The 72,089-nt window shown below is 36.5% G+C and overlaps 1 pseudogene; it reads left to right on the plus strand.

The window, feature by feature from the left end:
* The first annotated feature begins 8,817 nt into the window (after nucleotides 1–8,817).
* LOC125091448 (dnaJ homolog subfamily B member 6-like) lies at nucleotides 8,818–48,335 on the plus strand (annotated as a pseudogene).
* Nucleotides 48,336–72,089: the final 23,754 nt, after the last annotated feature.

The following is a 72,089-nucleotide window of genomic DNA, read 5'->3' on the forward strand; positions in this document are numbered from 1 at the left end:
AAACTGAACATCAAACAGGACTTCTAGAGAGCACTAATGTGTTTCTAGCCCTCACTTCTTTGGGGAAAGGGGAGGCGAGGGCAAGGTCTCAGCTATCAGCATAGAAGGCTTGTTTATGCTTTGTTGAGGGAGACAATCTTAGCTTCTACTTTGCTTGGTCATTCAAATTTTAGATCAGTGCTGCTTCATTGCTGCTGGATATTTTAAGTAACTGGAGTATTTGGATTCTCTATTTTCTTGTGGCCAAGTCTTTTCTGTCATTTCTAAGGTTAGATATTTCCTTTAATGAAAGCCTTTAGAAGGGTTTGAAAATCCAATATGCATTCTCTTCTATCTGTAATAAAAGATCTTATTCATTGTTTTCTTGAGGAAAATAAGACACAGTTTGCCAGAGCTGATCAGGGTACTTCATTCTTCGATTACTTTAGCAATAATTAGCCATCCCAATTCTCATATTTTATCATCCTGCAGTAGGAGGCATGCTTCCTAATTACCACATGGCATTTATGCTTGATTACTGAGCAGTTGTATAACTAAAGAGATATGCACATGCTGAAGATACAAATAATTTATTAAAATGACTATAAAGGACAACAATAAATTTCTGAATTCTTATGGTGTCCGACTTCTTCAGCCATGGGGTTCCATATTCGGTGTTCCTTAGCTCCGACTGTAAATGCCATTGGAAATATATATAGTAACTAGCTTCTTTCCAGGGCTCATTTTATAGTCATAGATTCAGGGAATATCATCACTGGAATTCATATTGGAACTCGTCCCTCAGTTTACAGAAAGAAAATAGCCAAAGAGGGAAGAACTAGCTATTGACAGAGTCAGAAATGGAATTCATATCTCCTGATAAGAGTTAATCCAGAGTTTGTTTTCAAAAAGGTTAAATTGGGGTAGGTCCAAAGCCAAGTTGTATAGTAGGATCCAGAGGAAATACTACATATTCACCAGCAGCTATAGGTTATTCTAAAATATGCTGTAATTCTTTCTCATTGTAACCCCCAATTCAGGCCTGTATTCACACCCACTTACACTCCACAACTCTTTTCCTAACCCACATGATCACTGATTAATTTGGGGTATATACCATATAAATATTAAGGAAGAAATCCCAGCAAGGAACTTTTCGTAACTGAAAGAAAATTAGCATAGGTGATAGGCCCAGAAAAGCATCAAAGTATTAATCAAAAAGTCATACTGAAAAAAAAACAGTAATGGAAGACCAAAACATGCTTTTTATCAAAATCCAGTATCTAGCAGTGTTCTGTAACAAGTGCTCAATAAATATTTTACTCTAATCAGCAATGTATAAAGGGATGTTGTATTGAAATATGTACTAAACTTCAGAATTATAATGACTCTAGTGGGAAAGGATTTGTAGGGAGTGGGGGATGAAGGTAAAGTAAGAAAGGCACAGAGATAAACAGACCAGTTATCAGATGAAATAAAGAGAATTGAGGACTTCTCTGGGGTGGCATTTAGAATCAACTAATAAACTAGATTTAGAATGCTAGAAAGGCATAACGATTACTAGTAATTGATTGAGATAGGCCATGGTACACAATCATAAGATATAGTAATCTGAACCTCAAAGTAGAACATGATCCCTAAGGATTATATTTAAAAATAATCACAACTGTAAATGTATGATGTATTAGCTCATGCTATGATTTTAGCATGTACAAGATGTCAACTTCGTTTGCCCCTCACATTCAACCACGATGTGTGAGGTTTAATAAGTGGCTCAATTAGAGCAATAAAACCTCGATTATCTACCCCCTCTCCTCCTAAGGGATCCTTCTGGAGTGAAAAGAGATTCATGGGAAGTGTAAGAAATTTCTCGTCATTCACTCATATGGAGGACTAACTACCCTGACTTCTGGATACAACTTTCCTAAAGGTCAAAAGTAATAGTGGCATCAGGATACATGGGATCTATGACTTCTTAATATAATATCTCAATATCACAGAGGAAAAAATTAGGTCAAAGATATATGAAAACTTCACAAATTATAAATTAAGGGACAAGGTACTATTTGTTCTGTGACTGCTGTAAAATTTTATATTAAGATAGAAAATACAAATCAGAAGAGAACTATCTCATTGGAAGACCTACCCTTATTATATCTAAATTATCTGTTTTCTTCCAAACATTTTCTAACAGGGACAGAAATTGCCTTAGAAATTGCCTCCAGACAAGGTTTCAGGAAAGTCTGTAGGGGGCAAATAAAGTTCATAATGCATATTATGATAAGCCATGAAATCTGACCGCTTTGGTTGATAAGTTTTTTTTTTTATCCTGCCTCCCAAAACAGGATTCTGTACCACAACTAGAGGCCCTAAGAGGTTGCCAAAGGATCCTAAATCAAGCGCTTTCCAAATCTTCATGGCCTGATTCTCATTTATTTACTCAATAAAATGTTATTGAACACCTATTATTTGCTAGTCACTATGACAGATTTTGACAATTGCAATAAATATCTGTATAGTACTTTAGAGCTATTAGTAACAAGATCAATAAAGAAGGGGCAGCAGCTATCCTGAGAAAGTTCTTTCCATGGCTCTATCAAAAAGGGCAAGAGTGCCTAATTGCAAAACATTTCAAGTCTGCTTGCTTATATCTATTCATATCCAATTGTCCAAATTGGTTCTAACAATTTACCTGACCAAGCACAACAACACTGGAGAAAAGAAATGTACTCCTCTAGTAGAAGAGGAGTAGGTAGTAAGTATTTCCTGAACGGTCATCTGATCTTCCACATAGGACACTGTAGTAGAATGTGAATATGCAGGCTTCTCTAGCTAGGATTGTTGAGGACAAGCTCTCCTAGGAAGCAATATTAGAGTTCAATCCCCAGTGTTGAGAAGAGTAGCAGCCATGGACTTTTTGGAGGAAGGGCACTTCAAACAGAAAAAAAAAAGCCAACAAATTCAAGTATTCTGAAACAGAAAAGAGCTGTATGCATGTGTTCAGAAACAAAAAGGTTAGGGGCGCATGGGTGGCACAGTCAGTTAAGGGTCCCACTTGGTTTTGGCTCAGGTCATGATCTCAGGGTCATAAGACAGGGCCCACACAGGGTTCTGAACTCAGCAGGAAGTCTACTTGAGATTCTCTCTCTTCCTCTCCTTCTGTCCCTCCCCCTGCTCATGCAGAACATCTCTCTCTCTCTAAAATAAATCTCGAAAAAATTAAAAAAAAAAAAAACAACAAGATTAGCAGAATGGGGGGGAATAGAGAGAGATGAGTCAAAGAAGTAAACAAATTATGTAAATCTTCTAAGATTTCTATAAGGGGTTTGGCTTTTATTATAAGTGGTTTGAGTAGCCATCAGAGATTTGTTTGCTTTTTATTTAAAAAAAAAACCCTAAAAATATATTGAAGAGAATGGTGTAATAAACCCCATACAGCTATCACCCAAATTCATTAATTATCAATATTTTATATTTGCTTCATCTGTGCTTTTTTCTTTGCTTATGTATTTTAAGCAAATCTCCCAGACTTCATGTCACTTCACCTCTATATACATTATTCAGTATGCATCTCTGAAAAGTACGGATATTTTCTTACATAGCTACAATGCCATTCTCACACCTAATGTGGGTAACAATTAAGTCTTTGGTGTCATGTACTAACTAGTCTGTAATAAAATTTATCCAGTTATGTCACAAATATCTTTCACCATTGGTTTATTCAAAGCAGGATCTGCACAAGTTCTACACAGTATGCTTGTTGTTATTCTTTTATCACACTAAAGTAAAACCCTCCTTTTTTTTCATGTCATTGAGTTGTAAAAGAATATAAGTCTATTTTACTGGAGGATATCCCAATATAGTGGATTCACTTCCTTGTGATGCTGTTTAACTTGTTTATCTAGTTCCCATATTTCTTTAAATGGAAGCTAGTCCTTAATTAGATTCAAGTTCAACTTTTAAATATATATATATATATTTATATCTATAACTTTTAAATATATATCTATATATTTAAATATATATATACATATATATGTATGTGTGTATATATATATATATATATATATATGAAGGCTCTGCTGTGTTTTTCATCTTGAGAAGACAATTTCTGGTTATAATTTTTGGTGCTTTATCAGATCCATGTGATGGTAGCCTGATCCCTTCATTGTAAAGTCCCCCATAAATCCTTCACTCACTGATTTCATCCTTTAAAGATCATTGCCTAAATCAATTTTCTTATTAAGTGCTACACAGTATTGATTTTCTAATCCTTCATTGTTTCCCCATTTATCAGGTAGGATTTCTAACTAGAAAAGGAAAAATCTCACTCATGTACAGCTATTTCAATATCCTAAAATACAGTCAGCAGAAGGTTTTCAGTCATATGATATGATTTATTCTTTAGAAAGATGCATGGGCGCCTGGGTGGCTCAGTGGTTTAAGCCGCTGCCTTCGGCTCAGGTCATGATCTCAGGGTCCTGGGATCGAGTCCCACATCGGGCTCTCTGCTCAGCAGAGAGCCTGCTTCCCTCCGTCTCTCTGCCTGCCTCTCTGTCTACTTGTGATCTCTCTCTGTCAAATAAATAAATAAAATCTTTAAAAAAAAAAAAGAAAGATGCAGTGTGGGCTGGAGAAGGGTAAGTATAAAGGAGGAAAACTAGCTAGAGAGCTGGAGAAAGGTTCAAGAGATAGTGGTGTCCTGAAGTAATATTTTAACATTGGAAATGATGAGAAGTAGTCATAAATAAGATAAGTTTTGGATGTAAATCCAAGAGGACTTACTGAAGGACTGGATGTGCACTATGAAGGAAATTTAAAAAATCAAGACTATCTCCTAGGCTTTTAGCTTAAGAAACAGGGTGTCATTTACTAAAATGGGAAATGTTTGAGGAGAATGGATTTGAAAGAGTGTAAGGTGGAGAAAATTAAACTGTTCTGTTTGATCATATCCAGTCTGTTATATTCATTAGATACCTAGATCATGAGTAAGCAATGATATCCAAAGTTTAGGTCAGGGGTGCCTGGATAGCTCAGTCAGTTAGTGCCCTGACTCTAGATTTTGTCTCAGGTCATGATCTCATGGGTGGTGAGAAACAGCATGGGACACTTGGGTGGCTTCGTCAGTTAAGCCTCTGCCTTCAGCTTAGGTCATGATCTCAGGGTCCTGGAATGGAGCCCTGCTTGGGACTCCCTGATGAAAGGGGAGAGTCTGCTTCTCCCTCTCTCTCTGCCCCTCTTCCAGCTTGTGCATGTTCTCTCTCTCTCTCCCCCCCTCTCTCTCTCAAACAAATAAAATCTTTAAAAACAAGAAACAGCATAACTAACATCCAGAAGTATCCCGTGTGACCCCACACCCTGTCTTCTCATTCTCAAGGGATAATCAGTATCTTGATATCTAAACAGCATATATTGGCTCATATATCTGTTTTTGTACTTTATATTAATAAAATCATAGAGAATATATCTTGTGTCTTTTCTTTTACTCAATGTGTTTGTGAGATCCATAAATATTGTCAATCCTTTTTTTATTGCTGTATAGTATCACCTTGGTGAATTTTGCTACCTTGGTTTGCTATGAGTATTTTATTACATGTTTCCTTTTTAACTTATATATGACTTTCTTTTGGATATTTACCTAGGAGTGGAATTGCTGAGTGATAGGGCATCAGTTTATGGTTTTATTAGATACTATCAGTTTTCAAGGTTTTTCAACCAATTAACACTCATGCTAGCACAGTTTGGAAATAGCAGTGGTCTATATCCTAACCATTCTCTTTTTTGTTTACTTTTTTGTTTGTTTTAGACATTCTGATAGGTATGTGGTATTTTATTGTGGTTTCAATTTGCATTCCTCAATGCCTAATGAAGTTGAGCAACTCTTCTTCCTTTTTTGGCATTGGATAGTCTCGTTTGTGAAGTGTCTGTTTAAATCATTTGTCCATTTTTCCTTCTTCTTCTTTTTTTAAAGATTTTATTTATTTGAGAGAGACAGCACCTGAGAGAGAGGAGGGAGAGAGGAAGAGGGAGAAGCAGACACCCTGCTAAGCAGGGTGCCCAATGCTGGACTCGATCCCAGGACCCCAGCTGAAGGCAGATGCTCAACCAAATGAGCCATCCAGGCACCCCTTTCTTTTTTGTTACCAATCAATTTATTGATCTGTAAGAGTTCCTTATTCTCAATGCTAGTCATTTGGTAGTTTTATGTGTGTCACAAATATCATGTCCCATTTTATAAGTTACCTCTTAATTCTCTTAATGGAATCTTTGATAAAAATAAATTTTAAATCACAATATAGTATAAACTGTCATTTTTTTTCTTTTATGATTAGCTCTTTTAAGAACTCTTTGCCTTCTCCAAGATAATAAATATATTTTCCATGTTTTCCTCTAAAAGCTTTTATCAATTTACCTTTCATATACAATACATCTAAAATTGTATATGATGTGAAGTAAGGGTCAAGATACAATTTTCCCCACTTGGATACCTGATTGAGCCAGTACTATTTAAAAAAGTATCCATTCCCTAATATACTATGGTGTCATTTTGTCATGAAACAGGGGACTGTGTATATGTAGGTATATGGGTTTTTTCTTTTTACTACATTTTGTTCCATTAAAAAGTTTGTTTATTTTTATACCTGTTTTAATCACTACAGTTTTATGGTAGATCTCAATACCCAGTAGTGTAATTCTCCAGCTTTATTCTTTTTAAATTATGATTGTCATGGCTATTCCTTTGAGAGGTAAATTTGAGTTACTGGCTTTTAAGTGGTATTTTAAGTTCTGTGATTACTTGCAATGCCTAAGGAGAGAGTATAGATAGAGAAGAGAAAGTGGCCCAGGATATAACTTAACCATTTTAACAGTTACAAGTCATGTAAGAGAGGGGCACCTGGGCAGCTTAGCTGGTTAAGCATGCAACTCTTGATTTTAACTCAGGTCATGATTTCAGGGTTATGAGATTGAGCCCTGCATCGGGCTGGCACTGGTGTCGAGCCTCCTTAAGATTCTCTCTCTCCCTCTCATTCTGTCCCTCCCCACCCTCTCTTAAAAAAAAAAAAAAGAACTCATATAAGAGTAATCAAGTTTAGAATATGTAGTTAATGAAATAGGAAGAAACCATGTAAGTGTAGTGTTATGGAAGCCAAGAAAAGAAAATGTTTCAAAAAGGAGGAAATGACCAATCATGGCAAATACATTTGAAAAATGAAAATAAAGACAGAGAACTGGCTGTTGGCTTTGGCAATATGTAGGTCTTTGGTGTCTTTAATAAAAGCTGTTTCAGTAGAGTTCTGGAGATAAAAATCCTATTAAAATGAGGTGAAATGAGAATGGGAAGTAGAATTTATATAGCTGACATTAAAATAATAAAATATAAACCTAAATAATTAGAAGAGTGGTGCTAGTGCCAAAACATAACAAGAAGGAGTACAGAATAGCTTAGGAACAAACCCAGGTGTGTGTGTGTGTGTGTGTGTGTGTGTGTGTGTGTGTGTGTGTGTTTTACAGTTAGCAAATACTGATGGCATTTCAAATCTCATGTGGGGAAAAAAAAGAATATTAGTATGTGGATTTGGTTATTTAGAAAAAAAAAAATCTTACATTATCTACCACTTAAATTAAAGCAGCAGTTCTCAATGTGTGTGTGACCTGAAGACCACTGGAGGTTATTGAGAACCTGGCAGAGAGTCCACAAGATTAAAAACAATTTTCATAAAAATACCAAGAGATAATTTGTCATTTTTACTCTTATTCTCTTATGTGTGGTATCGAGTGTTTCAGAGGTTACCTAATGTGTCTTTTATGAAGCCAGATATTGTAAAGATTTGCAAAGGTATAAAATAACAATAGTCTTCCCACTAAATTTATTTTTGCTTTAAAAAATACAGTTACTTTCATTTAAAGAGGTGTATATTAATATGTAGTAGATTTCATATTCTTTTTAAATAGATAAATATATTTTAAATTTTTTAGCTTTAATCTCTAGTGTGGCCAACATTGATATATATAACCTATATGAACAAAAGCTTTTGGAATTCCTCAATAATTTTTTTAACACTTAGTATTATTTATTTGACAATGTTTCCATGTAAATTACATATCAAATGTCCAATTTGTTTGACAAATCTTTTGGAATATTCCAGGTAAAACAAGCATTTTTTTCTTCAAAGTAAAAACACTGAGAACTTTTATTACAATAGAAGCACAATAATTTTTAAGAGGGTAAAAAAATCCTGAGATAAAAAAGATTTGAGAATCAGTGAATTAAAAATAAAAATTTACAAAAAATTAAAATACAAATGTACTAGAAGAATACATATAATGATATGATATGAAAGAACTTTTAAAAAGACAGCAATATAAAACAATAAACTTGAATCATTTACAACATGCTAAGTATTTTACATACTTTCTCATCAAATCTAACAACCTCATGACACATGATCATAATTTCCATTATTTCTGCCAACTGGCCTGGCACTCTGGCACTCAGCTACCACAAAGGGTTAATTCAGCCTGTCTCTTTACCCCAGCTCAATTTCTAACTAATGTAATTATTGTTTAGTAATGTAAAGTTTTAATATTATATATAGACCAAGTATATTAAATTCTTATGGGTGAGATACTTTCCAAAAAGACTAATCAGAACACTGGCTTGTTTATGCTTTTTAGGGAAAGTGCTGTATTTTGCACCATCGCTGGGTAGTGGACCCCTCATGGAGGAGCACAGCTCTGCTCACAAATAACTGTCATTAAAATGGCCACTAAATGCCGAGTAAGGGCAGTGGCTGGGAGCAGGGGTCTGGAACTGGAAGGTACCCTCTCTGATGGCTAATGGAGATTTTCTTACAGAGGGTCTTCCCTACCAAGGTTCCGCCAAAGACCAGCAAAGGCATTCAGAGAGGCGGGGTTGCGGGAGGGAATCTGTGGTCTGGGCATGCGCAGTGGGAGAAAAAGGCATCCGCCCCGGGAAGGGGACAGACAGACATACCTCCTTACAAAGTAAACCAGCTCCTTGAACACTCTAGTCACCACGGTGACCCGAAAGGGGTTGCTGGAATGGAAACCAGACTTCTGTCAGCCTCCGCAAGGCCAGAAACAACACGGTCACAGGTCGAAGCAGCTGGAAACATCCGCGGCATTGCTGCGGCACTTACACACCTGGTATTCGTCTCCATCAGGAGGGCTGCCCAAGATACACACCAAAAGGTGAGGCAGAATGCCCACTGCAGCAGAGGATGCTCGTCTGGCTGACTCTGTGAGCCAAGGGCGGGAGAGTGACGTGGGCCGGGAGTCCGTGCTCCACCCCCCTATACACCCCCCACACCCAGTGGGCAGCGAGGATGAGGCCTGGGACTGTAGGCAGAGGGCCCCATAGACCATTAAATGTCTATCTGTTGTCTGATAATTTGAGTAAAAAGTAAGAATCAGGCTAACTATTCCTCAACCTCCAATTTTATTTATTTTTAAAGTTATTTTTATTATGGTGACCATGCTGGTTTGAAGCAGACTGCTAAATAGAACCAACTTGTCTTTAAGACCTTTCCATCTGCCTTCATTTGCCCCTCTCTTGTTTTTTGATAACCATTTTGAGTCACTACACAGGGACTGCCTGCCCTCATTACGTTCTAAGTACGATAATAAACCCCTCATTACTACCAGTGCAGAATTTCACTTAAATACGAATTCAGATATTCCTACTACTTTCTTTGATTTAATGAATAGTACAGGCTATATGTAGAGAACTTATACAGGTATTCATATAAAGGAACATCTGCTCTATTTTATGCCTAAAGTAGGTAGTCATGACAACAAGAACATGGAATCAGTATAAAAGCCAAAAAGATGCACTCCAAACATACATTTATTCTTTGCTCACATCTACATATACTAACCATCAACTGAAAAATAAAAATTCAGTCAAGCCAGTTATTTCTCATCATATATACTATAAGACACATTCTGAAATAAGCCATTTCATTTTTTCTCAATTCACAGCTTTCATTTACAACTAAATGCTCTACTTTTATACATTATTAGGGTACTAAATAGATTTTAAATAAATAAGAGAAGATTTCATTGGGCCTCTAGTGAAAGAAAAATAATCTCATTTAATATTTACAGACTATGGGCCATATTCATCTGTCATCTAATTATTGGATCCACTTACCATTACAGTTTGCTCTAAAAAGATGAAAAATAAAAAATGCTTCTCACCTTCTCATCTCTATATCTTTGCTCATGTGTCATCTCCATGAAATTCCCCCTCTCATTTTGGCAGATTGAATCCCACTCTTCCTTCAAGTTCCTGTAATTTCAAATTCCTATAATTTCATACTCCTGCATTTTATTTATCCTTCTTCTTCTGTCTGAAATATATTTACTTCCAAACCATGTCCAAATGTTTACCCACCATGTAGCTGTCAAAGGCTCTCTTGAGCCTATGTTCACCCTGATTGCATAAGCCAAAAATAGGTTTTTTCCCTCTTTTAACTTTCATAGAAATTCATTTGTGCCCTTTCTTCCTGAATGTTTTATTTTTACCTTGTATTAAAGTTATTTATATGCATACATTATCTTCCCCACTAAAAGGCTCCTTGAGAGCAGATATGGCTCTATAGGATTTATTTTGTATGCCTTAGGTACCTAATACAATTTCTTACTCTTAGAAACAGCTTATTATTTGTTCATTAAAAGAAAAAATCTGCTTTTAAATAACTAATTTGAGGCTTAAAAACACAATGTATTCTTCATTTCATTCATTCATTCATTCATTCAACTAACATTAAGTACCTATTATGTTCTGGACAATGTTTTAAGAAGGCTGAATGTGGCAGTAAGCACAACAAAGTCCTTACTGTCACAGTTGTTATATTTTAGTGAATAGATACATAAAATAAACAGGTAAATATAAAATATGCCAGGTTATAATAATAATGTGAAAAAAAATAAACCATGGTAAAGGAAGAAAGAGAAGATTAGTAAGGTACCATTAAAAATAAGTTGATTAAGTAATGAATAGTAATGAACAGCATGGTGATGATAGTAAGCAATCCTGTATTATATATTTGAACGTTACTAATAAGAGAGTAGATCTTAAAAGTTCTTATCACAAGAAAAAAAATCACAACTGTGTGTAGTGATGCATGTTAACCAAACTTATTGTGGTGATCATTTCACAATTATACCAATATCAAAACACTATGTTGTACACTTGAAACTAACATATTGTTATATGTCAATTATGTCTCAATAAAAAATATAACAAAATAATATATATTTCTTAATAACATTCCTTAAAGATCTGATGATCTGATGATCTGATGATCAAGGGGCACCTGGGTGGTTCAGTTGGTTAAGCATCCAATTCTTGATTTTAGCTCAGGTCATGATCTCACAGTGGTGGGATCGAGCTCCATGTGGGGCTCTGTGCTCAGGGAAGTCTGCTTGAGATTCTCTCTCACTTTCCCTCTGCCCCTTCCCCCACTTACATGCATGTACGCGCTCTCTCTCTCTCTTTAATAAAATCTTTTAGATATCATATCAAAAGTAAAGGTTTGATTTAGAAATAAATAAGAAGATTTAGATTCATCAATTCCAATAAAGTGAAACTTAGACTGAAAAAGATTAAGGAACTTCAACAGCATTCAGAAAAATTTAGGAAATATATTCCTGGAATAAGCCAATCCAAAATCCAATTATTAGATTTGAAATATTCTCCTGGAGCTAACCATCTCTTTAAAAGAAAAAATATTTTTTAATAATATGCATATTAATAACTCAATATGATGGTCTATAGACTAATTTCACATTATTTTAATGAGTTAGAGCTGAAGAAAGATGAACACCAATTTAAGTTTTGCTTCTCTGTTAAGGAATACCTTTCCTTGAATGAATTCAAAGGACTACTTGTACATTTCAAAACGTAAGAATTCTAGAATTTAGATTCATGCCCAGGAGCACAGTTCACCTCTAGTGTTCAATTTTTGGGGACCATGTTTACAGTTTTCTTTTATAAAGAAACATTTTATCAGAAAAAAATATTGGGGGAAGGGAGGAAAAGTCTGCTTTCATGATAACACGTCATCTGTAAATGATTAAGTTTATGTTAGGAATTATAAAGCCAATGCAATTAAAACATGAGCCTTAATATTTGGTATACATGAATGGCACAGGCCACTTAACGAACATGACAGAATTGGTGACTCTAATAACAGGGACCTTAGTTTAAATCAATACATGTTTTGGGTGTTTTTGTCTAATCTCTGCTAAATCCTGCTTTCATCTGGATTTAATGCTTTAACCAACAGCTTTTAAACTATTATACCTGGTATTCAAAGCTTTTTATCATCTGTGCCATTTTCACTCCCCAACTTTAATTTTTTCTACCCCTCAGTGTCCATTGTTTTCCCTGACTATTCCACTAACATGCTAGACAATGCTTGGCTCTGTTTTTGTTTAAAGTGTTTACTTCACACAAATTCTACTCATCTTTCAAACTCTAGTTCGAGACCTACCTCCCCTACGAAACTCCTTAATTATACCAGTCTTCACTGATTCTATTTTTTGAATTCTTATAGCATTTCATGTGCAGTATATAATTCAGTCTTTAGTTATATGTCAGCTTGTATTGGAATAATGTCTTCATGTGTGTTCACACAATGAACATTAACTGAAATGTGCCTCTCAAATGCCTGGCACTGTGCTAGGCACTCAAGATAGGAAAATGCATAAGATGCGGTCCCTTCCCTTAGCTCACAGCTTACCAGGGAAGGAAGCAGATACACAAAATGTGAGACATAATATTATAATGAGACAGTTATAAGAAAAGTTTGGTGATAACATAGACAATAAAATTTGCTTTAGGAAAAAGTGTATGGTGTGACAAAAAGGTTTTATAGGAGATTAAACATGAACCAGGCTTTGAAGGATAAGGAAGTTTTCTGGGTTAGCAAGGGAGAAAAGGACATTGTACGGCCTCTACTTCCAGTAATGAGCTACCAGATGTATCCTCCTCACTCCGTGAAAAAAATAAAATAAAATAAAATATGGTTATTTAGAAAACTATAAATAGTCCTGTGACAGAGCAGCATTTTCCAAAACATGTTCTGTGAGAGAGCTCTTTGCAGGGTGTTAAGAGGCGGTCTTCAAAAATTGGTTCCACTGTCAAATAAACTGGAAAATAACTGATTATTGTTAAATCTCTTCATTACAGTATTTTTTCAGAGTTTTTAATATACGATATTGCATGCATTCTAAGTAGGGAATGTAGTATGCAGCATTGCCCAAACTTATATGACCACAAAACCTTTTTTCCCAGTGCTAATAGAGTTGAGGTTCTATAGAAAATTCTCTGGAAAAAAAATTAGACTATGACATAATTGGCATTATGAAAGAAGTATAGGTGGTGAATGATGTAGCTAGACACAGAGGTGGAGTCAAATTTTGAAGTACCTTAAATAATTCTCTAAGTATATTAGATTTGTTTTTCTATAGGTAATAGGAAACATTAAATAGTTTATAAAAGGGAATTACATAATCAGACCTACAAAAAGATACACCAGGCAGTAAAAATAAACGTTGGATTCAAGGGTCTAGAACCAAGGATATCAATTGAGATGTCATTGCCATGGGAAATAAGATGAGGGCCTGCACTAGATGAACACAAATGACAGACATGGCGGTATTGTCTCAAGTGAATGGTGACTTATTTGAAAGTTAACACTATGTTAAATCTTACAGTTCTTACACTCTTCTCCTCTAACCATAAGATCTATGCTGAGAGTGTCAGAAGTGTCTATTGTTTTAAAGGCAGTTCATTCGATATCTTCTGAGAGGTAACTGAATGTGCCAGCTCTGAGCTCCTGAGGAACACAGAAAAGAAATTATTCTAGAATTCAAGACATCTAAGTAGAAACTTCATTTTTTCAGATGGCTCTTCTAAAACTACTGTAGGATCCAGTCTCCAAGCCAGCCCCAATGACACACACCTCCTAGTATTTTATACTCTTATATAGTCTCAAATTATACCAAGTTCATCTCAATGACCAACATAATATACTAGAAGCAGACTTAAATATAGGGAACAAACTGCTGCTTGACAGAGGGGAGATGGGTGAGGGGATGGACTAAATAGATGAAGATTAAAAGGTATAGACTTCCAGTTATAAGATAAATAAATCATGGTGATGAAAAGAACAGCATAGGGAATATACTCAATAGTATTATCATGTTATATGACGACAGATGGTGACTACACTTATCATGCTGAGCACTGAGTACAATGTATAAATTTTCAAATTTCTATGGTATACACCTGAAACAAGTATGACATTGTATGTCAACTATACTTTGACAATAAAATAAAATTTAAAAAAACAACATAGCAGAAATGAAGCTTATGTCACTTCTGAGTTGAGGTTTTAAAATCTATCTTGGTCATTCATACATCACTGGATCACTCACTGTTGGGGAAGCCAGCTGGCATGTCATGAAAGGCCTTATAGAGAGGCCCATGTGTTGAGGAACCAAAGCCTCAGCCAACAGCCCTGTGATTAAAACTTAGAAGTAACATCCATGCAAACAGTGAACATGAGATGCCTAGAGTACCTATAATAATTTCCAATCAAGTACTTTTTTTTAAAAGATTTTATTTATTTATTTGAGAGAGAGACAGTGAGAGAGAGCATGAGGGAGGAGAAGGTCAGAGAGAGAAGCGGACTCCCCGCGGAGCCGGGAGCCCGATGCGGGACTCGATCCCGGGACTCCAGGATCATGACCTGAGCCGAAGGCAGTCGTCCAACCAACTGAACCACCCAGGCGTCCCCCAATCAAGTCCATTTTTAACCAAAATATATAACCAGAGATTATCATATTATTACCATTACAATAAAAAAGTCAATTCAATAGGACAGAATGATCATAAGTGCATTTACCCAATGAAAAGCTTCAAAATACATGAAGCAAAAATCACAAAATTAAAGGGAAAAACAGATAATTCCTCAATAATGCTGGGTATATTAACAGCCCTCTCTTAGAAATTGATAGAACAACCGGACAAAAAAAAAATCGGCAAAATCTTAGATCTGAACAAAACTATCAGTCACTTCAATTCACTTCATATTTATAGAACACAAACAAAAATGGAAGTATACACATTTTTTTCCAAGTACATTATTATAGAAAAAAAATGAACCTTGACTTTTATTGCACACCAAACACAAAGATAACTCAAAAGGGGTCATATATCTAAATGTAAGAGTTAAATTGTTAAACTTCTAGAAGAAAACACAAAAGAAAATTTTTGTGACATTAGGTTAAGTAAAATTTCTTAAACGGGACAGTAAAAACACAAAATTGAAAAAAAACTGATGAAATGGACTTCACTAATATTAAGAAAGTTTTCTGTTTGAAAAACTAATTAAGAAAAAAACATAATTAAGAATAGAACAGAAAATTACCTACAGCCTGGGAGTATTTACAAAACATCCACCTGACAAAGGGCTTTTGCATCAATAATATATAAAGATCTCTTACAACTCAACCACAAAAACACAACCCACTTTAAACATAAGCAAAGGATTTCAATAAACATTTCTCCAAAGATACACATATGGCCCATAAGTACATGAAAAATGCTTAGCATTAGTAGTCATTAGGGAAATACAAATTGTAACTGCAATGAGATAACCACTATTCACCCATAAGTATGGCTATACTCAGAGTATTGAATGAGAACAAGGGTTGTTGAAGATTTGGAACAAGGTGGGAATATAAAATGGTTCATCCACTTTAGAAAACAGTCTGGTGGGTGCCTGTGCTCAGTGGGTTAAGACTCTGCCTTCGGCTCAGGTCATGATCTCAGGGTCCTGGGATCGAGCCCCACATCGGGCTTTCTGCTCAGCAGGGAGCCTGCTTCCCCCTTTCTCTCTGCCTACTTGTGATATCTCTCTCTCTCTCTCTCTCTCTCTGTCAATTAAATAAATAAAATCTTAAAAAAAAAGAAAAGAAAACAGTCTGGCATTTCCTCAAAAGGCTAAGCACAGAGTTATTATATAGCCTAGCAATTCCTCTCATCAATATTTAACCAAGAGAAAGGGAAACCTCTATCCACACAAAAATAGCTATGTGGAAGTTCATAGTAGCTTTATTTGTAATATTCCCAAACTGGAAATAACCCAATGCCCAGTCACATACAACTAAAAAAAAAAACTGTGTTATATTCATAAATCAGAATACTATTCCTCAATAAAAGAGTGAACTTTTCAAACATATGGCATGGATATGTCTCAAAAACATTATGGTCAATCTATAGTTCTTGACCAGGAATGATTTCGCCCCCCTGCCAGGAATAACTGGCAATATCTGGAGGCATTTTTGATTATCACAACTGGGGAGTGCGACTGGCATCTCATAGGTAGAGGTCAGCAATGCTGCTCAACATCCTAAAAAGTACAGGCCAGGTCCCCACAACAAAGAACAATACAGCCCAAATGTCTATTAGTGTCAAGCTGAGAAACCATGCACTAAGCAAAAAACATCAAATACAAAATATTATGTTGTGTATGATTCCATTTATATGAAATTCAAGAAAAGACAGAACTATAGTGACACAAAGCAGATAAATGATTGCCTGGGGTCAGGGATAAGAAGGAATGAAGTTAATGGGACATGAAGAAACTTTTTAGGGTGATGGAACATTCTATATATTGATTGTGGTGGTGTTTACACAATTGCATGCAATTACCAAAATTCATTAAAATGTGTGCTTAAAATTGATTGTAAAAATATTGCATAGATATTAGTCACACTTTAAACAGAAAGGTATCACAATAGGGACAAAAGCACTGAAAGCGAATGTAATGGAACTCCAAAGATAAGCTTTGTAAGCCTCATCTGTGTGAGTGAAGAGAACTGACTTTAAATTCTATGGACACCTCCAGGTCTCTGAGCTGTTATTCAGGAGAACATCATACCAGCATACCCTGGTATCTTGAAAAGAAGGAGTTAAATCAGTTTCCTACTCGATTCTAGGACGGACAGTGAATTACAAAGAGGTTTTATACTCTTTTAGATTTTTTAATTCTTCAAAGAATATTCTCATTAATAGCAAATCTGGTTCAAGATTATTCCACCAAGTGAGCATTTTTAAGAGATTATTCACTATGGTAGGTAATGTGTTACACATACTACTTTTATACATTTTGATAACCTTTATTATAAAGTTTCCTTGGTAAATGAATGAAACCTTTCCTGGAGCTGCTGAGATGAACTTATTTCTTTGAAATTCTGGGAACACTGGAGCTCTCTTTATAACAGAGTACATTTGCTCAAAGGCCATGAAAGAAACACCTATTACACTTCCTTAACAAATGCTTCTTTGACTGTGAAAAGTAAAGAAGGTAAAATTACAGTTAATGAAATCTAATCAACAAGAGGTGAGAATTATTTCTCCTACTGAGGTTAAATCAGAACTTTTCTTTCGAGTCTTGTTGAGACAGTTATATAGGAATACCCCCTTACCTCAGCTACTCTGAAAAAAAGTTATTTCTCCCATATGTGTCATTAAACCCTTGGAAAAAAATCATCTTGGAAGTAATAGAAATCATTCCATTCAACTCTGTGTAGATTTTTTATGAAAGCAGAGAAGTACACAGCCAGGTTGCCTCCAGAGTTCCTGCAGGCTCCAGAGTTCTGTGTGAATCCTGGCAATCCTACTATAATTATTTTTTTAAAGATTTATTTATTTATTTGAAAGAGATCAAGTGAGCACAGTGGGGGAGGGGTAGAGGGGAAGGGAGAGACAAACTCAAGCAGACTCCACGCTGACTGTGGAACATGAAGTGAGGCTCAATCTTAAGACCCTGAGATCACCACCTGAGCTGAAACCAAGAGTCGGGCACTTAACCAGCCATGCCATCCAGGTGCCCCAGTCCTACTACAATTAAGGAAAAAAAACCCAAGAAGATGCAGAAAGCTCTTGTTCAGCATTTAAACTGAGAAACAAACATTTTTAATGCTGACTTAGAAATTACCTGGATTTTCCACATTCTTCCAGGTTAGAGCCTTTAACATTTATTTATTTTGAGAGAGAGAGAGAATACATTGTAAGGGACAGAGGGAAAGGGAAAAAGAGAGAAGAAGATTCCCCACTAAGCATGGAGCCGAGTGAGGGGTTTGGTCTTACAACCCTGAAGACAAGACCTGAGCCGAAATCAAGAATTGGACCCTTATCCACCTGAGCCACCCAGACACCCCTAAGTGAAAGTCTTTCAATGTTAATAGCCAACTTTTGCATATTTTTCAAATGCCTTGCATGATCTTTTAGGCCTCATTTCTGTTGATGTGAGTCTAAGGGTTTTTAATTTGGGAACTTCAAATAACCACTCTGGGATTATGGCCACAGCCAGAAATGCTATCAGTTGGGCCAAGATGGTCAGTCTAATGATATGGAGGTAGCTTTTCGAAGTTGACTCATAACCATATCTTAGCACTAGTTTGGAGCAATGTGACTGTAACATAATTAGTTGTTTATACCAAATAAGAAAATATTATTATATCTTGGCTCTTATGTTGAGTTTCTAGAAATCTATACACATTAAGCCGATCTTTCCAGTAAGACCCTCACTAGGAGCCAAGGCTGCAAAATATCATAGTGGGGTTTGTTGCCCCATCTTCCCCACTCCTTCCACCTCCATCTCTGTGTCTGCTTGGTATACAAAGCTTGGTTGGAGAAGTAGAAAAAGAGCTTTTTAGGGGCCTCACTTTAAAATAGCAGAAAATTAGAGTTTCGAGGAAGAGGATTCATGATTATTTAAAAATAGAATACTCTCAAAGTATTATTACTCAGTAGCTAGGTTCTGTATAAATGTGTATTTGTACACATTATGCATAATTGCCTAATTACCTTTAAATTATCTTGCTATAGAGAAAGTATAGGGATTGCCTACATCATATACAAAAAGTTACTGAGCAATAAATTTTCAAAAATACTCAATTGTTTTGAAGTACATTGTTTTGATACCTTAAGTAACTCCAAATACCTCAAACTTGCAATACCACAAGTAAAACTAGCCCTGGAACATTCTCCCTTCATGTGATTTCAATGTGCTATATATGCTAGACATAGAAAAGTAAAGGTCTTTGGAGAATCAAGCAATATTTTAGGTGTCCAAATAAGCCATTTTTTGGTCATCCATGTCTTCTTCTTATACTCTCTATGTTCTGAACAATCATTCTCCTGAAACACGAGGATTATATTGCTCTATTGCCTTGTCAATGGTCCAAACCCAAGTATGTGCAATTCCCTCTCCCATTCTGTTTCTCATTTATTAATATTGTCCCTCTCTCCTCTTCTCTTGCCTTCTGCATCCCTCCTGCCTTCTTTCCCTCTCTTGGTCCCTCCCTCCCTCTCCTTTATCTCTCTCTCTCCCCCCCTCCCTCCTACTCTCTCTTTTTCTCTTCTTTGCTTACCCTTCACAAATCCCATCATCCCCTAGATCATCTTCTTTCAGGCCCTTGCTCTCAATCAGGCAGCATACACAGAATACACACAGCTGATCTTAAGGAGTACTTATGGATTGATAGGCCAAGCAACCCAATGAATTTTAGTGCTATTCAAGAACCAGCTCCTCTTGCAATTGCAGCACATCCCTTCCTTGTTAGAATGATTCCAAAGTACAATTTTCCTTTAGAGAGTTACTCTAATTAATCCCACCCCTTCTAAAACCTGCCAACAAAAACTCAGCATCCTCAAAATATTTCTACGAGCAGAGGCACATATTTATTGGCACAAAAAGCAAGCTTCATTTCCAAATATGAGTGCAGCACCACTGAGAGATTCCAATTCTGCCTCATCAATCTACAGATGAACATAGTAACTTCCTACATAACCCTACAGTCTACTCTTCAAAGTAAGATCTTTGCATAGACATACTCAGATAATATTTCTCAGTGAGAAACTAATCCCCTTAATTGTAAGAGAGAAAACGGTACTCAATGATAGGATAACTCAACTAGTTGGAAAAAATGTTGAAAAGGCAAAACTCAAAAACAAGAAGAAAAAGCTTATTTGAAAATGATGTTTTGATACAGAGTCAATTAACTGTCATTTCTCATTTCTGCCCATACCGGGTTGGACAAACTCAGAGATGAGATACATAAAATTGATTTAATGTCCATAACATGCATACTACTGCAGGGCTTAGAGTTTTCTTTTTAATGTCAAGTAATTATTGTGGTCAGTTCATACAGTTGTCTGTGCACTAATCATAAGCATTGCATGTTGCTATTTATTTATTTATTTATTTTATTTATTTATTTGACAGAGAGAGATCACAAGTAGACGGAGAGGCAGGCAGAGAGAGAGAGAGAGGAAAGCAGGCTCCCTGCTGAGCAGAGAGCCCGATGCGGGACTCGATCCCAGGACCCTGAGATCATGACCTGAGCCAAAGGCAGCGGCTTAACCCACTGAGCCACCCAGGCGCCCCGCATGTTGCTATTTAACTGTTCAATGTGGTTTTTCATGTTTTTGTGCTTATATGTCTATGTTATATGGATAAGGCTTTTTTCCTATGTAGTCCATAAATCCCTGATGGGTATGTTCAATAAATAATCCTTGGGCTGACCTGAATTGAATGGGGGGGGCAATAACATCGATAATCTCCAGCTCATCCCTATCTGGCATTTTGATGGGTGTTTGTATTTCCATTTCAATAGGGATCTGTCTGTGTTATTAGGACTTTGCATAATTTCAAATAATGAAGTCACACTGGGAAGAGGTGATTTTGAAGAAAATGGAAAGTAATCCAGTTTATAGTCATGCTGAGGACTAAAGCAAGGCACCAAGCCCAGCCTTGGGGGCTTTAGACAATTACAGGCTGAATGACTCACATCTTCCCCAGGGAATGGAAGAATTAATCACAAGGCCACTGAGCATAGATCAGGGTGGGGCGGTCGGGGAGGTGGGCAAGAAGATAGGGGGAGAGGTTCACACACCCTGAACATTGCCTCCTTTCTAACTCCTCCGAGCAGCATGCTAAATTAGAAAAAGAGAAAGCTAAAATAAATATAATAATGTCAACAAATGAACTGGAAGGGGAAAAAACCCAGCATGGCTTTGTTCCCTATTCTAATCACTTAGAGAAGAATTTAAAGATTCTTCTGATAAGCCTTAATGCAATAACTGAGAGCTAACTCTATCACTGGTCCCACACCTATCAATCATTTACCACACACAGACAAGCAAATCCTTCTGAAAACCACTGCTAGATTAATCTTAAGGCACTGCTTTCAGCATGCTGTTTCTCTACAAGGCCATCCATTTTGACCATAGGATAAAGCCAAAACTAATCAACCTGGCATTCCAAGTCTTCCATCAACTGACTCCACCCTATCTATTCATCCTAACCCCACACTAATCCCCAACATGATCCCTGGCCTCAGTTCTGTCAAACTGGCCCCCTTAAAATCACATACCAGATTCTTGCCTCTATACCTTCACTTGTTCTACTTACTTATATCTGAAATGCTTTCTTTCCTTTCTCCTCACCATTCAAAACCCCAAATTTCCTTCTTTCAAAGTGCTAAGTTGAAGATTCATCTTTTCCACAGGAGCTGCCCTATTTAACCCCATCCTTCAGTGACCATTTCCTTACTTGAAAATGCCCACCCCATGAATATGTATGTCGGTACCAAATACTTCCATGGACTTTATTGTCCTCAATATATGACTAGCTTCCACAATTAGATTCTAGGCAAATGACAAAGGATCTTTTTGTCATCATCGACATCACTTAACACAGTACCCAAGATACATATGTATCTTCATATTAATAATCAATAATAGAAGCCTGTTTTTAAGTCAATTTAGGGTTCACTTGGCATGAAACGGTATATTTGTTAGAACTTTCTTTTCTCTACATGGTTATATGGCATTTTGAAATGTCCAGATCCCTTTACTTGCTTCATTTTTCTAAACTGAACTCATTTTCATTTTACCTTCTTTTTTAAAAGAACATGTTCTTTATGTTCTTTATGCTCTATTTTTAGAGCTCTGGTTTTTAGTGCACCACTGAGGGTATGAACAACCATCAGGACTTAAATGTTCCAACTGAGGTACTATAATTTAACCTTTACATATATCTGCAGTTCTGTAACCTAGACTGATGAAAGAGGAAGAGCTATCCCACCAGGAGGCCTCAAGGAAAAGATGCTGTTCTTTAGAATTGAGTTTCACAGAGAGAATCACTTTCTTTCCCACTTGGATATAAGCTCTCCTTGGAGCCTGGAGGATGATTTCATGACTCAAAACAGATGGATTTTTTCCCTTTATGTATTATTCTTTACTTAGGTAAAACACAGCTGCTTCCATTCCTTTTTTTTAACCAAGTATTTTCTAAGTCACACTATTTCTTTTAATCTCTTCTGGGTATTTGGAATTTCAATCAGAGGGAATAATTTGTTGACATTCTTATAACTAAATTCATTCATTTTCTTGTCCCTTATAGACAAAGTATTGAAGGAAAATTTAAAATCTGCTACTGCAGTGAGTTGACATGGCAGATAGAGATCATGATGGTATGATTTTTAAGGGCAGGAATCCTTACTGGAAATTTCTCAGTTTGAATCTGATCTACTTGCCCATGTCAAAATTCTGCTAGAAAATACAGTGTCTTCTCTGGGCATCCTCCTATAAAATTTAAGTGTCCCTGAAAGCATTAACAAATGTGTCATTATACTATAGTTTAGACTAGTTTATCAAATTTCCCTCTTAACTGATAACTGTGTGCATTGAGGGAATGGAATTTGCAATAGTGTGTTCTGCTAATTAGCCATTCTGGAAATCTCAGAATAAGTCTGGATTGACTATATTAGTCTTATATTCAATATCTCCCAATACACTCATTATTTGCAATCATTCAAATCATGAATTGTTTTTAATTCATGTGACTCTGTGGTTTTGTCCATGCTGTTTATTTACTCCTCCGTAGATTCCCTTTTATACAATTGTAACTTTTTGCCATGGCCCAGATCATGCACCACATCCTTCAAGAAACACTCCCTGCATATGTCACCTGATAACATGCCTCATTCATCTTTTATCTATCAGTTAAAATGTTACCTCCTCTATGAAGCATTCTCTGACTTTTCCAGGCATCTTTTGGTATTCTTTTCCCCTAGGTTCCCAAACTATAGCTTGAACCCTACCCTAGTATGTAATTATTGAAATTATTTTATTGTATGCCTCTCCCTCCCATAAGACTGAGTTTTTCAATGTCATGGACTAGACTTCATCCATCTTTATTTTCTAGCCTATTTTCCCCCAGATATTCAATATTTGATGAATTAATAAATCACAGGATTTGACTAAATAGAAAATTTAACAGGATCTGAATTCACTTCTACAGGTATCAGATGGTTCCTTCATCCTCAACCATGAAGACTACCCAACCACAAACATTTATTCTATAAGCGTAAAAGAACAGAACATTTAGCTGTGTGTGGAAATATCAAAATAAAAATTTGGTATTCTGTTATACTGAAAAGAGTTCCTAAATAGATTTTTCATGTTTGGTCATTAAAGTCCCTCCAGGTTGTCCTTTTCTTACCTTAACTTTCAGAGTTAAACAAAAGAGTCAGATGGAGAGCAGTGATTATGAGAATGAACTCAAACATTTTTGTCATTAAATATTTATCAAATATATACCATGCACAAATATACAACAGTGATTAAAACAGACATAACCCCTCCCTGCCCTCATGAAACTTACCATATAGTGGGAGAAAAGAAAGTAGAGATAGACAGATAATGATACGTTTATACAGAAAAATTCATCAGGATGAAAGGATAAAAAGTAATGGATAAAGACATGGCTATTTTAAATAGGCATTTTTGAGATGATATTTGAAAAAAATCTCAAGGTAGAGAGTGAATAATGCCACCATCAGGAGAAAGAGGGGCTGGGTCAACAAATGCAAAATCCTAGGACAGAGGAGAACCTTGCAATATCCTAGCAACAGGAAAGAAGCCAGAGCAGCAGAAATACTATGAGCCAGGAGTATCCTGTTTAAGAGATGAGTTTAGAGAAGTAGCAGGAATCTAGATCAATATAGAATCTTATAGGTGATAGCAAGGTCTTTGGACTTTGTTCTAGGATTGATAGAAAGTCATTTGAAAGTTTTGAGTAGGAAAATTACATGATATAATTTATATATATTTTAGAAGGATCTTAGCTCAGGCTGCCATAAAAATCACCAAAGATTAGGTGGCTTAAAAAATACAAATTTATTTCTCACAGTTCTGTAGACTAAAAATCCAAGATCAAGGTGCCCACAGAATAGATGTCTACTAAAAACTCTATCCTTAGATTTCAGACAGCTAACTTATTGGTATGTCTTCACATGGTCTTTCCTCCATACATACAGAAACAGTGGGAGGGAGCAAGTTCTCTTGTGTCTCTTCCTATAAGGGCACTAACCCCATCATAGCGGCCCCTTCCTCATGACTTCTTCTAAGCCTAATCACCTCCCAAATTTCTTATCTCCAAATATCATCACATTGGGGGTTAGGACTTCAACATGAATTTTAGGGGGACACAATTCAGTTAATAGCTGAAAGCTTAGTCTGAACGTTATATGGAAAACACACTATCAGGGGACAAGAGTAGAAACAAGAGAACTGGTCAGAAATCTGTTTCAACAATGTAAGTGAGAGAGGATAGTGGCTTTGACATAGGTAGAAGTGTTGTTGTGAAAAGTGTTGACATTTTAGACACATCTGAAGATAGAGCCTATAGGACTTGATAATAAACTGTACATGAGTTATGAAGACAAAATAATCAAGGATTACTCCAAGGATTCTGGCCTGGACAACAGGCGAAGGTGGTTTCATTTACTATAATGGGAAATACTGGGAAAAGATTTTGGGTGGAAGAAGGTAGAATGAGGACCTCAATTTTGAGCATGTTAAGTTTAAGCTGCCAAATAATCCATGGGATATATCATTCTCAAGCTCGTGGAATGGGTCTATGATGAAGATATAAATTTGGGAGCCTTTAGTGTGTAGATGGTATTTAAGGTCAAGTAATGACATCACAGATGAAACAAATGTAGATAGAGAAGAAAAGAGAACTAAGGATTGAGTCCTGGGACACTCCAACATTTTAAAAGGTGGGAGTAGAGAAGAATCCAGAAAATAAGACAAATAGAACAGCTAGTGAGGCAACAGAAAAATTTAAAAAGCAGACTAAAGTAGTTTACTGGAAGCCAAGTGAATAAGCAATATCAACTTTGAAGGAGTGATCACCTGTGCCAGTGCTGCTGCGAGGTCAGGTAAATGACAGCTGAAAATTGACATTGGAGTTTAAAACATAAGCCTCATGCCGTTTATTAATAACAGTTGTCAGAATGTAAATGAACTTGATGAATAGTAGCCACCTTCAGAGAGAATTTAAATGGAAATAAGATAAAACCACAGGTTAAAAAAGAGGATTTTTATCCTGACAATAGTTTATGGAACATTAAACATTAATACTGCAAGGTTGTCTCAAAAGCCGTCTCTAGAAATCTATAAAACATGATAGATAATGATTTAGGGCTGCTGGTGGGAGAATTATTCAAAGGTAATCCTGCAGGGAGGTGTAGGCTAGGTTGTCTACAGATCATTTTCAGCTTTCAGGAACTTTTACTATCTTTTATGCAAACCAATGGCTTTTTTTTTTTTTACAGGGATGCTAATTAAGACTGTAGTTCACTTTTATAGAGCTCTTTGTGCATGGAAATGTTCATGAGGCTTACCTCACATTTAACAAAAAAAAGGGGAGGTTCAGTGTTAGAAGCAAATGAAAGATTGGAGAGTGGTGTGCAGAGAAAGAAGAGAGTTAATGTAAACACTGAGGAGTATATTCCTGGTAATTGCTCATAATGAGAAGATGTCATGTGTGGAGTGACTATTCTGATTCCTACCCATAGTAAATGCATTGCAAATTTTTTGGTCCAGGGATGATAACAAAGTTATTAAAATTTTGTGATGAAAGCCAAAAATCTCTGTTACACATGGCTAAATGTTAGTCAAATCTATTGTTTGGAGACAATATAACACAGTTAGGGTTAGACATAGACTACATTCCTGTATTCATACATAAAGGATGAAAGAAACTTGAGGTCTTAAAGTCATAGAATGTGTTTATAGTTGTACGCCTTCTTGCTGAAAGACAAAAATACCAGAGGAATTACTCAAATAAAACTTGTTTAAATAAACGCCCATCATTTTCTGAAAATTTGACTGGTACTTTTGCTGGTAAAATGAGTTTCCCTTAATAGCAAATATTCTGTGCAGATCATGTTTTTCACCCAAGCATGAATTCTGTCCAGAAAAAAAAAAAAGACCTGTCATATTTATCTGTTTTTGTAAAAAAAAAAAAAAAAAAGAAAGAAAAAAGAAAAGAAAAGAAAAAGAAACCTTAAGGAGTTTTACTTAATAATGTAGAGCATCTAGATTTTATATGTGTCTCTTGTGAAATCTTAGGTTCTGTCCAGATGATTTGTCTAACAACAAATGTAAATGAATAGGGGCGCCTGGGTGGCTTAGTGGGTTAAAGCCTCTCCCTTCAGCTCAGGTCATGGTCCCAGTCCTGGGATCCAGCCCCACATTGGGCTCTCCGCTCAGCAGGGAGCCTGCTTCCCCCAACTCTCTCTCTGCCTGCCTCTCTCCCTGTTTGTGATCTCTGTCCATCAAATAAATAAATAAAATCTTTTTTAAAAAAGTAAATGAATAACAAAGACATGCAAAAAAAATTTTTTTTAAGCTAAGCATTACTACACACCTATTAGAATGGCTAAGATCCAGGGGCACCTGGGTGGCTCAGTGGTTAAGCCTCTGCCTTCGGCTCAGGTCATGATCTCAGGGTCCTGGGATCGAGTCCCATATCGCGCTTTCCCCTCTGCAGGGAGCCTGCTTCCTCCTCTCTCTTTCTGCTTGCCTCTCTGCCCGCTTGTGATCTCTCTCTGTCGAATAAATAAAATCTTTAAAAAAAAAAAAATAGAATGGCTAAGATCCAAAAAAATGACACCACCAAATGCTGGTGAGTATGTGGAGCAACAGGGACTCTCATTCATTATTGCTGGAAATGCAAAAATGTTATAGCCACTTTGGAAGACAGGTGGTAGTTTCTTACAAATCTAAACATAGTCTTATATGATCCAGCAACTCTGTTCCTTGATATTTATTCAAATGACTTGAAAACATGTCCATATAAAATTTGCACATGAATGTTGATAGCAGTTTTATTCATAATTGCCAAAACCTGGAGACAACCAAGATGTCTTTCATATAGGTGAATAGATTTAAAAAAAAAAACCTCTTATACATCCATTCAAAGGGATAATATTCAATGATACAAAGAAATTAGCTATCAATCCACAAAAAAGACATGGAGGAATTTTAAATATATATTCCTCAGTTAAAGAATCCAATCGGGGCGCCTGGGTGGCTCAGTGGGTTAAGCCACTGCCTTCGGCTCAGGTCATGATCTCAGGGTCCTGGGATCGAGTCCCACATCGGGCTCTCTGCTCAGCAGGAAGCCTGCTTCCCTCTCTCTCTCTCTCTGCCTGCCTCTCCGTCTACTTGTGATCTCTCTCTGTCAAATAAATAAATAAAATCTTAAAAAAAAAAAAAAGAAAGAATCCAATCGGGCATTCTGAAAAAGGCAAATCTATGGAGATAATTAAAAGATCAGTGGTATTCCCAGGGATAGGAGGGTGGGAGAGATGAATATGTGGAGTCAAAAGGTTTTTTAGGGCTGTAAAAATATTCTGAATGATACTATAGTCATAGATACATGTCACTATACATCTGTCAAAACTCAGAATGCACAACACCAACAGTGAACCTTAATGTAAACTGTGGTCTTTAGTTAATAATAATTTATCACAATTGGCTCATCATTGTAACAAATATACCACATTAATGCAAGATGTTGATAATAAGAGAAACTGTGAAGGAGGATCTTTATGAAAACTGTACTATGCAATTTTTCTGTAAACCTAAAACTTTTCTAAAACATAAATGATATTAATATTTTAAAAATCCCACAAACTTCTAAAACTGACTCAGTAAGACATAGACAATCTAAATAGACCTATAATAAAGGCATGAAATTATTAAACAAAAAACCTTCAAAGTCCATATTCAATGACTGCTCTGAAATCTACCAAATATCTTAAAAATTAATACCAATCCTCAAGATTTTCCAAAACTAGAACACTTCCCACATCATTCTATAAGACTCTGATACCAAAACTAGACAAAATAATGCCAAGAAAATTAACTGACCAATATCTCTTATAAATATAGACACAAAAGTCTCAACAAAATATGAACAAAGTAAATTAGGCAATACATAAATTGTATTTTTTTAATTCCAAATTCTAATTTTCATTGCTGCAATATAGGAAAACAATTATTTATTGTGTAATAATCTTTTATACTACAATCTTGCTATAACTGTTTATTAGTTCCAGTTTTGTTAACTCTTTGGGATATTCTACATATACAATCATTTCATCTGCAAACAAAAACAGTCTTATTTCTTCCTTCTCCTCTATAAACCTTCTATTTCCTTTTCTTGCCTTATTGCATTAGTGAGGATTTCCAGGACAATGTTGGCAAAGAGTGATGAGAACTGACAACATTGTCTTGCTCGTAATATTAGCAGGAAGGTACCTAGTTTCTCATCATTAAATAGGATATTAGCTGAAAGCTTTTTGTAAATATTCTTTATTAAGTTAAGGAAGAGCTCCTCTATTGCTAGCTGAGTTTTTATCATGAATAGTTGTTTATTTTGTCAGTGCTTTTTCTATATCTATTGATATCATATGATTTTTCTTCTTTAGTCTGCTGATGTGATGGAATGCATTAGTTGGTTTTCAAATGCTGAACCAGACTGAGTATTTGGAATAAATTCCACATATTCATGGTGTAAATTTTTAACATGTTGTTGGATTTCATCTCCTAATATTTTTGCATCTATGTCCATAAATGACATTGGTGTCCAGTTTTCCTTTCTTGTAATGATTTTATCTGATTTTGGAATTACTGGTCTCATAGAATGAATTAGAGAGTATTCCCTCTGTTACCTTCTAGTAGATATTTCTTCTCTGATATTTGTTATTCTTCTGCTTGGATTTAATTTGCTCTTTTTTATAGTTTGCTACGGTAGAAGCTTATTAATTTTAGATATTTCCTCTTTTCTAAAATATGCATTCAATGCTACAAATTTTCCTCTAAGCTTTGCTTGTACTGCATCCCACAAATTTGATAAATTGGATTATCATTTAGCTCAAACTATTTTTAAATTTCTTTTGAGACTTCCTTGACCCACATGTTATTTAGAAGTGTTTTGTTTAATCACCAGAGTTGATGTTTTCCAACTATCTTTCTGTTATTGATTTTTTTGTTTAATTTCTTTGTAGTCAGATAACATATTTTTTGTGATTAGTAATCTTTTAAATTTGTTGTGTTTTATGGCCCAGACCATGCTTTATCTTGGTGAATGCTCTGTGAGCTTGAAAAGGACATTTTTTCTCCTGCAGTTGGATAAAGTATTCCATAAAAGTCAATTATATCCAGGTGACTGATGGCATTGTTCAATTTAACTATGTCCTTAACTGATTTTCTGCTGGCTGAATCTGTCAATTACTGGTAGACAGGTATTGATGAATCCACTATTGGAGTTGGAGTCATTTGTCCTTGCTGTTCTATTGGATTTTGTTTCCACAAACTAGAACATAGTTTGGCCAAGTTCTTTGTCACTTTATAACATGGATTGTGTTTCTTCCAGTTTCCAATAACATGTGCCTCATTTCCATTTGAGATTTCATCAGAATCGCCATTAATATTCTACCAATATTCACCATATCTCTACCAATAGTCTCTTTGAGGCAACCTAGTTTCTTCCTAACATGCACTTCAAAATGCTTCTGGCCGCCACCCATTAACCACTTCCAAAGCAATGTCCACATTTTTAGGTACTTGTTACAGCAGCATCCCACTTCATAGTACTAAAACTTGTTTTAGTCAGCTAGAGCTACCACAAAATAATGCCACAGACTAGGTGACTGAAACCACAGTTTCACAGTTCTAGAGCCTGCAAGTTCAAGATTAGGGTACTAGCAGGGTTGATTTCTCTGGAGGCCTCTCTCCTTGGCTTGTAAATGGCCACCGTCTTCCTTTGTCTTCATGTGGCCTTTTCTCTGTTCTTGAACATCCCTGGTATCTGTTTCCCACTTTTAGTTACATTGGATTAGGACCTTATCCTTATAACTCAGTGAAATTAATTATTTCTTTAAAGGCCAGATCTCCAAATCCAGTCATAATGGGGGTTAAGGCTTTAACATATGCATCTGGAGTGGAGGACATAATTCAGTACATAACAATATATTTAAAATTATTATTCATTCCTAATGTATTGTCTTTTGTCATTATAAAATGTCTCTATTTCTAGTAACATATTTTGCTTTAAACTTTATTAGTATAGCCACTCTAACTGCTTATGGTCACATGATATCTTTTTCATTGTTTTGCTATTCACATGTTTGTATCTTTAAATAATGCCTGCTGTGAACTGCATATGTTTGGATTTTTTTTTTTAATTTGGGCTAGTAATCCTTACTTTTTTTTTTACTTTTAATAGACCTTTATTAGGAATTGATAGATCAAGTAGATAAAAAAAGTAATAATTTTGAACAAAACTGATAGCTTGATCTGTACCCCAAAGTAGAAAATATACATTCTTTTTAAGGATAAATGAAATAATAATAAACATGGGCCAAGTATTAGTTCTCAAAAGAAGTTCCAGTGAAGGCTGGAGCGGGTCATCTGAACACAGTACATTAAATTAGAAGCCAAGAATAAAGAATTATTTAGAAAAACTCCATAGACTTATAAACTAAAAAAGTAATACTGCATAAGAAATAAAGGGGAAATCAGAATGAAAAATATAATCTATTTAGAATTGAATGGCAATGAAAGTTCCACTCATCAGAGTTGCTAAGAAAAGTACATAGAAGTTCATTTATAGCTCATTTTGAAAATAACTCAATTTAAACAAGGGCTCAGAAAGCTAAAGAAAATCGATGAAAGGAAAGAAGAAAAATAAGAGAAATGAAACAGAAACAGAGGATCTAGAAAAACAAAAGCTGTTTTTTTATTAAGATTTAGGCTGTATTTTGGTATATGTGAAATATCCTCTCATAATTACTCTTATAGAGATGAAGAAGGAAGAGATGTGCATTCAAAGAGGAGAATTTTAGAATTTTTCAATGAAGCTTTGGTGTCTGTTGTCATGTTATTTAATTACACAGATGTCTTCCTTTCCTTACTTTCTATTGTTAGTTTATGTTCTGAGAAATAAGAAAATATTTTTCCCCTTTGGAGTTCACATGGTTTAGGAAGTAAATACATTTTCTGATACATTTTCTCAAGTATGTTTGTCCTACTATAAATTCAAAGCAAAATATTTAAGACAAAATTAAATATAAATGTAAATATACATATTTAAGACAAAGATAGTTACATGTTCCTCACAAAGGGGAATAGAAAGTATAGTGGCAAAACCCAAATTCCTACCTAGTTTGAGTTAAATTAGAACGTTTCAGACATACATATAAGAATGTAATCCCTACCTTTAGATGGCATATTTTTCTAATTCCAGTGTAGTTAACAGTGTTATATTAATTTTAGGTGTACAATATAGTGATTCAACAATTCCATATATTACTCAGTGCTCATCAAGATAAGTGTACTCTTAATCTCCTTCATCTGTTTCACCCATTCCCCCCCAACTACTTCCTCTCTGGTAACCATCTATAGTAAAGATACTATTTTTCAGTCTTTTTTTTTCCTTTGTCCGTTTCTTCTGTTTCTAAGCTTCCACATAATGACTGAAATCATATGGTATTTGTTCTGACTGGCTAATTTTGTTTAGTATTATATTCTCTAGTTCCACCCGTGTTGTTGCAAATGGCAAGATTTCACTCTTTTTTATGGCTGAGTAATATTCGTGTGTGTGTGTGTGTACCATATCTTCTTTATCCATTCATCTGTCGATGGATTGTCTAATCTAATCACATTTAAAGGTATTATTGATATGTTCAATTTACATCTGCCATTTTGCTTGTTTTCTATAGGTCTCATGGCTTTTTGTTCCTGTCCTCCTTTACTGCTTTTTCTGTTTTTCATTGAATATTTCCTACTATATATTAATTCCCTCAAATATTTTGTAAACATCCTTTATTTTCTTTTAGTGGTTGTTCTGTTGCTTAAAATATACATTATACCTTATCAGAATCTATTTCATATTTATAGTATCCTATTTTCTGTGGGCTATAAAAACATTACACCTATTCCCTCTTATTTCCTTTTCTGTGCTATTGTCGTACATATTTCATCTACGTATATAACAAGTTTAAAAGTGCATTTTTATAAGATAGGTCATTTAAAAACCTGAAAGGAGAAAGGAAACAAAGTATATATTTATAAAATTTGTCATATTAATCTTATTGTCCATTTCTGTTTCTCTTAGTTTCTTAATATGAATTCAAGGTACCATTTGATATAATTTAAAGTCCTAATACATTTGAATACATTTTTACATATTTTTTCTATAAAGTTTAAATGATTTTGTTAAAATAGTTCTTTGGCACTATATTTTTAAATAGCATCAAAAGCTGTATTTCCTTTTCATTTCATTTTCTGTGTTTTCAGTGGAGCATAGAAAAGTAATTTCATACCTTACTTTGAATTCAGAAACACTGCACTCTTTATAACCTAATAATATAACAATCTAAATTATGTGAATTTTCTATGGAGACAATCACGTTTATAAAAGATAACCATTCTCTGTAATTGTAAGAATGGTTGTCTTATTCCCAATCTTAAAATCAAATAAAGTATACCATAAGTTTCAATTTTGGTATCCATTAGTAGAGGAATACCCTTCTACTCTTAGTTTACTAAAAATGTCTATCATAAATGGATAAAGAATTTTATCATTTTTTCTATTTATATTAATTTGCCTTGAAATTAATGCTGTGAATTATATTAATTCCTTTTCTGCTATTAATCTGCCCTGGAATTTTTGGAATAAATTCAGTGTGATACAGATTCTATTTTACCCTTTATAGCCATTGTGGGATCCTGCTGATTAATATTTTGTTTGGGAATTTCATCTATATTCAGAGTAATATTGTTCTATAATTTTCCTCTCAGATATTTTTGTCAGGACTTGGTATCAAAGTTATGACAGCCTCATAAAATGAAATAAGACGTATCCCTTCTTTTTATATACTTTGGAATAGTATGTAGAAGATGAAAATAATTTATTCCTTAGCTATTTGGTAGAATTCACTATTAAAAATTGTATGGGCATAGAATTTTATTTGTAGACAGATTTAAATCAATTACCATACCTAGTGATTATAGTATTATTCAGATTTTATATTTCTTCTTGAAATACCTTATATCATTTTCTATGTAAGGTATCCAATGTACTGCCATAAAATTTTTCATTATATCTTATCTTTTTAATAGCAGCAGCATTTTTTATTATATGTGTTTTTGCATCCCTAATATTGTGCATCTGTGCCATATATTTTACTTTATTGTTTTCTCACATTTACCAGTGATTTGTCAACTTTATTTTTCTTCGTAAATAACTAACTCTTGGCTGTGTTGGTCCTTTCTATTATATATAGGTCTTTTTTTATTTCACTAATTTCTACTTTTTGTTCTTTTACTTATTTCTTTGTATTTCTTTTTCTATTTTTTCTAAACTCCTGAAATGTATGATTGTCATTAACTTCCAGCCTTTCTTTCCTTTAAAATAAGCATTTAGGATTATTTTAACTTCTAATTATTACCTTAACTAGATCTAAGCTTTGTTATATTGGAATTTTTAATTTCCAAGTATTTCAGAATTTCAATTTGTTTACTTCTCCTTTGCTCTTACCACACACACAAAAAAAAAACCACAAACAAAATAAAAAAGAAAAGAAAAGTATATCTTTGGGGTGCCTGGCTGGCTCAGTCAGTAGAACATGCAACTCTTCATCTCCTGGTCATTAGTTCAAGCCCCATGTTGGGCATAGCGATTACTGAAAAGAAAAAAAAAAAGTGTATCTTCTTTTCCAAGCATATGGGGGTTTTATGGTTACATATTCATTTTTTTAAAAGTTTATTTATTTGAGAAAGAGAGAGAGAGAGTTTGGAAAGAGGGGCAGAGGAAGAGAGAATCTTCAGCAGAATTTGCACAGAGTGGGGAGCCCGGCATAGGGCTCAGTCTCAGGACTCTGAGATCGTGACCTGAGCCGAAACCAAGAGTCAGTTCCTTAACTGACTGAACCACCAAGGCACCCTGGTTACCGATTGACTTTTAACATAATCCCACTGTGATCAGACTGTTGTCTGTACAATAACAATCACTTGAAATCCTAAAATTAATGAGTATAGTTACCCTCCCACTGAATAATATAAGAACCTTATGATACTCTAAGCCTGATCTAATTTGATCAAACCTTCTCTTGATTTAAATGCTATTATTATCTACTATTCCGTTTTTTCTTGTTCCAAAGGCATCATTATTGTTTAAATATTCTGTGTATGTTTATGTTTACTTAAATACTTTTTATTTTATTTCTTCATTATTCCTTCTTGCTTTTCAAACCTTCTATCTTGGGTTATACTTGTTCTGCCTGAAAAAAAACGTTTTTGTTTGGTAGAGAGTTCTAGTTTCCCAGGTTTTTTGTTTGTTTGTTTGTTTGTTTGTTTTCAAATTTCTTAAGTATCCTAGGATTTCAACATAATGTTTCTAGGTGATTTTTTTTAGGTGATTTCTTTTTTAAAAATCTTGCTTGGGATTTGTTAAGCTTTTTGAATCTATGTATTGATGTCTTTAAACATTTTTACAAAAAGTTCAACCATTATATCTTCAAATATTCTTCTGTTTTACTTTTTCTTCTCTTTTTGGATCTCTGATTATATGTATATTAGATCTTTTCAGTCTATCCTATAGTATCTTATATTAACCTGTAATAGGTTAATATTAATATTATATAAATATAATATTATATCCTATAATATCCTATATTAACCCTTCTCTCATTTCTCATCTCTTCTTCTCTTCGAGCTCTGTTTTCTTCAGTTATTTGGTATAGTTCACTAAATGTTTATTTAGTTTTGGGTAACCCATTGTTAAAGCTATTCATTACGTTTTTAATTTTCATTATAATATATTCTATTTCTTTTTTTAAAAGATTATTTTTAGAGAGAGAGATCAAGAGAGTGGGGAGAGGGGCAAAGGGAGAGGAAGAGAGAGAATCTCAAGCTGACTCCCTGCTGAGCACAGAGCACAAGGTGGGCCTCAATCTCATGACCCTGAGACCATGACCTGAGCTGAAACCAAGAGTTGGATGCTCAACCAACTCAGTCACCCAGGTGCTCCCAATATATTCCATTTTTATGGGTTCTGTATGATTTATCTTTATATCCACTTGTTCTTTACTCACATTTTTAAATTCTCTTTAATTTATTGAAATAGAGAAAATTATTTTCTACTGAGTTTGATAGTTATACAAATGAAGGTTTGTGGATCTTATTCTGTTGTCTTTTGTTTCTACTGGCTCTCACTCATGACATTTTCTGCATGAATTCAATGATTTTTTTTTTCCCTATTATTTTCCTTCAACCTCTATCTGTGGAAATCATCCTTGGTTTGTGATAAAGGTCAGTTCCCTCAAGAAAGGATTTGAGTTTGGGATCTTTCAGGCCTTTGGATGAACAGTCAGTCTAGACTGGCTTTAAATACTCAGCTTTAGGTTTTCCAGGCAACCCATGTGTTGTCTACTTGGGCTGTAAAATCTATGTGAGGGCTACTGTGCTGTTATAAAATCTCAAGAGAGGATTGCCCCACATTCTTACCAATGTTCAAAGCAGGTATTATAGTATGGAACAGATTTATTTCTAGTCGACCCTTCAACTATGGGTATGACCCTTTGGGGCCAAAGCTCTGTGGAAGGATCTTCTGTTAGATGCTCCAACTTAGGTGGGCTTTGTCTCCTATTCCTTGACCTCCAGAAGGCTGTGAAAAACTACCTCATTAGGTTCAGCAAATGCTCTTAAGGTAAAAGTTGGCTTTGGAGAGCTGCTTAACTCTTTTACATCTCTTCCTTCATTTGGTCACTAAATGATAACTTATTTTCTTTCCACCTACCTTATAGAAGTATTCAAGATTTATAAAGTGTTTTTGTTTTCTGTAAGAGAGTTAGTCTGGGCATCTAGTCTGCTAGTTTAAAGAAACAAAAATGATTGCCATTTTTTCCATGTGGTAATAATTCTGGTAAGAATACGGTGAAATAGATACCTATATTATTTTGGTATAATCTTCCTGGATAATATGTGCAACAAGCCTTATAAATATTTACATATTTGGTCACAATAATTGCAAATATAGGTTTATGACCTATCAAAAGGATCAGAAATTCAGGAAAGTAAGTTTTGTTTATGGCAGTATGGTTTACAATATGCCATGTATAAAAGCAATCTAAATATCCTGTAGTACAGAAATAGTAAAAAAAAAAAAAAAAAAGAATGGTATATCCTTAGGCTATAACATTATCTAGCAAATTACAACTGTGTTTTAGAAAAATATTTTGGGATCTATGAAAAAGCTTTAGGTATAATATTAAATACTGGGATACAAAATTATAGATAAAGCATCATTCTATGCTAGAAAAAAGTGTTGAGATGAAATAATTACTTGACATTTTGTTGTGTCTTTTTTGTATAAATATGAGCACTTTTAGTTAATTTTGAATTTTCTGTATCTTCAAAGTACTTTTTACAATGAACTCTTATTTTTATAAGATAAAAAGGAGATTATTTTTCTGTTTTTAAACAGAAGTCTTAGACAATAAAATGGTCTAAAATGTTGGTACTCTGAAAAATTGACCTTCCCTAGTGTTTCAATAACACACTTCATTTTGCCAGTGTTTAATGATTAAGAATACCCTGTGTAAAAAAGATAACACTTTCAGTGAATGATTTGAAAAATTATACCTGATTAAAGGTGATTAAGAAACAGTCTGGAAAATGGCCAGTCTGGTGTTCCCAGACATTTTAACAAGCAGAAAGGATTTACTACAAAGGTGATCCCATTGATTATGCAAAAGTGTAATCATTAAGAGGTCTGAAAAAAAACAACTGGACCTTAAAAAAAAACCCTCTTTTCTCTAGCAAAAGTGAACTTGGACCAACTTTGCATGTTTTTCCATCTCTCTCTCTCTCCCTCTAAAGCTCAAGATCTTGCTATAATGATTGTCATGACATGGCCTCAAAAATGACTAAGCCCTGATGGATCTGTCACATTTGGCACAACTTAGATTTGTGAAATGTTTACAACTAGAGAGTGAAAAGCTCATAAAGTAATAAGAAGTAAACAGGTCCAGTCTATGCAGAGAATAAGATTTACAAAAAACCCAGGAGCCATGGAGGAGGTGTCAAAGTGGTAGTTTAATGCAAAATGAAAGGAAAAAGATAAAAAAGAAAACTCAGTATAATCAAGAAGTGGTCCAACTGCAACTGACTCTTAGAAAACCTGGGTTTGAAATGTGTGGGCCCACTTACATGCAAATCCTTTTTGATAAATACAGTACTATAAATGTATCTTATGATTTTATTAATATTTTCTTTTCTGTAGCTTACTTCAAGAATACAATATATATGGGGTGCCTAGGTGGCTCAGTCAGTTAAGTGGCCAGCTCTTGATTTTGGCATAGGTCATGATCTCAGGGTCCTGGGACTGAGCCCTATATCAGGCTCCCTACTCACTGGGGAGTCTGCTCAAAGATCCCCTCTCCTTCTCCCCTCTCTCTCTTAAGTGAATAAATCTTAAAAAAAAAAGATTTGCTCGCTCTCTTAAGTGAATAAATCTTTTAAAAAAGAATATAATATATAAATACATATAAACATGCAAAATATGTTTTAATTGACATTGGTAAGGCTTCTGATCAACAGAAAGCTATTAGTAAAGTTTTGGGGAAGTCAAAAATTATATGTATTTCAATTATATACATTTTCAATTACATGGGGCATTGGTATCCCTAACACCCTTGTTGTTCAAGGGTCAACTCTAATTCTACATATTGGTTGTAGAGGGGATCATTTTTAGTATAACAACTTTATGCAGGCTGCCTTTTGTCCTCAGTGGGAAACACTCTGGCACCAAGCATTCTTTTATATGTGTAAGTTCTATAAACACACAGACTGTTTTATTCACTGCTTAGTCTGGACTAATAGTAAACACTGGTACAACCTACTGGACTTCATGACTTTGGATTGGTGGAAGCCTAGGATGCCTGTGTTGTACCAATTGTTTAAAAATCATACATATGGAGGGCGCCTGGGTGGCTCAGTGGGTTAAGCCGCTGCCTTTGGCTCAGGTCATGATCCCAGGTCCTGGGTTCGAGCCCCACATCGGGCTTTCTGCTCAGCAGGGAGCCTGCTTCCTCCTCTCTCTCTGCCTGCCTCTCTGCCTACTTGTGATTTCTCTCTGTCAAATAAATAAATAAAATCTTTAAAAAAAAATCATACATATGACCCCTGGATGGTTCTCAATGCCTATCACATTGCCTGACACATATTAAGCATACATAGCCCCCACACACACATACACATACACATACACACACACACACACACTATATATATATATTGCTATTGCAGTTATTCAAAAATTCTCCATCTGTCCTTTCCTGTCTGTTCCTGCTGCCATGGCATAATTCCATGCATGACTTTCCATGACATATCTTGAACACCCTCAAAGTTATCTCAGCCATCATCAATGCCAAAGTCTACCTGTTGATAGCTATCCTATCATTAGAATAATAGGTCTAAAATGCTATTTTTGTCAGGTCTCTCTCTCTCTCTTGTTAAAAACCAACAAAACATACCAATGCCTCTCTTTCATCTCTAAGATAAAATCCAGGTTCAAACACTTCAGTTGGCATCTAAGACTCTCCAAAATCTAGTCCAAACCTATCTTTTCAATTTTAGCTTCTAAAATTCTTCTGCATCTTTGCTTATAATGTTCTTCCTTATTGGATTATTCTCCTTGTTTCATCCAACAGCTCAAGTTCTAGTTTCCCTATGAAGTCCATCCTCATTACTCCAACCCATTGTAAATTCTTCCTCTTACAAAATCCAATCTCTTAAGTTTTATATTTTTGATGCAAAGTATAACCTACCTTGTATTTTTAATATATACATATCTTATTTCAAAATTGTAAATTGTCAGAGTATAGGAACCATATTTGTTATTTCTTTACTTCTTTGCTCACAATCTTAGACCAATATGTGAAAATAGTAGATAAGAACACAATCCTAGAATAATAGTTGAAAACAGTGGACAAGAACACTGATACGTGCTGGTTAATTGGCTCACTCCTCCCTTACTTCCCTTCCATTTATTCAACAAATACTTTTCTCTCTACTCTGTGCCGGGCAGTGAGGACATAAACGTGACAAGACAAAGTCCCTGATTTCAAGGACTTTACTGTACAGATTTCTACCACCAAAGATACTAAATAATCCACTCATTGTCCAATGGAAGAGGTCTGAATTATATTTTTTTAACCTGATAATCATTGCTGCTTTTGTAGAATTCTTTTTGTCTGAACTCTTTTATTGTTACATTTTTTAAGGACCATCTGTTGTTAAACTGAGGTTAGAAGTTTAAGCCAAATAAGAGTCATGTAGAAAACTCTAGGCCGGTGGTTCTCAAACTTGGCTGCACATAACAATCCTCTGAGGAGCTCTTAAAAAATATCCGATGCTTGTGCCCTAATGGAGACCAGTTAAATCAGAATGGAGAGAGGGAGCTCATCTAGGCATCTACTTTTTAAAAGCTTCCTAGGTGATTCTAATGTGCAAAAGGTGAAAACCACTGCTCTAGGCTAAAACTGCATTTCCAAAGATTAATTAAAATTATGTTGAGAGAATAGTAACAAACATGTGTAATATAAATATTCACAGGGAAATAAAATCATGCCATCATATCCATTGGTGTAAATAACTAAATTAGGTAATATTTTCTAAGGAAACAATTTCAAAATTCTTTGCTATTTTTACCAGATAAAGGAATAATCAGCTCTTTAACATATCAGCTCTTATATTTTTATTTTTCTAAAATATGAATTAAATCTCTTTTGACACATTTTTAAAATACTGGTTTGAACACAGGATCTAACAGCAAATGTGAAGGTCAACTATATTACACAAAGCCAATACTAGTCTAGAACAGGGGTTCTCAAACTCCTCAGGCATCACAATCAACTGGAAGGCTTGCCCAAACCCAGATCGTTGGGCCCCAACTCCAGACTTTCTGATTCAGTAGGTCTGAGTTGGAGCCCCATAATTTTCATTTCTGACAGATTCTCAGGTGCTGTTGATGCTGCTGGTATAGAGATAACTTTAAGAAGCATTATTCTAGGGGCGCCTGGGTGGCTCAGTGGGTTAAGCCGCTGCCTTCGGCTCAGGTCATGATCTCAGGGTCCTGGGATCGAGTCCCACGTCGGGCTCTCTGCTCAGCAAGAAGCCTGCTTCCCTCTCTCTCTCTCTCTCTCTGCCTTCCTCTCCGTCTACTTGTGATCTCTCTCTGTCAAATAAATAATAAAATAAAATCTTTAAAAAAAAAAGAAGCATTATTCTATATAGAGTAACAGCTTATAATAGAGGCTTGATAACTTGATCAATTAAATAAGTCAAATGGTACATTTTAGGTTATAGGAACCTATGGTACATCCCCATATGTGTAAAGGTAGACTACATTTTCATTATTTTTTTCTAGGTCTTGCTCATGAATCACTAGATTAAAAAAAATCACCCGAAGTGCTTGTTTAAAATGCTGATTCCTGGGTTCCATTCCAGGCCAATCTAATCAGGATCTCTTTGGGTGTGGCCCAGGAATCTGCATTTTAAATAAAATCTCCATGTGTTTTTTAAAAAAAAGATCTTATTTATTTTAGAGATAGAGAGAACACAAGTGGGGTGAGGAGCAGAGCAAGTGGGACAAGCAGACACCACACTGAGTGCCAAGCCTGATGTGGGGCTTGATCTTATGACCCTGATATCATGACCTGAACCAAAATCAAAAGCCAGATGCTCAACTGACTGAGACACCCAGGCCTCATTCCCCATGTGCTTCTTTTGCACACTAAACTTTGAGAACCAATGTTCTGCTCTCTTATGCATTTGCTTACACTATTGCTTTTTTCTAGATGCCCTTTCTCCACATCTCTGCAAATATCCTGCCCCTTTTTTCAAAGTCCAGCCAAATACAGCTTCCTCCGAGCACTCCCCCTTGATTTCATGACTACCACACACAATAGATGGAATAGAGAAATACTGGGTGTTCTGGGATGGGGCAACTGGGACAATTGTAATGGAATTATAGGATTGGCTCTGAATTTTGCACACGGAAGTTATACATCTGACTACTTTATCATGAATGTGAAACCACAAGAGTTGTAAAGAAAGTAAATTCAAACAGTACTTAACCCTGAATCTCTTGGTCAAAGTAACTGTATTTGGGGGCAGAGGCAATGGTGGACCTGCCTAGACAGGAAAGAGGACAGGAGGAGAGAAGGAGACATAATGGATAACTTCAAGTGTGCAGTAAGGGAATTGGATAGCTAACATTGACTTAGAGACCTTTCTTTACCTGAGAGGAGAACAAAATAGACAACCACCTTGCTCGTGGGTCTGGAGCCTGTAATGGGGGACAAGGAACACAGAGAATTTAGGTCTAATAGTTGGCAAGGACATATGAGAGGGCTGGGGAGCTAAGTGTGGAGCTAATAACTGACAGAGTTCGAAGTCTGGATTCAGGAACTTCAAGGTCTATGGTAGTTTTCTCTAAGTGTGGTACCGGTCTTACCAATAAGAATTTGCAACTCCTGTGAACTCTCTAGATGATTATGGTGAAGTTTAAGAACTACTGGTCCACTCTACTGGAAATGTGTATGTGGCGACTACCTATACTTGAACAAATCCTTGTAGCTGCCTTCCATTCAGCAGCTAGTAGAAATTACACAAACTAATGTCCTACATTGGAACAGATGATACATATTTGGAAAGCACAAAAAGGACTCTCATGACTGGAGTTAGGCATTTTCTTCTATTTTTTCATCCTCAACAGTTTACATAAGATAGTCAGCCATCAACAAATATTGAATGTTTCTGACCTATTTGTTAATGGAATTAACAAGATAATGGAATTGATAATTTGTTGTCTTAAGTCTCTGACAAAGAAAAAAATGGCTAAAACACTACATTTTTTTCTCGTAATGAGATAGAACCACAGAGGGGACTTAAAGATCATTGAATTCCATCATTTCACTCTGGAGACATGGAATTGACTGAAGTTCAGAGAGATCAATGACTAATACGTTCCAAGTCTCTAGAGTGACATAGCCAGTGACCAGATTTCTCTCCCATCAGTCCTGTACTTTCTTAAATGTGTCAAGAATTAGTGAATATTCTGGCAGTTCACATCTGTGGAAAGAGGAGCAAACTTGCTGACTTCAAGGCCATATACATAGTGCTGTGGAGACGGGTGTATAGCTTCAGAATTTCACTTCAATATACATTTTACAAAGCCTTCACATAAGGGCTAGAAATTGGAAACTCTTTGCCACATACTTTTATATTAATATGTGCTTTCTGGGAGTAAAATGTACCTCCACACCCTCAAAAATCAATTGCTAGATTATCTTGTAAGCTAAGAAATATAAAACATTAAGTTTAGTACATCAGTACATTCTCCAGGTGATACTTATTCTCATTTGACAGTTGACTGGTCACACCTGCTTTCTTTCCCATAATATGCACATGGAATTATCTTATATAGAAAAAGGCCCACCAGACATTCAATTAACCCAGCTGTCACACATCTGTTGCTATCTCTATAAATGTGGCAATTTGCTGGTAATTACTCTTCCGATAATAATCAAAAACTTCACACTTCTTTTTTATTGTGATAGTCTCTTACTTCCTCCATCCAAACTGCCTCAATGGCTTTGTGATCCAAAGATTCCAGAACATATCCAACTATTTCAGATCTCACAAATGGACTTGTAAACAAGTCTGGCATCTACATTTAATGATTTGGAAGCTTACAGATATGGTCTCAGTATATTCTATAAAATTTCAAAACAAGAACCCAGACTAGCTAATAAAGTTCCGAAGCTGTTATTCTACTGCAAACATAACCATGAACTTGTTATGAGAGCATAAGTAAATTGTACTACTGCTTTGTACCTAAATTTTCTAATCTGTAGTATATGCAGGAAGACTGAGCTCTTCATTCCACGTTACAGAATTTGGGGGGCATAGTGCATGATTGCTGTGGTCTGAATGTTTGTGCTTCTCATTCCAAACATTCATATGTTGTTAACTTGATGCCCAAGTTGAGGATATTAGGATGAGAGATCTTAGGGAGGTAATTAAATCATGAGGGCCAAGCCTCCGTGAAGGGGGTTAATTCCCCTATAAAAGAGCCCCAGGGGTGCCTGGGTGGCTCAGTGGGTTAAGCATCTGCCTTCAGCGCAGGTCATGCTTTCAGGGTTCAGGACTGAACCCTGCATCAGGCTCCCCGCTTAGCAGGGCATCTGCTTCTCCCTCTCCCTCTGTCCCTCCCTAGCTTGCTCTTGCTCTTACTCTCTCAAATAAATAAATAAAATCTTTTAAAAAAGAGGCCCCAGAAAGCTAGCTCACCCCTACCACCATGTGAAGATACAAGAAATCTGCAACCCAGAAGAAGTTCCTCACCCAACCATGCTGGCTTCTGATCTCAGAATTCAGCTTCCAGAATTGTGAGGGGAAAAAAAATATGTTGTCTAAAAAGCTGGTCTGTGATATTTTGTTAGAATAGCCCAAAATGGTGATGCCTGGGTGGCTCAGTTGGTTAAGCTGTTGCCTTCGGTTCAGGTCATGATCCCAAAATCCTGGGATCGAGTCCCTCATCGGGCTCCTTGCTCAGCCGGGAGTCTGCTTCTCTCTCTGCCTCTGCCGGCTGCTCTGCCTGCTTGTGTTCTCCCTCTCTCTCTCTCTCTGACAAATAAATAAATAAATAAAATCTTAAAAAAAAAAGAATAGACCAAAATGGCTAAGACAATTGTTACATAAATTTCTTGGAGAATTAAGCATGTCATGGTAAAAGCTTCTCCTGGATTTGAAATATACAAATCTGGTAGCACAGCAGGTTTTTCTTAATAGTAAGTATTAACATTTATTTTCATAGCACTTTATATTATTCCAAAGGGTTCAGACCTAAGGCATTTAGACCTGCTATGTGCCAGACACTGTGCTAAGTGCTAGAACAATAAAAATGACTAAAAAAGGACTAAAACCTAGCCCCTTGCTTTTGGGGGTCTTTGAGGCAGCCCCATAAATAAAATACCTCTTTCCTGCTTAAATTCTGAACCAACTCTATTGCCCTATGTAGGACATAGTCATAAGTTAGGTAGATACCAAAATATTAACTTCACTTCTCCTAAAACAGATATTCAAGAATCTGATGCTTCTAAAGCCAAGGAGATTTCATAATGTGAATCCCAAAATTATAGGCTTAACCATTTAGCAGGTTAGGACCTGGAAAAACTGTCCCTGGAGAACAGGACAGTCTATATGCTTCCTGTAGGCAGCTGCTTCACTATGGACACTTAATTTCTGCAACCAAAATCACCAAAAAATTTACTCCTCTCCCATCCTCAGTAAAGAATGAGTAGAGAATAGAGGCCAGGTGTGTCACACTAATGGATATCCTTCCATCTGGAAAGAAATACCAGGAGTGGAGAGGAAGCATTCCCCTCCCCAACACCTGCCCTCAAGGACCTCATCTCATTGATATTCACAGAAACCCTGAGAGGTAAATAGAAATGTTTTGCCTGTTTCATATAAGGGACAGCTGAGTTCTACAAGAGGCACACAGCTAGGTTGAAAGCAAAAGAATAACATCTCAATTCTTTATGGACATCGTTACCAATGCAATTAGATCATGGACTTGTCTACATTTTTTGCTCTTGCAAGTGAGACACAGGCCTTGATTCCAAATGGTCTTGTGACTATCTAAGGTTTTGACAACAACATAGATCATCTTGTGTATAGATATGGTTATTTACTAATTTGAATCTTCTACCAAAAAAAGCAGGTAAGGCTTAAAATATTGAATGCCACTATTGTAAACTTTTAGAGAGAAAGCAGCCAGGCAAAAGTGAGACAAACAGTTCAGGAAGACAAAATAAAATGAGGTGGTTATCTAATGCTCAATATGAAAAAGAATACTTAATTTGGTCAGCTGGCACTGTGCTGCCATATTAGTTTTGTAACACTACTACTTACTAAGCACCTAATATGTAAAGTTGTGGCTAAGCACTGCTTATGTGCACAATATCATTTAATTTTCACAACAAATGTATGAGGAAGTTACCTTTCTTCAGATAGGAACAACTTATTTAGATCAGGTGACTTGTCTAATTTCACATAATCACTAATCCGTGCCAGTGTCAGGATTTGAACCCAAGACTTCTGCCATCAGAACCCACACTCTTAACCGGTACATTCTACTGGTCTGTCAGCGAAGAGCATAAACTGAGTTACCTCTGAAGGCAATGCATCCAGTGAGGGACAATAAAATACATCTAAGAGAGCAGTTTTATTTCTAAACTTATAATACAGTTAGGTACCTACAACACAAATATTAAAAAGGCTTTAAAAAAAAGTTTACAGCGTAGAGGTCAGCACAAATGAACATATTAGCAAGTACAGGACTCCCGAGAGGAGCTGAAATGAAAAAGTGATCAAAAGCAAGAGTTAAGCTGAGGGCGCCTGGGTGGCTCAGTGGGTTAAGCCTCTGCCTTCTGCTCAGGTCATGATCTCATGGTCCTGGGTTCGAGTCTCCCATCGGGTTCTCTGTTCAGCAGGGAGCCTGCTTCCCACCCCCCCATCTCTCTCTCTCTGCCTCTCTGCTTACTTGTGATCTCTCTCTGTCAAATAAATAAATAAAATCTTATAAAAAAAGAGTTAAGCTGACAAGCACGTGCTAACAGTGTGAGCTGTTTAAAGATGGGGTAATCTACCTCAGGAATTAGTAAATTCTCATTATGTGAGGGGCTTCCCACAGAGACTGGATGGACGAACACTTTATAGATCAAACTGGGTTGTTTTCCAGGGCATTGAAAGTTCCCCAAGTCCTAAGATTCTGTGATTTAGTCCATTTATTTTGAATAGCCATTGTGCACCAAGTACTGGGATAAGGTCCTCTCATAAAGGAGAATAAGTCATAAGTTCAGAGAGACCACAGTCTAGAAGACAAATAGCACAAAACCACGCATGTAGAATGAAGTGTTATATGGTACAGGGGCAAAGAGGATCACACATAACTCAAACGGGAAAGGGAAATTAAAAGTGCAAATCAGACGCTCTTTGCAGGTGATGCCTAAACCCTTGAAGGAAGAGTAAAAACTAGCCAGGTGTTCCAGCTCTCTATTGCTGTGTAACAGTATCTTTAAAACTCCAACAAATATCCTATCTCAGAATTTGGGTACTTACTTAACAGCTGGGCTGGTTGGTAGGCTGCAAGAGGTTTCACTCGCATGCCTGGCACCTTGAAGGAGACAGCTTTAAAGACTAGTCTCTCTCTGCTAGAACCTTCCTTTATTCCATGATGTATCGGGGCTTCTCCATAAGATCCCTCTGGCAGGGTAGGTAGAGTCTTACAAGGTGGCTCAGGGCTCCAAGAACTTCTGCCCTGACCAATCAAAACAGAGGCTCCAAGGCTTCTTATAACAGCCTCCAAAGTCAGGCAATATCACAGTCAACACAATTTATTGGTTAAACGTGAGCTGGTGTGGGAGGGAACACGTAAGTGTGTTCCCACACTTAATAAACCACATCAGGGAGGTGTGGTTTTTTCGAAACTATCATGGAGACTGGTTACCACGCCAGGCTAAGAAGATTCTAAGGGTACAATTTTCCACTAGAAGGAATATCATGCACAAAGACAATAGCTCACGTAAGACTAAATCCTGAGAGGTATCAGGCTGCCACTGTTAACCCACACAACGTGCGAAAGGCAACAGAAGGGAGACTTGGGCTGCACTTAGCAGACTCCCCAGTCCTGGGCCCCACAGAGATGACCTTAAAACCAGAAATGAGGACTCCTTCTAACAGCCTGTTAAAACATGTAGACTACTCTGAAGGTCTGGGCATGCTCAGACATGCCTTAGCCCAAAATATTAACAAGTCATTATTAGAGGGACAGCTGGGTGGCTCAGGGGGTTAAGCATCTACCTTCAGCTCAGGTCATGATCTCAGGGTCCTGGGATGGAGCCTCGCATCGGGCTGTCTGCTCAGCAGGGAGCCTGCTTCCCCCTCTCTCTCTCTGCCTGCCTCTCTGCCTACTTGTGGTCTCTCTCTCTCTCTCTCTCTCTCTGTCAAATAAATAAATAAATAAATAAATCTTTAAAAAAAGCCATTATCAGAAACTGGCACTGAAGTGGCATCCAGGTAAAAAATCATGAGAATAAACAAGCAGGAGAGATAGAATTCAAACAAGTAGCTGAAGTATATGACATATTATTCAGATGCTAAAAAATGAGAGCTCTATGACAAATATGGTGAAGAAGGATTAAGTGGTGGAGGTGGAAGTCATTTTGACAGTCCGTTTGAGTTGGGCTTCACCTTGCATAACTCAGATGATGCCTTCACAGACTGACTGATTGATTGAGCGGACGAGACCGATTTTTATTCAACTTCTTTGAAAACCCACTTGTGGACTTTTTTGGGGACTCACAGGGGTGCCCCAAAGAAGCTGAGGCAGAGAATTGTTTTTCACTGCCTTCAGTGGATTTCCATATTTTGAAGGGAATTCGCTCTTTCCGATATAGAATTTATGTCTTTAGGTTCACTAGGTCATGGAAGCCTCACTTCATTCTCTTCCATGTCATTTTAGGCTAGTTCGGCAGGCAGCTTCAAATCCGTATCAGCTTTTACTAAAATTGTTAGTGGCAGGAAACTCACTGCAAAGAGAATAATGTTGAAAATGGTCAAGAAAGAGTCAAAGATGAAGACAGCCAGTTAAAGTCCTTAACCATAAGTGGTAAGGGGCAGCTGCTATGCTTTGATAACAAGTAATTCAATGCAACCAATTAATGCAGAAGTTAACTATACAAGCACCATTTGAGGATTAGCAGGAACTTCTTTTTTGAAGACTTCAAATGAACTTGACTTTCAGTGTTACTGTACCTAATCTTAAGTATTCATAACCACAACTCATGTTAGCCACTATTTGTCAGACTCTTGACTTATTGTTGGGGCCTCAGAGGACTATTTTATTTTGTCTTTAAAATTCTTGTAAATCTTTGTGTGCATCTTGCTTTTTTTTTTATTAAATATAATCCAAGGTGGCTATGGCTCTTTCATGCATTAATACCAGCATGGATCTATTTTTCTCAATGTGTTTGGAGTGTGAGACAAGTCGTGTTAACTTGCTGTGTAGTTCATATTGCCTGGATGAATCTTCCACAACAATAATTTCATTTTTTCCAGTATTTAGTAGTGCAAGATATTAATGCATAATGATAATACATTTCTGATTTAATATAAATTGAGGATGCTTTCTAATTGTGCATGAATGCTGGCAACTTAGTGAGTTTTGACAACTGTTTAAATACGTAGTGTTAAACTTAGGCTGGTAAACTGGGTCTTTGTCATTTGCTATTATATATATATATATACACACACACACACACATATATAATGTGAAAATCACTATAGATAGATAGATAGATGATAGATAGATAAAAGAAGTGTGAATGTGCATTTAGTGCCTTGAAAAAAAAGTCCTGAGAAACACCAAGCCACAAAACTATGGTGTTATGGTTAAGAGTGCTGGCTCTAGGAGTTAGACTTTGGAGCCAGTTTTCTCCAGTGCAAATTTTGTGTCCTAGAACCAAATTGCTCAAGGTTATTAATTAAGTTAATTAATTGAATTAGTTAAATTAAAAGTTCAGTTCTCTAGCTTCCCTTCAATCACAGTGGCCACATTTCAAGTGCTCAAGAGCCACATGTGGGTAGTGGATACCATATTGGACAACACAGACATAAAACATCCCCATCACAGAAAGTTCTCTTGGACAGCAGCGTGCTTGAAGGTTTTTTAATAGGCTTCCATTTAACTAACTTGCCTCTTTAACTCTGTATTCCCATTACAAAACTTATCAACTGATAGCCAAGACATACTGAAATGCATGGGTAACCACACATTTTTTCACCCCCCAGTTCAACTGCTTATAAAACATCCAGTTGTGTTTGTTCCCAAACCTGTGTATTCCAGTTTACTTACATTGTAATTACATAACTTAGTTTATTTATTTTTTTTTTTAATTTATTTGACAGAGAGAGATCACAAGCAGGCAGAGAGGCAGGCAGAGAGAGAGGAGGAAGCAGGCTCCCTGCTGAGCAGAAAGCCCGATGTGGGGCTCGATCCCAGGACTCCGAGATCATGACCTGAGCCGAAGGCAGCGGCTTAACCCACTGAGCCACCCAGGCGCCCCACATAACTTAGTTTAATTTGTCAACAGATAAAATACAGATGGGAAAATTCTTCTATGCAAATTAAGTTGAATGCCTTGTTAAGAATCAATAAAGACAAGTTGAAATTTATTTGCTGCATAATTAGTCATAGTTAGAGAATTATAAGATATTAGAAGGAAAAACATCTAGAACTCTATGCTCGCTAACTTCGAGAGTCCTTAAGTACTTACTCCACTTTAAAGAGCCTGAAACTGAAAAGTATTACACAATAATGGATGAAATTTATGAAAGAAAAATGAAGCTAAACTCCAATAAATAGAACTATTTATCAAATGATGGATAAACACATATGATATTCTAAATTAATATAAATGTATTTATGGAGATAATCAGACATTGTATGCTTCCTATGGGATATGACAATACCATATATTAAGTCTTGAAAAAAGAATCAAACCTCTAGATCCAATCAAGTCTCTAGCTCCAATTGTGGCTAATCTCCAGCCACAATTACAATTTTATAGGAAATACAGAGGACAAAGGAACTTGTTATACTACACCATGGGAATGTAATCAGCAAAATCCATACCTTGGGAAACTCTACAAGACAAACTTTTTTTTTTAAAGATTTTATTTATTTATTTGAGAGAGAGAGAGAGAAGTGAAGGCAGACGCTTAACCAACTGAGCCACCCGGGCACCTCTGACCTGGTTTCTTCAACATTTTGCAAAGAGAGAGAGATGGAGGGGTAACTAACAGATTTAAAAGAGACTTAAAATATAGAGTGATCAATCACAACATGTAGACCTTGTTTGGATCCTAATTCATAAATGGTGTGCAAAGTATTTTAACATGAGACAATTGGAAATTTGTACAATGGCAGATTAGTTGATATTATTAGGGTAATTATTATTGTTATAGATGAAATAATTGTCATTATGTTAAAAAAGAGTCCTGTTCTTTTACATACATACTGAAATATTGACAGATGATATGATGACTGACATTTGCTTAATATACTATGGGAAGGGATAGTGAATGGAGGTATGGATGAAGCATGATGGGATTTTTTTCAAGATTTTTATTCATTTGAGGGGTAGAGAGAAAGTGAGTGGGGGGGGGGGGCAGAAGGAAAGGGAGAAGCAGACTCCCCTCTGAGCAGGGAGCCTGAAGCTGGGCTCGATTCCAGGACCCGAGATCATGACCTGAGCCGAAGGCAGACACTTAACTGACTGAGCCACCCAAGCACCCCTGACAGATTGGTTATTATTGGGCCTGGGTATTGGGTACATAGGGACTCATTATATTATTCTATCTACTTTGTATACATTCTAAATTCTCCATAACACAAAGTTTTAAAAAGATAATGTATCATTTTTCTCACCAAATTTTTCTAAGAGACCAGCTAAGTCCCAAAAACATGAGAGGAGGAAAGTGAAAGCAAAGTAATATAATAAAGATTAAGAATGTTCTAGTTTTTTTCCATAATGACCCCCTCTTAATATCAAACCAAATTAAAAAGAAAAATATGTCCCTGCTTCAAACATGGGCAGAAGGCACTAAAGACTGCCTATTGGGTATTCACCACTGATTCTGGAAACAGTACTGATTGTAATCCCAGGTTCATCACTAATTGCATTACCCATGGACAAAGTAATCAATGTTTATAAAACTCAGTTTCCTCATCTGTGAAGTGGAAGTAAGAATAAAAGTACCTGCATTATAAAGTCATTATGAAAACTCAGTAATATAAGCCAATGAAAGGTGTTTTGCTTGTTTGCCACAGAGCCCACCTCAGGAACTAATAAGAGAGTACACAATGGAAATTTTTAGTGACAGCTTTGAAGGTCATGCCAATGAATCTGGATTTGCTCTATTACATGAACTCTAAACATTCGAAACACTTGAGTGAGAGAAAATAATGTTTGAGAGAATTGATTTTGATGGGACAGAAATAGAAGATAGAAAAACTACATAGTTGTTACAATTTTTGCAAGAAGACCTACACTTATATGGTGGCTATAGAAATGGAAAACATGGGTGCCTGGGGTTGCTCTGTCAGTTAAGTGTCCACTCAGGTCATGATCTTGGGGTCCTAGGATTGAGCCTCGCATCAGGCTCTGTGCTCAGCAGGGAGTCTGCTGGAGATTCTCTCTCCCTCTCTCAGCCGGCCCCCTTCAAATAAATAAATATATCGTAAAAAAATAAGAAACAGAAAATAGAGGACATCCAGACACTCCTGTGAAGAGGCACTAAAGTTAGAAACAGCAAGGTGTCCATTTGACTCCTGACTACTAATCATCAGGGAGCCCCATCGTCAAACTATTCACCTCAGGTAAGTAGAAACACAGAAGAAAAGAGATGGAAAGAAAGGTGGAGAACAAAAGAGACATTAGTCTTGGGTTTCAAAGACTGTTGTGTATTTACTCACATTACTCAGCGCTAACACTAAAGATGTCAGAGGCTTTAGGCAGAATCAGGATAAATGTGTAAAGTAGCAGTTGAGGTTTAATAAGACCTGATGACTCAAGATGGGGTGAAGAAGGATCGGGAAGATACCCAATGCAGTTTCCTGAGAATGACCAGATACATTCCTCTCCTGCCACTCTCAGCTTCCTTGCCTGTAACTCCCCACTGTGGGCAGCTCATTGCTCACAAAGGGAATTATGAAAAAAGCTAAAAGTCATTTACAACTTCCACTGTTACTCAACAAAATAGACTGTTTTCCTCCGGGAAGTGGTATTCTTTATAAAGTTACAATTTCTTAAGCAAACTTTCTCCAGGCCCACAGTAGTAAGAAATGCATTTAAGATTCTCATTCCTTCCTAACTCCAATCATCCCCAATGTTATTTTTCCACTTTATAATTGAGCAATACTCCAGCTTTTCTTCGATGATAGAGCCGGTCTTGTAATGTTCAACTGGGTAGCTCGGAGGTTTCCCTCGGGCTACTTCCATCCCTGTTTCTCCTGATCAGCTAATTGAAGGGCAGCTCAAAAATGACAAGGTTTCTGCAGCTAGACTCCTAAGAGAAGACAACAGGGGACTGGAAGTTCTGTCCCTGCCAACCTTCTTGACTACAGGTGACTAGAGCAAATCCCTTACATCTGTGCTATCAGGATACCTACTTTCAAGGGAAGGTCTTTTAACTGTGCAAGCGTCACGGGGCCTGATGAATCAAACTGATTTCTTTGAGTCAAATGAATTCTGAAAGCATTAAGCACTTTTACGGGATGCAGAAAAAGACTGAACTACACAACAATAGAAAAAAAATGCTTGGGGCGCCCGGGTGGCTCAGTTGGTTAAGTGGCTGCCTTCAGCTCGGGTCATGATTCCAGGGTCCTGGGATCGAGTCCCACATCAGGCTCCCTGCTCGGCGGAGAGCCTGCTTCTCTCTCTCCCCCTCTCCCTGTCACTCTGCTTACTTGTGCTCTCTCTCTAGCTCTCTGTCAAATAAACAAATAAAATATTTAAAAAAAAAAAAAAAGAAAAAAATGCTTGATTTTTTTGATGGGACTGTAAACTTTAAAATGAGAGACTTAGAGCTTACAAAACATCTCTCAAATGCACTTCTTTCATATTTGATCACTTTCTCAGCTGTGTACATTTACAGCATATTCAAGGGTAAACCAGATCACTGAAACAATAAGTTCATTCACAATTCACAGACTGTCCACAGCCACGTAAAAAAAAATATTCCCCTCTGCCAATAATAGGCACAGTTTCTGCATTACTCCGAATTCCATAAGGAAGAATTCTCAAAGGTTGTTTCCTAACCTCTTTTTTGAAAACAATAACACCTTATTAATTTAGATGGCTGGGGAACTTACTATCACTTCATCAATATTGGTTTGCATAATCTGTCCCCAAGTAGTTTTTTTTTTTTTTTAACGTACTACATACATAACCCTGCTATGAGAACATGCCAACACCAGATGGCAGTTGTATGCCACCGCCCCCAAGGTTTGAGCTGTAAGGTATAAACTGAGATGTTTTGAGGTAAAAGACAAACGTCCCTTTGCACCGTGTTCATATCAAAAGCATATTATATATAACACCCACTGCTCATCACTCAATGCCTTCCTTAATGCCCATCACCCAATTATATGCAACTGATAAATTATTGAACACTACATCTGAAACTAATGAGGTACTATGAGTTGGCTAATTGAACTTAAATTTAAAAAAAAGAAAGGGAAGCATAATATAAACTTAAACAATAACTAAATCCTAAAATAATTCTTTAGAGCAAATGTTAACCAACTGAATTCCAGAATATAATTTTGTTCACTGCTTCTCAAAAGTCATCACACAACCTACCTCACCCCAAGCCCCAACCGTGTAATAATATTTCATTAGAATGCTAATCTTCGGGGCACCTGGGTGGCTCAGTGGGTTAGGCCTCTGCCTTTGGCTCAGGTCATGATCTCAGGGGCCTGGGATCGAGCCCCACATCGGGCTCTCTGCTCAGCGGGGAGCCTGCTTCCCCCTCTCTCTCTGCCTGCTTCTCTGCCTGCTTCTGATCTCTGTCAAATAAATAAGATCTTTAAAAAAAAAAAAAAGAATGCTGATCTTCACATCTGTTATCCCTTGCACTTAACTACTTTTCCTGATTTTTTTTTAATCTTCAATATCTTGTTGTTTAGCACCCTACCCTTGACTTAGTCAAGCATGATAGAGCCACCCTGCCTAGCTATCCCAGCTAATTGAAGGAATGGTGTTTCTTGTGGTCTCTCCATCTTCCTGCAGCTTTCTTGTTCTATTTGCTTTCTCTCTCTTCCTCTTCACTTAGGGAACATGATTTATCCTCCACAGTTAGTGGTAGGTTTCTCTTCACAATTTTGTCCCTGATTTTCTAAATTAGTTTTATTTTTCTTGATGAGAAGAATTTACTCTGCTCCGTCGCTGGAGCGGACTGAGCTTAGCAAAAATAGCAATTAAAAATGTACCCAAACAACCCAATTCAAATATAAGCAAAGGACTTGAATAGATATTTCTCTACAGAGAATACACGAATGGCCAATAATCAAATGAAAAGATGCTCAACATCATTAGTCATTAGAGAAATGCAAATTAAAACCACAGTGAGATACCACTTCACATCCATTAGGATGGCTCTAATTAAAAATATGTGGAAAATAAACCTTGGCAAGGAGGTAGAGAAACTGGAACTCACATGCATTGTTGGTGGGAATGTAAAGCAATACAATCACTGCAGAAAGTAGTTTGGTTGTTCCTCATAAAGTTAAACACAGAACGACCATATGATCCAGCAATTCCATTCCTAGGTACATACCCAAGAAAAATGAAAGCAGAGACTCAAAGAGACATTTGTACATACATGTTCTGACTGACATTTTTCCAAAGCAGACATCCAGATGGCCAACAGCTGAATGAAAAGATGCTCAACATCACTCATCAGCAGGGAAATGCAAATCAAACAAAATGCAATGAGATACCACCTCTCTCTCGTCAGAATGACTGAAGTTGAAAACACAAGAATCAACAAGGATTGGAGATATGGAGGTGTGGAGAAAAAGGAATCCTCTCTCACTGTTGGTGGGAATGCAAACTGGTACAGTCGCTGTGGAAGAGAGTATGGAGGTTCCTCAAAAAGCTAAAAATAGAGCTATTCTATGATCCAGTGTTTGCACTACTGGGTATTTATCCCCCCAAAATACAAAAACACTAATTCAAACGAATACATGAACCCCTACATCTGTTGTAGCATTATATACAATAGCCAAACTATGAATGCAGCCCGTGTCCATCAACAGACAAATAAATAAGGAATAAGTGTTACACACACACACACACACACACACACGAATATTACTCAGCCATCAAAAAGAATGAAATCTTGCCATTTGCAATGACATGGATAGAGCTAGAGAGTATAATGCTAAGCAAAAGAAATCAGAGAATGAAAAATACTATATGATTTCCCTCATATATGGAATTTAAGAAACAAATGAACAAAGAAAAAAAGAGACAAACCAAGAAACAGACTCTTAACTATAGAGAACAGACTGATGGTTACCAGAGGGGAGGTGGGTGGGAGGTCGGGGGAAACAGGTGATGGGGACTGAATCCACATTGTGATGAGCACTGAGTAATGTATAGAATAATTATAATGTACACCTGAAACTAACATAACACTCTACGTTAACTATACTGCACTTAAAGTTTTGAAAAAAAATCAGCAACAAATAAGGAACCAAAAATATCTTAAATGTTTCTTCCAAACCACTAAAGCAACCTAATTAAGTTACAATTTGATTTAGCATTCACAAAATTATATTACAGACCAAACATATGCCCATTAATCAAAGACTAAAATAATTCCTGAGTAAATGGTATAAAGTTAGCTTATGCCAAAGTTGACCTTGAAAAACCTTTCAAATACGGTTTAGTGTGGTTGTAAGTTACACGTGAATATGTTTTCATAAGGATGTGTCAGTGATTCCTCAGTGTATTTTTTTAAATAAAATGTATCTGAGTAGTAAAAAAAAAAAAATGTGCCCATAGGCCACTTGCTGATAGTGAAAGCCTAAATAAAAATTATTTCAATTTTAAGGACAATATGCCACCAAGGAAATTTCGAATAAAGGAAAAACAACCAGAACTTTACCTGGCTGTATCACAAACCCATTAGATCAGAACTAGCCAGGCTAGACCAATGTTGACATTTAAGTGGCTATCAAACAATTTCCTCTGGTCGATGTAAACGATGTAAACAAGAGACAGAATTAATCAACTTAAGAGAATAACAATTTAACAGTTCTTTAGCATATTTATGGTCTACATAGAAACGAATGTTACTAATTAGGACCGATTGCCCCCAAAGTTGAATTTCCCATAAATAGGAGTAGTTAAATCCACTAGCCCATGTCCCAGGCAGAGGAAAGAACATGGATTCTCCCTCCACATCACACTGGCTGGGAACCTAGTTTATGAGACCACTGCACTAGTACTTTTCCTCTGTTACTTCTAATTCTTAAAACCCTGGGAGACAGACATTGGTATCTCTATTTTAAAGATTACAAAAATGAGGCAATAGCAGCTATGTGTCTTTGATCAAGGCCACACAGCTCTTCAGTCCTGCGACTAGGTTTCAAACACAAGTCTTTCCACACCAAAGCCTGGTGTGTGGCCTTTCTGATAACAGCACTAGCCTTCAAAACACTGGCTTGTTATAATCAGACTAGGTATATGAGGATTTGTGCTAGTCCTCAAGAAACAAAGTTGAATTTCTGAAAGAATATAGAATCTGAGCTTTTCCCTTCAAGTGGCCTTGCTCTTTAAATTTTTCTGATTTAGTGCAGTTTGACTGCGAAAGCCTTATAGCTCAAAGGTCCCTCAGTTCTCAGGTTAATGTTAGAGTGTCTCAGGGGACAGCTTTCTTCCTGATGACCTTGGCAGGAAAAGAAGTTAACCCCCTCATCAACTCAGTCTGTACGTGACACCAAAACATGAGAGAGCCTCAGTTTTTTATTCAAATATCGTTTTATGTAAATCCCCAGAGCCCAGCCAGCGTCCAGGGTAAAGCAAATGTCTTCTGTAACTGCAAAGAATTCTGTTTCCAGGAAGCAGGGGATCTCACAAGCGGCCCTCAGCCCTGTTGTCAAAGAACGCAAAGGAATCAAGAACAGATAAGGAACAAGCAGATAAGGGAATTTCCAGTATAGCCTAAAACAAACTAGCAAAGATGAGATAAGATGTTTGCAGAAAAAAAAAAAATAACCTTTGGATGTCCAAAGGGCTAGCCTTTGACAAAATTGTGAAGGAGGTTTTCTGTTTTCTCTTTCTTTCCCTCTGCCCTCACCTCTGCTCCACTAATTCTACTCCTCCACCCTACGTAGTCTCAGAGCTAATGATATTTTTTGAGTGCCTGTCCAAGCCTCCTAGAGTGGGGCTCTCTCCTCTCTGCTACCCCCTTAACATATTTTATGTCCCATAGCATCCTCCCGACCTCTCCTTCCTGTGATTGTTCTCATTTAGGAGCTCTAATTAAACTCATTTGGTGAATTTATATAGCAACGATCTTGACCGCTAGTAATGATGTAAAGCATTACCCCTACCAGATCACACATTTGCATTGTGATTGGGCTTTACAAAACCTTAGACTTGCCTTTCCTCCTAAACTATTTATTTCTTTCCCTTCGTCTACTTGTGAGCCCATAAATTCTGGTATGGTATTTTTACAACCTCTCCAACAGCAGGGAGAACATTTTGACTCCACAAGATAAAGGACCAACGGGTATAAGAGATGTGGCATCTGTTTGTAAACATTAATGGAGCGATGCCTATTAGCCTGGTACTACTCCCTAACTTGCAGAAGCTTAGAACGTAGCTGGGGAGACAAAGTTAACACCTATGAAAAGTCAAACAACAGCACCAAATAGAACTAAACGCTGGAGGGTAAATGAAGCAGTGACAGGGTCACAAGGACACTGTGAAAACAAGCCCATAACCACAGCATGTACTTCCACCCATCTCGGTGTGTGCTGGATTATTCCAGTGGTGAAGGAACACATGGATGAATCACTGTTTGATAAATACCTCCTGAAAACTGCCTTCCATCATTTTCCTGTGAACACAGTGGAAATAGAATTGATGGCTTTTTAATTAATTCTGTCTCTAATATCCAGATGGCAAGTTTAGCAATTACACGAAGCTCTGAAACCATGATTAAGTAACTGAATTTTCACACACATAAAAAAAGGATATTTAAAAGCACTACTTCCAGGAGTGGTTCTCAACCATGGCCCAAAGGGATTGGCAGGTATTGGGGAAAGGAAGGCTTAAAAAGAACTATTACGCTTTTCTTTACCCCTCCAAATACAGGCATGGAAGAAACAGCTGCATACATCCTTCTAAATATGGAAATGGCGGTAAAATCATTCAAATGGTCTGTTTTCAAATTATTTGAGCTTCTGTCAAATTTAGATAAAATATTTTTTTCTAAAGTACTTTTCTCTTTTTGTAGTCCTTACGGTGCCAAGTATAATGTCGTTCACATAGAAGAAATTCAACAAATATTTTCCCATTGGTTGGTTGTTCTGGGAGAGATCCCAACCTTTTTGGAAAAAATTCTAGTATAAACTGCAATTTTCCTAACTTTAAGCCTATTTCAGAAAGCTGTCTCTGAACTGACTGGGCCCTGCCTACTAAGAGGTCCATTGAGTGTTAACCACCAGCTTCCATTAGATGAAGATAAGATACTGATGAGAAAGGAGCGGATAAGATTGGAATAGCTCCCCCAGCAAGATAAAAGGGAAGAGGTAAACAAAAAGACAGGTGGGGCAATAAACTCTTCCTTCCCTTCTTGAAGAGACAGTATCATGTTCGAGGAAAACTTACAGGATTATAATGGTGGTCTATATAGGCACATAATTTTGTGTACCCCTGATATAGTCCAAAGTCAAAGATATGTCCTTGACTTTGGCCCTAGAGGACTTTCTCATCCCACTCACCCCCGCACCTTATATCATTTTCCTCCCCGGCACCTACCCATGCCTACTTCACTGTACATATATACTTACTGGTTGGGTTTGTTATCTGTTTGCCCCCCCTAGGATTTAAGTTCCGTGAGGACAAAGGTAGGCCTGTCAAATTCACTACGGTTAAAATGCTCCGAAAAAGGGCAAAATCACAACATTCACACAAATACAGAAATAAATACGTGTTAAAGATTTTATTTAACTCAGTAATGAAGAAACTGGGAAAGTGTTACAACCAGTTAAAAACAGAATCCAAAGAACAGGCACATTTATAGATCAAGAATGCTGACATTTCAGAACGTATAAATGGGAGGCAAAACTTTTTTCCACAGGGGAGGAGATGCCCTGAGAGAAACAGATTTGCTTGTGTATAGACAAGCATTATTGCCTATAAACAATGATTATTTTGCATTAATATCAGTTATCTCCAATCTACAGGGTTGCAAGATAACTGCCATCCAAGCAGGATTAGATAACCCTGAAGGTCTGCTTCAAACATGGCCTAGCTTTCCACTGAAACACAGAATCCTCCCTAGACCAACAACAGTGTCTAGCACAGTGCGTGGCACACAATGGACACTTGAAAGGGCAGCACGAGGGCCAATATTATCAACATGAACCTCATTCACCAAACCAGATACTTGGACATCATCCCCAATTGCCCTCTCTTTCATGCTGTCCTCCCTCCATACCCGATCAGTCCCCCCATGTTATCGTTTCTACCATCTGAAAATATTTATTATCCTGCATAAGAGAAATCTGTTCTAATGTGTGCATCTCAGGATGCCATTCCTATTCTAAAACCAACTACTACCCTCAGAATAAACTTTAAATACTTTAGAAACTAAGGCCTTTTATTCTGGGAATATCTAACAAAGAAGAAGTACACGAAAAGATCATAGACAAATCACCCATTTAGCATAGCTGTTGGTACATCATGAATGCTCAGTAAGTATATGATTATTAATTAATTAACAGTTATTCAAAGCAGGACCTGTATAACTCGTCTTTCCCCTGATTTTTTTCTGATTATAATTACAGCTTATTCTATAAATGTATCTTCTTTTACTTTTCCCATTTGAACTCATACCTCATTTAAAAAAAAAAAAGAAAAAACTTGGATTCTATGAAAACTATTACCTTGAATCTGAGGTACTAGCATGTTAAAAGCAGAGTTAGCATCTCCAGCCTGACAAAATTTTACTTCATTACAAGCCCCACCCCATGCCCAAGGGAGTCTCTACATGGTCTGTCAAAGTTCAGATTGGTGTAATGAAAATTAAAGGCCAATATAAGAGTTTCATAGATGGGAGAAACTGTTTCTAAATTAAGTGGAGCTGGCTGGAATGGATAGCCTTTCTGACTTCACTATGACTGATGTTATTTGGTATTTTATTCTCTTCAAAGGGAGGCTGTTGTCTAAAGAAACCTTTAGAATTGATGACTAAGATGCAGCTTGGCTCTATGGCTGTGTTCTATCCAAGAGTGCATGTTTTCTTTTGGGAGAATTTCCTTATGGTTATTGTGCACAAGACCTCACTAGGAAAAGAAAATGTGAGACCATTTTGAAATGCTGGGAGAGAATGTAAGGCTGACCTCAGAAAAACTCTAAGTTTTGATTTGCTATCTTCCAGCCTTCCTTTAACTGCCTATCCCCAAGGATGCTTCTTCCTATAATTCCCTGCTAGATAACCAGGGTCACTCATGTGGGAGCCATGCGAGGTGTGCCCTCCTTGGACACTATCCTGTCCTTGGTCTTCAACCTCCCCTTACCCCAACTAAACTTACCTGTTACGGGCATCTCAGTGAACTTTCCTGCTGGGAAATATCTAAGAAACTCTATTGAAAGGTGTAACCCAGTAATAAAATTATGTAATTCTCTTATCAAGTACAGTTAGTTGTATTTCACTATTTTTTTCCTTTGAAGATAAATAACAAAGGTAGAAGTTCAGGCATTATTAACAGGATGCTATTTCTGGGACTATAATTCTTCCCAGGGTTCCTCAAAACACAAGGAATAGGCCTACTCATTGGAACAGCGTATAATTATCAACTACACTGACACTATACTTGATATGAAATTGTCTTGTCATTTATCTTGTTCTTTTAAAATTCAAGTGGAGGTTTTAAAAAATCCTGTTAATTGAAAGTTCAGGTTAGTTAGATTCAGGTCAATCAAGGTTTTACTCTAACAGAATTTACATAATGTGGTGACTTTCAGGCATGAGAGAATTTTTTGATTAATCAGTTCAGTTTGCCTGTAATATTGATTTAATGACCTGTTTGAATGAGTCACACTAATTGAACTAAACTGTGTTGTTTACAAGAGCAGCTGGTAATGAAAATAATGTATCCTATATCCTTCTACAAAGTAGACAATGCAGCTCATTTTACTTATCATTTAAAATTGGCTTGCATGAACTCTATTTTGCATGTACATTAATTTTTCATTTTACTTATTTCATATTGGATGTCCTTTTATATATCACAAAGTGAGCTGATTTCAAGTAGAAAACTAGCATAATGAAAAAAAGGTGACAAGGTAGTCTTTTTAATCTTGCCCAAAAGTTTAGTTTTAATTTCTGTGATAATTCTGAGAAAAAGTGGTTCTTGGTGCTCACATAAAATATTTTCACAGGCATCAGATTGAGAATATATACTGATTGCTTAAGGTATGTCCTACGAATATTTTTGAATGTGGACAAAAATGATAAATACATCCTTTCTAAGGTTTTACCTGTAGCCATTTGAACTATGCCAAAATACCATTTCAAGTGTATTAGTTTGTCTGGAAATATAATTAGTCACTAAATTAAAACATTTGAATATTAAGGTCATGTCACTATAACTTAGTAGTTTTTAACCATCTATAGTTCTGCTTAAACTGTTCTTTTCCTCCCAGGCCATACCCCAACCCCATCTATAAGATACTATGAAAATATAGAAACATGTTTTGTACATCAACCCTACTCTGTATGGGTCCAGAACCATGCTAGGTACCATAAACAATACACAGATAAAACATTTCCCAGTTAAAGAACTTAAAATCTATTTGAAAAGGCAAAATAAATACACATAAGCAATAAACCTAAGTATGAAAGAAAGGATAACAGGAGAGCAGAGGAAAGGCTGCAGAGCAAAGATGAGAACATCAACTGAGCCTTACAAGAAGGCCAATTATTGATGGGGAAATAGGAGTAAAGGATCATTTTAGAGCAAGAGAACAGCACAAGCAAAAGGGCAGAGAACAAAGTTGACATGGTACGTATTCGAATGGGGAGGACATGGCTTTAATGGTTATATTGTCTGCAATGAGCTAGAAGGCTGCAAGAGTATTAGGTTTTGTCTCACACACGGGATAATTTGCTCTTCAAGAGCAAGAAACAGGGGCGCCTGGGTGGCTCAGTGGGTTAAAGCCTCTGCCTTCGGCTCAGGTCATGATTCCAGGGTCCTGGGATCGAGCCCCACATCGGGCTCTCTGCTCAGCGGGGAGCCTGCTTCCTTCCTCTCTCTCTGCCTCTCTGCCTACTGTGATTTCTATCTGTCAAATAAATAAAATCTTTAAAAAAAAAAAGAGCAAGAAACATGTGGGAGAAAAGCACAACAATGAAAGAGTAAGGAACCTCATTAGATCTGGTCCCTTGTATTTAGCTAGATAACTATCAAATCATTCTGAACACCTATGAATTCAACCTGAGATGTAAGGAAAAAATTGTTGGAACTTTGCAAATACAAAAGTGACCACTTTTTGCAAGGTAGGAGTTGCGGAGAAGTGAATCTGAGATGATATATGGGGAGATAAACGTCAGGGGGGGGGAGCCTCTTTAAGCTGGAAAGTGATATGGCACCAGAGCCCCAAACTGGAACCTTTAGAAGTCTGATCCATTGAGATAGATCCCTTCCTGAAAGGTGTTCAGGTGGTGAAGTGGGACAGAATCCTAGGTGGGACAGTGAGGTTTCAGGATCCCCAGGGTCGCCAAAGTACAGGAGTGCCTGTGCCGGCAGAGTTCCCAAACACTGGAGCAGGGAAACTGGCTATAGTCAGCAAGTCTGGGAGTGGGCTCTTGGATCAGTTTGCTGTAAAACATGAACCACAACACAACCAGGCAACTGCTTTCCACGTGGAACCCCTGCAAAGGGCAGAGACACAGTGACCTTCCTCCTTCCCCCAGGAGGATGAGCGCAGGTGTGCACTACAGGAGTCTGCAGAGTTTGGCAGATACAAAAGTGAAGATTGTTTTTCCCTGAGAGTTTACTGAAGAGAGGGGGCCACGATGTTTCAACTCCCGGGCTGGGGATCAGGACATGGCCATTTTTATTTTCATCCTCTAAAGAGGCACAGAAAGCCTTCAAGGAACAGAAGCCACATAGAAGAACCCAGAAGAGCTTACACTGAGCCTGGCCACTGGAAGGGTGGTGCAACTCCATTCGGGCAAGGACACTTGAAAATCAGAACAGCAAGCCCTTCCCCCAGATGGCCAGTTGAAACATCAGGGAAATACCAAGTTTACCAAGTACACAGAAATGCAAAACTCCAGCTCTAGGGGAAAATAGTATATAGAGGGGCATCTGGGTGGCTCAGTGGGTTAAAGCCTCTGCCTTCGCTCAGGTCATGATTCCAGGGTCCTGGGATCAAGCCCCACATCGGCCTCTCTTCTTGGCAGGGAGCCTGCTTCCTCCTCTCTCTCTCTGCCTGCCTCTCTGCCTCCTTGTGATCTCTGTCAAATAAATAAATAAACATTTTTTTTAAAAAAAGAAAATAGTATATAGAAACCAAGGGTTGTTTTGTGTTTTTTTTCTCATGATTCTTTTATCTTTCAGTTTTACATTATCCTTTCCTTTTATTCTTTTTTCTTCCTTTTCAACTAGTTTCTTATTTTATCAACTCTTTGGTTTTTGTTGTTGTTGTTGTTGTTGTTTTGATTTTTTTTAAAGATTTTTATTTATTTGACAGACAGAAATCACAAATAGGCAGAGAGGCAGGCACAGAGAGAGGAGGAAGCAGGCTCCCTGCTGAACACAGAGCCCGATACGGGGCTCGATCCCAGGACCCTGGGATCATGACCCAAGCCAAAGGCAGAGGCTTTAACCCACTGAGCCACCCAGGCGCCCCTATCAACTCTTTGTTTTTAAGTTTTTTTTTTTAACTTTCATTTTTACATTTATATTTTATAGATATATTCTTCATTCTTGGTTTCCTTTCATTGTATTCAATTTTATTTTTGAATAGTTATGGATTTTGCTTTCTTTATAATTTTCTACTTTAGTGTATTCTAACAAACAGACCAAAATACACCAGGACCAAGTGGATCACCCTGTTTTGTCCACCCGAAAGATTATATTCTCCATTTTTTCCCTTTTTTCTCTTTCTTTTCTTTTTTGGTTTCTGACCTCTTCAGATTTGTCTAGTGTGTATTTTGCTTAGTTTGTGGTTGATATTTTTTTATTTTGTTCTCTCGTTCATCCATTCTCCTCTGGGCAAAAAGACTAGAAGGAGGAATTCACAACAAAAGAAAGAACCAGAGGAAATACTGTCTGCCACAAATCTAATCCATACAGATATAAGTAAAATGTCAGTGCTGGAATTCAGTATAACAATTATAAAGTTATTAACTGGGCTTGAAAAAAGCATAAAAGAAACTAGAGAATCTCTTAGTTCAGAAATAAAATCTAATCAGGTTGAAATTTAAAATGTTCTGAAATGCAATCTAAATTGGATGCTCTAACAGTTAGGGTAAGTGAAGCAGAAGGGAGAGTCAGTGACATAGAAGACAAGATGATTGAAAGGAAGGAAGCTGAGAAAAAGAGAGGAAAAACAACTAATGGACCATGAGGGAAGGCTTCATGAAATCAATGATACCATAAAGGGAAATAATATTAGAATTATTGGAGTCCCAGAGGAAGAAGAAAGAGAGGGACAGAAGGTATATTAGAGCAAATCAACCTGAGAACTTCCCTAATCTGGGAAAGGAAACAGGCATTCAAGACCAAGAGGCAGACAGAATGCCCCCTAAAATCAATAAAAATAGATCAACACCCCAACATATAATTGTGAACCTTGAAAATTTCAGAGATAAAGAAAAAATCCTGAAAGAAGTTCAAAGCAAGAGATCCTTAACTTATAATGGTAGAAACATTAGACTGGTATCAGACAGATCCACAGAGACCTGATGGGCTAGAAAGACCTGGCATGATATATTCAGGGTATTAAATGAGAAAAACACACAGCCAAGAATACTTTATCCAGCAAGGCTGTCATTAGAATGGAAGGAGAGATAAAGAGCTTCCAGGACTACAGAAACTAGAAGAATTTGTGATCACTAAACCAGCCCTGTAAGAAAATATTAAAGGGGATCCTTTAAGAGAAGAGAAAGCCCAAAAATAACACAGACCAGAAAGAGAGATAATCTACAGAAACAGGGACTTTACAGGAAATACAATGGCATTAAATTCCTACCATTCAAGAGTTACTCTGAATATAAATGAGCTAAATGTTCCAATCAAAAGACACAGGGTAGCAGATTGTATAAAAAAGCAAGACCCATTCATATTCTGTCTACAAGAGACTCATTTTAGACCTAAAGAAACCTCCAGATTGAAAGTGAGGGGGTAGAGAACCATTTATCTCACCAGTTGACCTCAAAAGAAAGCTGGGGTAGCAATCTTCATCAGAAAATTAGATTTTAAGCCAAAGACTGTAGTAAGGGATGAAGAGAGACACTATTTCATACCTAAAGGATCTATCCAACATGAAGATCTAACAATTATAAATATTTATGCTCCTAATTTGGAAGCAGCCAATTATATAGACTAATTAATAACCAAATTAAAGAAACCCCTTGATAATTATACAATAATAGTTAGGGACTTCAACATCCCACTCACAGCAATGGATAGATCATTTAAGCAAAAGATAAATAAGGAAATAAGGGCTTTGAATGAGACACTGGACCACATGGACTTCACAGATTTAATCAGAACATTCCATCCTAAAGCAACAGAATACACATTCTTGAGTGTGCATGGAACATTCTCCAGAATAGATCACATACTGGGTCACAAATCAGGTCTGAACTGATACCAAAATCAGGATTATTCCCTGCATATTTTCAGACAATAATGCTTTGAAACTTGAACTCAATCACAAGAGGATATTTGGAGGGAACTCTAAAACTTGGATGTCAAAAAGCATCCTACTGAAGAACAAATGGGACAACCAGGAAATTAGAGAAGAATTTAAAAAATTCATGGAAACTAATGAAAATGAAAATACAACTGTTCAAAACATTTGGGATACAGCAAAGGTGGTCTTAAGAGGGAAGTACATAGCAATACAAGTTTCTCTCAAAAATTAGGAAAGTCTCAAATTCACAAGCTAACTTTACACTTAGAGGAGCTGTAGAAAGAATAACAAATAAAGCTTAAACCAAGCAGGAGAAGAGAAATGATTAAGATTAAAGCAGAAATCAACAAAATAGTAACCAAAAGAACAGTAGAACAGATCAATGAAACTAGAAAATTGTTCTTTGAAAGAATTAATAAGATCGATAAAACTTTAGCCAGACTAATCAAAAAGAAAAGAGAAAGGACCCAAATTAATAAAATCATGAATGAAAGAGGAGAGATCACAACCAACACAAAGGAAATAAGTTTTAAGAACATATTATGAGAAACTATATGCCAACAAATTAGGCAATCTGGAAGAAATGGATGCATTCCCAGAAACATAAATTACCAAAACTGATAGAGGAAGAAATAGAAAACCTGAACAAACCTATAACCTCCAACACAATTGAAGTAGTAATTGAAAATCTCCCAACAAACAAGAGTCCAGGGCCAGATACCTTCCCAGGGGAATTCTACCAAACATTTAAAGAAGAACAAATACCTATTCTTTTGAAGCTGTTTCAAAAAATAGAGAGGGACGGAAAACTTCCAAACTTGTTGTAAGAGGCCAACATTGCCTTGGTCCCCAAACCAAAGACCCCTATTAAAAGGAGAATTAAAGACAAATATCCCTGATGAACATGGATGCCAAAATTCTCACCAAGATTCTAGCCAATAGAATCCAACAGTACATTAAAAGGATTATTCACCACGACCAAGTGGGGTTTATTCCTGGGCTGCAAGGGTGGTTCAACATTCACAAATTAACCAATCCCATTTACAACTGCACCAAATGTTCCACATCCCTTTGTATCAGGGAAATACAAATCAAAACCACAATGAAATACCATCATGCACCAATCAGAATGGCTAAAATTAAAGACAAAAAAGACAGGAAACAACAAATGTTGGTGAAGATGCAGAGAAAGCGGAACACTCTTACACTGTTGGGAATGCAAGCTGGTGTAGCCATTCAAGAAAACAGTATGGAGTTCCCTTAAGAAGATAAAAATAAAAAAGAAAATTTAAAAAGCTTAAAAATTTTTAAAAATAAAACTACCCTACGACCCAGCAATTGCACTATTAGGTATTTACCTTGAAGATATAAAGGTAGTGATCCAAATGGGCACCTGCTCCCCAGTGTTCAGCAATGTCCACAATTAGCAGCAATGTCCACAATAGCCAAATTGTGGTAAGAGCCAAGATGTCCATCAACAGATGAATGGATAAAGAAGATGTGGTTCACATATACAGTAGAATATTACTCAGCCTCAGAAAGGATGAGTACCTACCATTTACTTCAACATGAATGGAACTGGAGGGTATAATGCTGAGTGAAATAAGTCAATAAGAGGAAGACGATTATCATATGTGGAATATAAGAAACAGCACAGAGGATCATAGGGAAAGGGAGGGAAAACTGAATGGAAAGTCATTAGAGAGGTAGAAAAAACATGATTCTTAATTATAGGAAACAAACTGAAGGTTGCAGAAGGGGAAATGGGTAGGGGGTTGGGGTAACTGGGTGATGCATGTAAGGAGGACACAATATGTGACGAGCACTGGGTATTATACGCAACTGATGAATTATTGAACACTACATCTGAAACTAATAATGTACTATATGTTGGCTAATTAAATTTAAATTAAAAAAAGGACAGGAAACATGTTTAGTTCATTTTTTCAGGCTTTTAAATACCTATTTCAGCAAAATATATGCAATAGATATTAAATAAAACCTTGCTAAAGAAATTAATCAGAAAGAATATGATCACAGATACCAGAGAAGCTGTGCTAAGAAAGAACATCTGGAATTAGATTACAATTAAAAAACAGCAGAACAGGGCTGCCAACTTTGGAAATTGTCCTACTGACTTGAAACAAGAGAGGATTTGTAAATATTTTGCTGATGACAAGGTACAGATCTGTGTACCAAGTTTCTATGCTTTTACACACATGATTAATCCATCTGCCCAATTAAATTTCCTAGCCTGGTACTGGTCCCTACCCCTACACATTCCAATTCAAAGCTTGAAAATCATGTATATACTACGTTCATGGACTTCTGAATGCTTGGATGACATTTCCCAAAGTGTATTACAGATTAGTAGTTCTGAGAGATGTTAATAGGTGTACCTTAAAAACATGCCACATAATCAAATAAGTTTGGGAGGTGCTGCTATCACCAGCTTCAAGGTTTCAAATGAATATTTACTCATATATCAAAATGTTCTAAAATGTCCTATAGTAATCTGTTTTAAAATGTTTACATTATCTAATGCAATATTTCTTAACCATATTTCACTGCAGAAATCTTTTTTTTTTTAATGGGTGACCCATTAAACATTAGTTGGTAAAAGATTAGGATCCCAGCTTGTGAAAATGGGCATTAGGAATATCAAGAAATTTGCCAAAGAAAAAAAACTGGCCATTACCATTTTATTCTATTTTTTTAAGATTTTATTTATTTATTCGGCAGAGAGAGATCACAAGTAGGCAGAGAGGCAGGTAGAGAGAGAGGAGGAAGCAGGCTCCCCACCAAGGAGAGAGCCCGATGCGGGGCTCAATTCCAGGACCCTGGGATCATGACTTGAGCCAAAGGCAGAGGCTTAATCCACTGAGCCACCCAGGTGCCCCACCATTACCATTTTAAATCAATAGGAGCCTGTGCCTCACTATCATCTCAAAGAGAGTGCCGTGAAGAAAAGGGTCATGACTCTCCACCTCCACATACTGTAGTTTGTCAATCATAAAATCTTCATATTATCTGCCTACTTGTGAAATAATCTAGGATTGCTCAGTACTAAAATAGCTAAAGCAATCTGTGATAGTTATAAAGCTAGTCTTTCCATGAATGTAACAACATATAATACAATTCTGAAATTTGGGCTTCCAGGGAATCTTCTAGTTTTGAGTATTTGATTACAGTCCTGTGAATATGGGCTGAGTGGCATATGATTTCAATATGGATCAAAGCTTTCGGGTATTAACAAGCAAAGCCTGCAAGCTGTTTTAAGATGTACTTTATGATGTATCACATTTTTTATAATTGTATAGCATCCCAGTCTGCGACCTTCAGGAATTTTGGCCAATGACTTTCTTTGCTAGAGTTCTGAAGGGAATAGATCAGATAACCTTCGTGGATTAATCAGGGAATTTAATAATTTTTTACAACAGTGATTCCATTGGAAAATGCATTTGGCAGTTCACGAGAGGCAGCATAATGTGGTAATAGGGAGTTTGACCTCTGGAAACAGGCATGCGTGGGTCCAAACTCCAGATTATCTCACATAATACATGAGATTATTTGTAAGGAAGGTACTGTTATTTTTTAAAGATTTATTTATTTATTTTAGAGAGAGAGAGCACACAAAAAGGGGTAGGGGCAGAAGGAGAAGGAGAGAATCTCAAGCAGGATCCGACTCTGTGCCAAGCATGGAGCCCAACTCAGGTCTCAGACTCACCACCCTGAGATCATGACCTGAGTGGAAATCAAGAGTTGGCTACTTAACCAACTGAGGCACCAAGGCATCCCAAGGTATTGTTATTTTTACCATTTACTACATAGAGAAATTTATAGCCAGTAGGGTCAAGAAGTGGAATTTTCTCCTGAGGAAATCTGCATCCAAAGCTCATTGCCTTTTCCCACATCACTGCATTCCAAAGCACTGTCAGAAAGTGGTTAGGGTTACTGACAGTAACAAAGAAACTAATCACAAAAATGAAAACTGTATGTGTAAACAACATTACTATGTACACTCTTAAGCTATCAGAGAGAACCAGGGCCCTCTACTGAGTCAATGACTCAGTAACTGTTTCCACTCTGAGGGTGAGCAGCCAGATAAATACCTGATACATGGCAACAGGGACAACTGAAGAGAAACTAAAAAAAATAAAAATAAAAATAAATTAAATGTAGGTTTTTCTTTATATTTTCACTCTTTAAAAACATTGTAGAATTTTTATTTTATTATTTTAATTTAAATTCAATTAACCAACACATAGTACATCATTAGTTTCAATTTCAGATGTAGTGTTCAAGAACTCATCAGTTGCATACAACACTCAGTGCTCATCACATCACGTGCCCTCATCAATGTCCATCACCCAGTTACCCCATCCCCCCACCCACCTCCCCTTCAGCAACCCTCAGTTTGTTTCCTGGAGTCAAGAGTCTCTCATGGTTTGTCTTCCTCTCTGATTTCTTCCTATTCAGTTTTCCCTCCCTTCCCTTAGGGTCTTCTGTGTGTTTCTTATATTCCACATATGAGTGACACCATATAATTGTCTTTTCCCAATTAACTTACTTTACTTAGAATTTTTATTTTAAAATACAGAAGACAACACAATTATTTTTAAAAAGCTATTATAAGGTTTAAAAAAATTACCAAAATTATGGAAAGTGGATAGAAAAACTTCTCTTCACCCTCAATGCAAACAATATAAATCTTAACCTCGTAGGTAACTACAGTTCAGAGACTGGTATATATGTTTCAAGACATTTTTCTATGTTCCCACAGATAACAGCTGTATGTAGAAAATACCTCCCTTTAATCTCTGCTTTTAAAATCACAATTATGGAAAAAAATCATAATTATGACTAAAATTTTTGAATATTATAGTGCAATCAATTTTTCTAACATTAAGATATTTATTAAAAGCATATTTATGTACATCAAAGTGATTTTATTTTAATTTGCAAATGGCAGCTAAGAGTATATTTATGTTTAAAATTGAAAGATCATGTACTAATTTCAAAGGGCCTGATTCTAGGACTGAGAAGGGATAGAATTATCTATTATTTCAGAGAAGGAAAAGATACCCCCTTTTCTGCATGTATTCACAATTTATCACATGTATTTTGAATTTATAGGTCATTTCCTTTTAAAATTTATTTGTAATCTACATATAATAAAATTCACTTTTTTGATGTCCATATCTGTAAGTTCTAACAAACACAGATGATGTATAACCACCACCACAATCAAGAAAGATATCGATAATTTCTTCACCCCAAAAAAGCATAGAGTTTTCTGAGTTGACACTTATTTTCTTTCAGCACATTAAACTTACCGTTCTAAGATCTTCAGTCTTCCATGATTTGTGATAACAAATACACAATCATTCAAATCACTGTTCTCCCAAGATATAATATATTCTTTCTCTCATTTTTAAGAGTTTTTCTTTTCCTTGGTTTTAAGTATTTTGATTATGATGTAAATGACCATAATTTATATTCATTCTGTTTGGAGTTTGCTGAACTTTTGAATCTATAAATTAATATCTTTCACCAAATTTGGGAATATTTCAGCCAATCTCTTTTTCCTCTTTCTGTCATCTCTCTATTCTTTCTATTGAGCCTCTTCAAGGAATTTTTTATTTTAATTGATATATTTTTCTGTACTACATTTTAAGTTAGTTCTTTTTCATAGCTTGTATTTTTTGGCTGAAATCTTCTATCTTTCCATCCATTTCAAGTGGGTCCAACCTTCCCACATGAAGAATGGATAAAATTGCTGTTTTAAAGTTTTTGATAATTCCAATATCTGCATCTATTAGCATCTCATAAACATC

This window comes from Lutra lutra, chromosome X (assembly GCF_902655055.1).
Source record: "Lutra lutra chromosome X, mLutLut1.2, whole genome shotgun sequence".
NCBI classification, from domain to species: domain Eukaryota; kingdom Metazoa; phylum Chordata; class Mammalia; order Carnivora; family Mustelidae; genus Lutra; species Lutra lutra.